The sequence below is a fragment of the Tinamus guttatus genome, unplaced genomic scaffold (genome assembly GCF_059628265.1).
Source record: "Tinamus guttatus ecotype Peru unplaced genomic scaffold, ASM5962826v1 Tinamus_guttatus_pri_ptg000048l, whole genome shotgun sequence".
In the NCBI taxonomy this organism is placed as follows: domain Eukaryota; kingdom Metazoa; phylum Chordata; class Aves; order Tinamiformes; family Tinamidae; genus Tinamus; species Tinamus guttatus.
This window is the reverse complement of record NW_028288582.1, coordinates 12,945,987-13,009,867: the sequence shown is the minus strand read 5'-3', so window position 1 is coordinate 13,009,867 and position 63,881 is coordinate 12,945,987. Positions and strand designations below refer to the sequence as shown.

The following is a 63,881-nucleotide window of genomic DNA, read 5'->3' as shown; positions in this document are numbered from 1 at the left end:
TTTTCTCCTCCCTCTCCCGCCTTGAGCATGCTGCTGAGTGACCCCCAAGTTAAACAGCTTCTGATGGAGTGGCTGATGCCTCCACTCTAGGGGTCCCAAACAGAAGCTACTGAGTCCCTGCCTGTGCCACTGCTGCCAGAATCTGAGCATATGTTTGACACGTTTCCCTTGCGAGGGGGATGAAAATTAACAACAACAACAACAAAAACCCAAAATACACAAAGAAAACAAAACCAACGGAGAAACAAACCCACGCAGAAACACCACTGCATCTTGGACCCCATGGACATGTCGCCGTACTGGCGAACGCGTTTCTGGGTATGCCCCGGGCGTGCTCCGTACGTGGGGGCTGCTGCCGTTTATACACCTCAACTGATTCATTTTTCAATGTATTTGATACTTGTTTATCAAAGTGAGTTCTGCTGGGGCTGGTTGTGGCCAAAGCCACAAACTACGAAGTTTTCCCCAGAGTTAATGTCACGCCACGAGGAAGCGCCCAGCCTGTGCTCTTGCCTCTTAGATTTTAACACCATACAATTTTTATACTTTTATACCATCTTGATGTTTTACTTGTGCCATTGGGAAGGCAGCAGCCAGCCAGCCACTCTCCAGATGTGCTCAGGAGAGGCCTCTTACCTGAGCCTCTGCTCTTAGGCCTGACTGAGTGTCCTATGGCTGGTTATGGCTACTAACACCATCCATCACGTTGGTCACGCGTGGACAGCGTAGCTGAACGGCTCTGCTGTCCTCGTTGCGGTGTCCTTGGCTCTTGTGATTAATGCCTTGGAGGACGTGGGTCCTAGCAGCTGTGGGCTCCAGCCTTGCAGCAGTGCAGGCCTGGGTCTGTGAAGGCCCTGAGGGGACAAGCGCCTGGTTCAAGGGCCCCTCTTGGGCACCTTCTGGAGGTGCCTTCTTGTGTCTCCAAAGAGGCCAACGTCATCTAGAGAAACCTCTGTGGGACGGTTGTGCGCATTTACAAACTGTGGCTGTGGGACTAACAACAGGCCATAGTTCACCGTGGTTTTGGTTCGTTTTGTCTTGTTTTGGTTTGTTTGTGAATTCAGAAAGAGTTCAATCAGATTTTAGTTTGCATTGAAAGTTAGCTTTGTGCGCATTTGGCCTTCAGCTTTTCTTAACAGGCTTTGAATTGTTTTACTATCAGTCTGAATAATGCTTGGTCTTACAGGAGTGCCCTGTGGCCAGGTTTTATCCCAGTTCTCATAGTACTTGGTAGGGGGCTGATTCATTTTTTTCAAAAGTTTCTACCCTGATGATGCCAGAAGCAAAGTTGGGCTCTGAGGACCTCCTCCTGTGATGGAAAGCAGATGCCAAAGAAGATGACACTCTGTTATGTTTCTCAGAGCCATGACTCAGAAGACAAAATTTGCATTTCATTTCTGAATACCTTCTCTCCCTTTCCAGAGGGATGAAGGAGCGTGAGGAATTACCCTCAGGGCTTCTCTCAGTGTGAGGGGTCACGCATACCTGAGCAGAAAGGTTAGGCTGACTTAGTTCCTGCAGGTAGCCCTGGCAGTGGTTTTGCCTCACCAGGAACTGAGTGCAGGAAGTGCAGTACTGAACGTGGTTTTAAAACTTTGTATGTCATTAGATAAGAAAATGAATAAGGAACAATATACTAACGAATAAAGCCTAGAAGAGCTTTACTACCAAGGCCCTCCTTCACAACTGTCAAAACTAAAGAACAAGATGACTTTTCTTCAATATCTGCTCCCAACTTGAGGGTAGATATGTACACTGTTAGGAGAAGCTGAATTTCAGTTATATATCTAGAAGCTATGCACCAAAGCATAAGCATTATTAGAGCTCCTAGAAACATAGCTAATGATTTCCTGACAAAAAAAAAAAAAAATTAGAGAAATTAACAATTTCAGACTTGATTATGATAAAGATGAAATAGTTACTAAAATCAAAGCCTGTGTTAGCCTGATTTTGATATGGCTATGTTCAGTATGTGAAAATAATGTTAATATTCATTTTCTAAATATGCACACAGGGAACTGGCTACATGTAGAAGGTTTATCTGCCCCCAGAAAAAAGGTGTGGAAAAAAGGAGAAGAAAAAATATGTAGAAAAATTGTATCAAGGAGTGTCTGAAAAGAAATTAAGCGGGACAAGTCAGGATTTTATGGTTAAGAAAGATGGCAAATTCAGAAAAATGCATTTCTAGTGCAGTGGAGAAGTGAATGCTGCAATTAAAAATAAATATAGGCAACAAGCAGAAAAAAGACAAATATAGCAATCAGTGCAAATAAATCCACAAAGCATAGAAAAATGGTTGACAACATCAGAATGTGCATGGTTGATTGTTTTAGGAACAGCTCAGGTTTTCTAATTCTTACTAGTATCTCAAGCCTATTATATTCCTTTTTTTAAACACTGATACAAAAAGTAGAACTGTTTAATGTTTTTTCTATACTTGGAAAGAATTTATTGTGTGTTTATATCATGTGAAGATGACTAAGTGCCTTCCTGTTCATTACTAAAGGGCACTAAACAACTTATCTCACAGATAAACATTTTGAAATACACAAGTCCTAAAAAACTTCAACTTGGGAGTCCTAAAGAAGTTTGCATATGTGATCTTAGGAGGTATGAAAACATGCTATTTTTTTTAGAAGTTCAACATATTGTAGAAATTCTGCAAGACATGAAGACTAGCGCTTTGTACACATTCGAATAGGACAAGTTAGAACACATAGGTAAGAATGGACCGATTTAGCTGACAATAAATACTGACACACAATAAAGAATTATGAGATTAGAATAATGCGATAGCAGTTGGTGTGGCTTTGTGGGGAAAAAAAAAAAAGGACTTTCAAAATTGTTTAATATCTTGTTAGATAACAAAATTGCAAGGATAATGATGCAGGTATAAAATACATAGATAGTTCCAGGTCTGGGAAGGTGGCACTGTGGGATCTCCAGAAAGCAAGCACCGTGTGGCTCAGGTGCGGGGTGACCATCTTATCTCACAGAAATTATTGCTCAATGGAGGCCACTCCAGATGATTGTGCAGAATTCAAGAGCAAGGTTGATGCTGCTTAGGATTCGTAGTAATACAAAGTCAGTATAACATCTCTAAATAAGAAATCGTATATGACAGAGAGAGATGGGCAGAGTTATAAATATTGCTGAGGACAGAGTGGTCAGGAGCAGTCTGGTTTGCTTACTGCAAGCTCTGACTGACGGGGGGGGATGGCTTAGCCTGGGACATCTGCAAAGGTTACAGGCAGCTGCTTCTGTCTTACTCTGGGTGTCTAAGTGTCTGTGAGCTCATGAGGCACCTCCCAAATTGTAACAGCATTTTTAAGGCAAACAATGACACTTCACCTTAAAACTTTGAGCTATAAACTCAGATTGAAGAGCTGATGGATGAGCAGCGCTGACATCCAGAGAGGCAGAGCGCACAGCTAAGGATGTCCCGGTTGTGCTCTGACTTACACCTCTTATGTGGGACTGTTGGGATATAGCACAGTACAAGACAACACCCATTAGAATAAAAATTAAAGCACCTCTGAGAAAAGTTGGGCTGCGGAGTGAACAAGCAACTCTATAAAGACTTCTTATCTGATGCTTTGTCTAAAAGGCCGTACACTTTGGGGTGTATTGTAAGCCAAAAAGCTGTGGAAGAATTTAACATCAGGACTAAATACAGCTTTAATGCAACGTATTATAATTCTGGTGTCCTTGTTGCTAAAAGATTTTGAGAAACTGAAATGGGGCAGAAAGCACCCCCTCCTGTGAATAACTGTATTTCTTCTGTAAACCAAGGGCTAGCTCTCTTCATTATCTCAAATTCCTGCTGCATGCACCAGTTTGCGGACATACCCTATGAATCATGTCTCAGATGCTGCTGTTCAGTTTTCACATCCTGCCACAGATCCCCCCAGAAACAGTACCCCTGTTTTTGTGCTTGAACCACAAACCTGAACCTGTATATGTCAGCAGTTAAAATTCTGTGACTCTTCCTCCTACGTAATGTGCGTATGAATATTCTATACAGAAAGGTCATCTCTCTTCTTTCAACCCATTTGTTATCTTATTCTCACAGTGCTGGAAAACCCCTAGCCTTCGTATTGAGAAATCTGTGCAACTGTGTAGTCATGCAAAGGCTGCATTTGTTTTGAATTCCTGTGTGTCTCTGAAAATGCTTCATTTTATCCAAATATGTAGGCCTCATCATCATCCTCCAAGAGAAATCCAGGAAGGATTTTAGTTCAGTGCTGAAGCTGTTGGATGCAAAGGGCATATTGGGTCATTTATTAATTCAATATTCAAGTTCCCCCTTTTCAGAAGAGAATTCTGAATTATGCTAGCTGTCCCTACAGAATGCATATTGGGTTTTGTTACATTTATTACTGTGCATGTCTGCTGTACTTCTGTGATTGGTTAGTAAGAACTCATTACCCATTGCTAGCTTTTGCTCTCATGAATCTTTTTTTCTCTTCTTGTACAAGGTTTCCAGTACTTAATCTGTAACTCAGACTGCAACAGGCTTCTCTTTGACCCATGCAGCTGGTTTTCCTTGAGGAAGCGGAGGATAGAGAGGCAGGAAATAAGAGACTCTCATTTCTAAAAGCTTTGAAAGTCCATGTGATGTGAAGCAGGGAAGATTCCATCACCTAATCCCCATTATGTATCTACCTCATTACTTAAATCCCCAGATTAGTAACTGAGGCCATAGTTTCTCATTTACAATAACTCCCTTAATACCTCAGGCTAATCCTGGAAAGAGAGTGGAAACTGTAAAAGCCATTTCCATTTTGTGCAAATATGAAATGTATACTTGTATTTGGCCCAAAAGGAGGAAAGACCAAAATGGCAGGAGAAGGGACATTGTCAGAGGCACACAGATGCAGACAGAGAAGCACTCGCTCCAAACTGTTAGCAGGTCGATACCTATTAGAACAGTCCATTGGGGTTGAACTGGAGCTGAGAAATTTTTTTCTGTGTTGAGTCCCACTCAGAAGGCATTTTAAGATCAGCCATTATACTGACAGCAACTCAAATGTGGGCTTATTGCTTTCTGTTTTAAAAGTTATGAGTCACTTTAGTGTTCGTGACAATGGTGGCCTTAAAAATGCAAGTAATTTAAGACTTGCACAGAGGAGGAACAACTGTGGTACAAGTTATGACTAGGTAATGTGAATAGCAGGAACACCCATGCAGTTCAAGAGATGACTTTACTACTTATCTAAGTCAGCTCTGCTCTGCTCTCTTACATTTTGCACATCTAGTCCCAAGCAGAGGTAAGACCTTGACATGGAGGCTCCGCAGCGACACGGGCTAGGCAGCCGGGGAGGGCAGTGCCTAGGGTCCTCCCGTGGCTTCTCTGCTCTAGCCGAAGGGGAAGCTAGAGCAGACAAAATGCAAAATCAGGGGATTGTTCCCCTGTCATGGAGCCCACGGCCTCCTCCAGGACTTGGAGTTTAAAAGCGCGCATGGATACTGCTACCAAAACCGGAATGGAGGTAGCCAGTGCCATTGGAAGTGCACAAGATTTCATTAATCATCACTACAACTCATCCCCCTTTTACACAAATTACCAGTTATTAAATATTCACTCACAATTGTCTCAATTAACTCTCATGAAGGCTTTATTTTGCACTTTTACAATGTCATAGGTAGTTGTCTGAGAAAATATTCACGAAAGAAGAGTGACTAGAAGAATAGAAAGACTAGCAGTATACCTCAGTTCTAGCTGTTTAATTATGTTTAGTACTGGCTACAAATAATAAGGTGAGAAAAGAATTCTTCGTGTTTTCTGAAATCTTCATAACAAAAGATCTTCTGAATATAATTTTTCTGGAGATTTCAGAAACACTTTGGAAATGACAACTCCAATTCTACTGGGGAAGTTATATATGTAAAAAAGAAGATTAGTAATAGATCATTATCAAAATAGAAGCTATTTTTGAAACAACATGAAACATCTGTAACAGATTCAGTGAACATGTAGGGAAAGAGATCTTTTTCTCTTGGATATCTTCTTGAACCTAATTCACATAACGCTGCTCCCCGGCAGAGGCAGAAGTAGCAACAGCAGCGCTTGAACTTTCTGATGGCGACACTTTGTTGAATCGTCCACATTTCCGTTTCAGTTCATCCCATATGTTTATTTGATACAGTTGTACAAGAAATGCCACAAAGATAATGCCCCCTATTAATAAAGCTGTTAATGCACTTAAAAGAAATGATCCTGGATAGGCCAGTGGAGCCTCATCTACATAAATCTGAAATAGAAAAAGTTTAAAATAGCTGTTATTGTTTATTTAGTTTTATTACTAACATCCTATAACAAAGTTGTAATTCTTCCAGTTTATTATATTTAATGCAAATAAATTGTTCTCAGCACAGAGGTAGAAGAAAATGGTCTTTTCCTCTTGACGCAAGCAGTCTTTGGACTCAGCAGAAATTTTGTCATTGCTTAAACCATGGCTAGAGATTGCAAGGTAGGAGCTGGATGGGCACCACAGGAAAGCAATTTCAGTGATGGAATATCAAGAAAGGTGTTTTTATCTAGTAGGTATTAATTGTGTTATGACAACATGGGAGCTATATTTTGTAAATAAAAAGTTGATCTAGAATTATATACATTTGCACCTTACTCTGCATTTTATGTATTTTCCTTGACTATAGGTATTTTGGGCTAAGGGCTATTTTTTTAATAGAAGGTAGAAGCATGAAGCCCTAAACCCCAGTCCGGATCTTTGTGTGTTACCAATTTCCAACTGAAAAAACCTTTTTAAAGCACATTCTGGATAGAAAGTACTGTATATTCTGTTTTCTATTTTATCAATAGAATTGATCATCTTAATGAATTATATGTACTGATGAAGAGCCCAGGCATGTGAATCTGCAGGATCACAAGGCTGACAGGCCAGCAGTACCTTTCACTAGTAACTTCTTTGCAGGTAGGCAAAGGACTGGAAGTTAATGTGCATGTTGGCAACTGGGATAAGGCCAGTATGACTGGTAGGCTTGGTCTTGATCGAGTTTGAATTCGGTCAAAAAGGTTTCTGCCTTCCAGAAAAATATAATGCAATATTTGGGAAAAACTGATTTCTGCCGGTGGCCAAATATGTGACCAAGACCCTGTTCAACAAAAGAGTCCAAGCTGGACTTGGGCAAGTGAAGTTTTTCATACAATTCGTTTGTTTTTCATATGAAAAGCTACGATAAAATGTTAAATTATTAAGTATTAAATCATTATAAGTATGATCTATTTATGGTACCTGAAATTCATCAGATAAGTTGCAGTGGGAAACTCCAGGAACAGTTGATACCTTGAAATGGAAAAGCTCAGATCCCTATTAAAAGAAATCATCACCATGATCATAGACTTCTTGAGTTTCCAGGAAAAAAAAACCATTTAAACAAAATGTTGACTTTGCCGAGCAGAACCATTTTTACATTATTCTCAATTGGTGCCATAAGAATTGGTGCCTAATTTTTAAGATAAAATCAAGCAAAAGTAAAGCTGGAAGGAAACTATACTGTTCTTAAAAGCAATCAAGCAAGATTTAAATAGCATCTACCAGCTCACCAACAATTTTATGTGGTAGTCACTGTCTTTTTGCATTTTTTGTTCCCATAGCTCTTCATAGCCTGACAAAGACTATCAAGAAAAACCAAAAGGTAGATTACTATTTTCTCTACATATTTGATTTCTCCTTGATTGATAACAAAGGTTTCCTTTTGAGAGCATTTTCCCAGATCTGGTAGCTGGTCTGCATTAGGTTGCCCTAAATGCAGTTCCCCCTCTAGCCTGGCTCAAAACAGATAATAAAGAACCAGAGTACAACCCCTATAAGGCACTTGGAAAAGGCAGTTTCCTGGCAGGCCTTTTAAGGGTTTCAAAATAACTAGTACTGGTCAATGTATTCAGATAATTCAGGTATACTTATCCTTCCCAAATCTGCATGTCAGATATAGTCACACACAGTCACATTTCTAAGGGAGAACATCTTGATGACAGTGTATAGAATAGAGTGGTTAGCTAGAAAAGGCAAGACTTTTAATAAGATGTATGAAATAACTAATTCAAAAATTTTGTGTATGGAAAAACTCAGCAATTTATCTTCATTATCTCTTAGACCAGTACCTTTAAAGATTACCAGAAGCATGTGTACAAAATAAAAACTCCAATTCACTCCAGCTAGAAATAGGCCCAAATTATAAATGTGTGGGTGGGCATATCTATTACACAGAAGAGATGTTTCCATTCATATCAAAACTCCCTCAAACGTATATAGTGTTCAGTTCTAGAGCTGTGGCTTCTATCCATTTCTGTTCATAATATTTTAATTTGAAATGATAAAACTTACATATAGGCTTAAGATCAAAGAATTTGGACTATACACAGTAGTCTGGAGTTTTCTGGTTAAATAGAATCTTATTTTTAATATGCCTGATGTTTCATTGATACCTGTAAAATAACAAAAAATAATAATTTCAAAAATATTTCCATTTTTTTTTCTTTTCCCAGTTGTATCCCCAAATGCACCTAGTGAAACTTTTGGCTCGCAATGGACAGAGAGGAAAAGAGAATTAGTTCATTCCTTTTCTTACAACCCGTTTCCATCAGGTACTGGGCACCACTGAGCTGACAGAACACATTCACCACTGCCAGAGTTGTTTGGGGTTGCATGGAATCCTGTCTCCAGTACAGTGATCACTTGCTTATTCTCAACTGTTACAGAGGAAAGGATAAGAGGGATTTCTTCCATTTCTATGAACATTTCTATGTCCACAAGATTAAAGAGCATATTGTTTCATAAAGAACAAAATGGGGTGTCTGTACTGGAGAGCTGAGGTGTGTGAAGGGGGGTTTTTCGGAGCTGATGTATAATGAGCTGTATGGCCCCTGAAAGACAGCAGTAGAGCTAGCTGCTGGTAGTCAAAGACTGTCCAAACACATGAAGTAAATCTTCACAAGATCTAATAGGCCAGGCCAGGTCTGTACCTCAATCATCATTGACAAGGTTAAACTCAAATCTGGTCTGGCAGCATGAGTGCTGGACAGACTGAGACCTGCTACTGAACAAGTTCAAATTCCTTGCAGGCAGCCGTAGGCCCTGCCGTTCTGACTGAGACCTCTCAGTAGCCCTGGGCATTTCTTTAGATCAGAAGCTGGCTCAGGATGCCAAGAAAGTGGTGTGGGGTCATGCTGTAGGGAGGCCAGGATTGGAGGGTGAGCTGGATAAACAAAGTAAACCCTCTCTCCTTTGGCAAATGTAATGTATAAACAGCACAGGAGGTGCTAGACACATTCTTCACATTTTTGCAGCAGCACACAGAAAATTTGTGGGCTTAATTTTATCTGTACCTCCATTTGTTGCAAATGGGGGGTTTCAGGTTTTTATTATTCTCAGTAAGTGTTTGAGGCTTACTGATTTCAAGACATTCTCTAGTATTTCAAATATGTTTTACCAGAGCCTTTCAGATTAATGCACGTGTATGGGGCCAGTGGAATTGCCTGTCAAATTGCAAACAGGCATTTGTTGGGCCCACTGAAGCTGGAGACACTGCTATCTCAGAGCCTGATCAACCAAGGATCCCTGCATGCTTCAGAGGCCTGCAAGAATACTAGGGCACTTAAAGGGAAACAGGACTAATTACAGTCTGCTGTCTTGATCTATTCCTGCTTTCCTCTGTGCCTCTTACTTCTCATAATCCCAATGAGTTGGGATTATAATTTATGTTTTTCTGTTATGTTTTATATATTACATGGACTAGGACTAACTCCACTGCAATCTTCTCACCTAGGAAACTATGGATCCTGTAGTGGTCATTGCTCTCCTTCACTCATGCAAGCTCCTCCTTTCCAACTTCACTGTGTTTTTACTTTCAGCACAGCCACATGACTTGTTCATAGGTTATGTCATCACCTGCCATTGTGCTTGTACCCATCACTTATTTCAAATCCCTGCTTTCCAATGCCTGTTTTAAGACACATCTCCACATTTGTAAAACCCTACACAACTTGATTCCCACTTTTATTCCTTTTTCTGAGAGCTAGAGGCAGGGGTCTTGCTGCCCAGAGAGGCTGTGGAGTCTCCTTTGTAGATTTTCAAACCCCTCCTGGATGCCACCCCGTGCCACGTGCTCTAGGTGTCCCTGTTGGAGCAGGGGGGTTGGACTGGATGATCTCTAGAGGCCCCTTCCAACCTCAACCATTCTGTGATTCTGTGCTTCGAGATCATGCCATTCATGTTTGCCTAAGTGCTGTGTGTTTTCTGTCTGATATCTGTGTGGCCTGCCAGGTGCATATATATATAAATACCTACATATGAAGTATCTATACTTACATAGTTTGTGTGTGTTATGTGTGCCTGTGTGTCTGTCCAGAGCATATGCTCAGCCTTGCTGCTGGCTAGACCTGGGCATATGAGGTGCAGCTACCTTGCCTTGCTTGGGCTACCGGTTTCGGGAACTCCTAGCAGTACCTAGATATTCTATGAGAATATATGTCCCTAAATAAATAATATTTTTTATTGTTTTAATCACATTATTTTAGAATCATCAAGTGTCAGTACAGTGGTATTCTTTTTGATGATGTTCTGGTTCCTAGTGTGGATAATATTTTCTAAGGTTGCAATTACTTTATACTAAGATTATAGCAGCATCCAATAAAGATCAGGACTCCTTGAGCCTAACACAAAGCAGACACATATGAAATCAGGATTCTTGCTGTGAACATCTGAATGATATTTAAAGATTATGATTACATTCCCGGTTTCACTGAAATTACTGAGTTTTGCCATGGACCCAGTGGAGACAGAACTGTTCTATAATTTTGGTTAGAACATTTTCCTTACCTCTGACTTCCCAGTTTTCCCTTTGGTTGACTTCCGTAATTGTAACAAAATAAGGAAATGTCAGATTTGTAATGGAATTTGAATGCTTAAGGTTGAAATGGATTGGAAGCTTTGTAACTGGATACCTCATTCTTAGAACCTGAAATGTAAGCAAGCCTTTTATTGGTATATGGCTTTATTCAAAGGAAAAACTGTTCTGGTTCTTTCAGGCATTCATTAAGCCTGCAGGCCTTGTAATGGTGATTTGGAATGTCCCCCTTACGGTAGCAATTTTTTCTTTGAGCAATTTTAACTCAAGTACTGTTTGGGCATCTAGCTATGTCCCAGAACCTAGCTTAAATAAAAGAATTTCTCTTCTTCTATTTTATTCCTTACCTTCTCTGTACAGTCTGAGAAAATTTCAAGTGAAGACATTCTCTCAGCCAACGTACAGTTGCATTCAGCTCTGGACGACTTGTTAGCACACTTCTTATAAGATCCAGAAACCTGTGGGAAGGCCACAAAATAAGATTTTGGCTCAGCTTCTTGCCTAAATTCTAAAAACAAGACTTTATATAAGAAGAGTAAACAAGTTCCAATATCCATGTTTGGAGTAGGAGAATTCGAAATATAAATATGCTATTTGCTACAAGCCAAATACTGAACAGGCCAAAATTTCGCATTTCTGTTCCACAGGAAATTTCAAGGCGCTTTAATTGGGCTTAATTTCTAATCAAGAAAAATCCTGGTCTTGGGATTCTTCAAAGAATTTGATATTCCAAAGAAGTTTTTCAACCTACAAACCCTAACTTTATCAAGATTTAAGAATTTCATCCATGCTATATCATTTCCATTAATATTATAACCCCCCCCAAATTCTGACCTTTTAAAATTTCAGTAATTTCCTGTCAAATTGCTGACAACATTCTTTCCTTTGACAAAAACCTTTTTCAGTGGAAAACTTTTCCATTAGGGAACAAAGTGAACTGCATTTGTTGACGTTCTTAAAAGACTCTTCTGGAAATCAAAAAGGCCATCACTGCACTGATGCAACTCCTCTTGCTCAAACTAAAGTATCGTTATAATTCAGGGAAAAAAGAAATGCAAGGGGAAATACGAACCTCTATTGCCAGCTTCCCACTTCTCACTGCTGAGGAGAGGAGCTCTGCCTGCTTGGCCTTTCCCTTCAGCAGCACGGAAGCAGGAATAAAGGCAGAAGCAACCTGAGGCCAAGGCAGAAGCACTGGGGCCACAGTCAGGTAAGGGGGGTATCTGGGTGAGTGGTTCTTGGGGAACCTGCAGTGCTGCCCCCAAGAGTCTCGGCCTCGCAAGAGCCCTCTCAGTACTTACACCTGAAGCCAGGCCTGCCTCAATCACCCACCTGCCCACGTGACATTCCTTGTGGTTGGCTCCGCTTACTCAACTGCCAAAGGTCCTATTTCTTTTGACTCAAAATATGGTGACAAGCTACCAAATTGTCCTTTCCCTTTTCTGGGACAAGCGGAAAGTGGAGCTGTGCTTAGTTGCTAGGAAGTGTTTCTAAGGAGGATATCTTTGAAGTTTAAAAACCTTTAATAATGTAGGCAAAAGGCAGGAATATGGAGAAGTAGGTATTATTTCAAAAGAAAAAAAACAGTATCTTCTTAGGGGCACCACAAAACTTCTACCATCCTTTGGCGTAGCTATGGTGTCATCTCTGTGTTAATTTCTTGTGATTATCAACTAGAAAGCAGTGATCTGTTCAGAAGTCCCAACCTGAAAATCTTGATGGAAAAGCCATTTTTCCCTGTATGTCTTACAACCTCTGAATGACCATGGCTAGCACACTGTGCCACCTATTTTAGCGACAGTCTTTTCAGAGGGGAAGTGCTAGGTCTTGCCCTTCTATTTTAACTCATGACATCTTATCAGTAATTCTGGCAGCAGCGATGAGAACAGATTTAGAGTGGAAACTCTGGCATGGGTCCTTTCCTCATTAATGACTAGGATTTAAAAGTTTACACTGAAGTTACCTGGTTTCTGTTTCAGTTGCTATTCTTTCCCATTATCCATCCTCTCTGTTAATAAAGTATTCATAAGTTTACACTATCCCAGCAGAAACCCTCATAGCCTCCTTCAGAGTCTGCTATAAAGATACATATCCTATATATAGGCACATAACCAGAAAGGTCTACGTTGAAAGGAAATGGGCTACGGCAAGCACGGTAGCCTGAAAACACTGAATATCCTGTCTGTACAGTCTGCTTTTCGAAACACTGATTATTTAAAGCAAATTATAGAAAACTGAAGCAATACTGTGTGTGAAATATATGGTTGTAAAAAAAATTCATAGCTGGAAGATACCCTCGGCAGCAGTGAAATGATTACAGAAGACTTACTTTTGAATCTGTGTAATAGTTTCTCATTCTTGGCTTGCTGGGGTCTGCATTATAGAAGTTATCACTGATTGGAATAGCTATTCCATATATAGATGGAGGTCTGTAGTTTACCTGAATATAAAGACACCGAAAGACGGAGGGACATAGATTAAATACACACTGAGTAGAACGGATAGTAAGAAGCTATTCTTAATGTTAGGATAATAAAGCAGAATTACGATAGAAAAAAAAAAGAATACAAAACAAAGCAATTCATATATCTATATTTAACATTTTAGTTCCCAGGGACTCCTTCAGAGAAAACAGATTATTGTTTTGTATTTTTTTTTTTTCATTTTTAAACACTGTTTAAGCAGTGAGCAGTGAGTGACAAGTGAGCTCACCTATGTCTTATTACTCATATGAATTATGTGTTTCAGTGTTTGGCCATGATTTTTTGACTGGGTCCTTTAGACTGAGGACTTCCAGATGATCTCTCATCTCTATTCTCTTGGTTGCTCAGAAACTATGTGCAAGGAAGATTAAATGCTTTCTATCCACTATAACAGAAACCTCAGGAAGCTCAGTGCATCTGTTACACAAAATAAAGACTTTTACAGGCTTGGCTTAAGTTTAAATCAGAGAGATAAACACAGAATAAATGTTCATACTGGAACATGTATAAGCACCTTTTTGACATTCCTTTGCATGATCCAAATACAGAATGAAGTTGTTTTATTTAGGCAACCAAATCTAAAACACAAGTTTAATATGAGATACAAATTATGTTAATCATTTGCATTTTAAACACAGCATATATTATGCAGTTTTAAAAGAGTTTAAACTCAAGACCATGCATTTCACATAAGTAAAAATACTTGGTTGCAAATGAAATGTTCAGCTATTTAAAGAGGAGATGCTTATAGAATGACAATTAAATGGTTCTTTTCTAATAGCAGTGTAGCGAATGGAATCATAATTGGGAACTGCGCTGCCTCTTGCCTCCAGCTATCTCAGTTCAGATATTTCATAGCAAAAGAATCCAAGAGTCCCAAGAGAAATTTCTTCTTTTTCAAAACATTCTGCTAAAAAATAAAAGCCTTAAATATTCATGGTGTTACACAGAAAGTAGTACTTTAATTTATTCCACCTAAATAGCTAGAGGTGTATCTTAACACACTTCAAAAAATCAAATCATTTCATGCATTGTTTTTTCAAATCTAGTGGCTGATTTTGCACATTGACTTATTTCTACAATGCCTTCCCACTATACAAATAGGCTGTTGTTGACATTCAGTTCTTCACTTTGAACAAGTATAAACATCCCATGTGAAGTAGGAAGTCCTTCCTTTTGTAGACCAATGCTTGGGCATTCACCTAACAGTTGCTCAATGTTCTTACCGGCAGTTCTTTTAGAATAGGAAAACCACTGTCATCTTTGGGTGTTTTCTGTAGCCAAAGTTCAGTAGTCACTGGAACTGGAGAAATGTAATGAATTGATTTTCCATGTAAGCAGCCAGTCTTCAGTGTTATAATAAATGCTGACGTTTTACAAATACATGATGCTTCTGGGATAATCACAGCTATTGAAGATTTACCCTGTAAATATTTACATTGTGAAAATAAATTAGCACTCCCAAAGCAAACCACCATTTAAAGGAATGTTGCAAATATCTAATTTTCACATAGATATATCAGCATTGGAAAATTTGCTAACCCAATGCAAGGAGATAAAGGCGCTGGCTTTAATCAGTACATCATTTCAAAGCTGCCTTTATTATATTATGCTCCTACAGCAACGATCAGGAGACCATTCAAAGTGATTCCTGTTTGGTTAAAAGGGATCTATAACAGAATTTGCTTAGTGAGATGTTCTGAAAATTCACAGTTTTAATCTTAGGAAACCTAATTTTGTACGTTTTCAGTGTACGTGACCATGCCATACTTGTACCAGAGCACTTGAGGAAAGCAGCTGGGGATTATGAGCTGGTAAAACTGATCAAGAGAAATGATGTGGACAAGTATGGCACAGGCAGATCACTGACATATAACTGGCACTGCTGTTATTTATGGGCTTGTATTTTTAGCTACTGGCAGTGCCTATCACAGCAGAGAGAGATGGTAGATACAAATGGAAAGAATACTTTGAAAAGGGTGTTATTTTTACACTGAACTTCTCATATTGCTCAACTGATGTTGCCTCAGCATGACACTGAACACACTCAAAGAAAAGTGTCTGTCACAAGACCATAGGAACTGCCACTCTGGTCAAACTGAAGTCCATTTAGTCCAGCAATCTGTACTGGTGACTGAATAGTCACCAGTAGTGACTATCCCAGGAAAGAATACAAAAAACAGGATAATACAGAGTGGTCGTTATTTTGGACAGTTAGTTGTTAAAGCGTTTGCACCACTGTATTCAATGGCAAGAATGGGCATATCCCACATATATTTATCTAATCCACTTTTAATCCTGCCTATAATTTTTGTTTTCTAAAGCATCCTGCAGCAATGAGTTTGGCCCTTCAACTAGGCAGCATGTAAAAAAACTGTTTCCTTTGGTCTCTCTCAAATTATTACACAGCTTCTGCATTTCTGAGAAACAATGAATTGCCTTCTTCATTCCGCTGAGTCTGGAGACATCTGCCGTATCTGCCTCCTGTGTGTCTTTTCCAAGCAGGAACACACAGTTTCACTTGCATGGAGCCTGTTCTTTGTTTCTCATTATTACTGTTCACTCTTTCTGTTTTATCTAATGCTACTACATCTTTCCTATTTTCTTTTTCCTCTATTCATTTCAAAAGAAAAATAAAGGTAATATTCAGTTCAAGTTTTCATGGAGCATGGAACTGCCTTTCCAAGCCCTCTTTATGAGTAGTAACAGCTAAGTTAGAACTCCTTACTTTGTAATTTTCTTCCAAAAACCTTTTTTAATCATTTTTTTTTTACCAGACATTTTACTGCCTCATTACCCTGCACTGATTAAATCTTCCTGCAACTTTTTGCTGCCGTTAGTTGTAACTTTGTTGCATAATTTTGTGTCTTTGCCAAATTCCCCCACTTCAGGATTCATTTCCTTTTCACTGTTGATTGTGAGTAGCTTGCATAGAAGGTACAGAGATCCCACAGTACACACTAGCCATTTCTTTCATTATGTGTAAAATACGACCATTTACTTTTATCTCCTCGTCCCATCTAGTTGCTAGTTGAGGGATGGCCTTCCATCCTCTTCCATGATAGCTTAGTTTCTTTGAGAGGATTTGAAAAGGACCTTGCTCAAAGCTTTTTAAAACTTCAACTACAATCACTAGCTCAGCCTCTTCCAATTGCTACATATGCCAGATATGATTTCCTTCATTAAAGTTCACATTAATTCTTGCCTCATGTTTTGTTCTATGCAAGTGTCTACTAACTCTATTTTACAATAATTTCAATCAGTTTCCCACCATGCAAGTCAGACTTTGGGCACTGCAATTCCTCAGATCATCCCCTGGAGTCCTTTCTACAAATGGGTAGCACATTTGCCATCTTTTGCACTTTTGACTGACTGAAATGATAGCAGAGTTAGCAAGCGAGAAATTTCCTATTTAAACTCCTTGGAAGAAAACTCCCTGTCCTGCTAGTCACATTATTTCTTTAACTGATTTGTTTTGCAGCCTTTTCTAATGACTAATCAGTGTACCACAGTTCTCAGCTTATTACACTGTTACAATTGTAAGTCTCCTAATACCAATTTAAAACATCCCTTATATATCATGGTAGTCCTATTCCTTCAGATGACAGTCTCACCAATACCTATAGTCTGACCTCCATACGTGCAGTATTTATATTCAAGTGCACAACTACATATAAACTAAATAACTCTGAAATAAGAAAGCTCAGAAAGAAACTTTCTTTTTACAGGATGCTATAAAAGAACTGAAAGAAGTAATACAAAAATGATTCAAAACCAAAAATGAATAATATTGTTACTTGAAGTTTCATATCATATCATAATGTATTCTTGAACAATATTCATTATTGAGTACTCTATCCAAGGACTGAGCAAAGATGAACTGGAAATTTCAATTAAAAAATCCACATTTTTTTACACTACATAAATTAATCTGTACCTTTTCAGATTCTCTAAGCCTAAAAATAACCTTCATGTTACTACAGCTATTCCGAATGAAAGACAGCTCCACTGTGAAAGCAAAGGTGACCTGTCTTGCCTTACTTGCTTATTAAATTTGTTGTAAACAGAGAATTGCAGTATGTAACCATCAATTTCATCCCAGTACTCTTTTGTAGTCACTTCCAGTAGCGATGGATTGCCGATGACGAGGTTTATTAGTCGCTTTTGAAACATAGGATAGGCTGTGAAATCAAGCAAAGAAAAAAATCGAGACTATATATATTCAATACTCCATTCTCTAATAGTCAAAGAAAATCCAAAGGAAAAAAACTCCAGAACTTGTTTTCACAGATCCATTCAAAGGATCAGTTGGTATGTGAAAGGAATAGGAAAAAAACTTTCTTCCTCATAAGTCTCCCTGTTTTCCCTCTACAAGACTGGTAACTGTTTCTTTGCGAGTTCTTTGGCTGACTAGCTAACCCATTCTTTACTGGACCGTAGTTGAAGAAGAAAGTTTTGGTCTTTAGTCTTTCCATCTGCACTTACCTCATTCTTTAAAATCTGCACAAAATGCTGCTGTTAATATCTTCTCTCCCCTGAATTGCTTTGAGCTCTCTGGTTCTTGGGCTTAGTTATTTGCTTAGAAGCAACTTCTTCCCATCCAGTACTCCACACAGCACATAGCAGATCTCAGTGGCCAGTTTCTGCCCTAGCAATATCATTACCCTTAGCAATACAACTCCGGGACACTTCAAACTTTGCATATGGCTCAGCTGCTCCCAGCAAAATCAGCTATAATGGCTGGAATTGCTCCTTGCCAAGGAGCCAAGTGTTTGCTCAGCCCAGGAGAAGGCACCGCTGTGTTGAGAGCGCTGCTCGTCCCGCGAGCTCCTTCCTCCCGGCCTCCCCGCAGAGGTGCCTGTTGCTCAGCTCCTACCAGACACACGAGTCAGGGCTTGGCCTCCTTTCTGTATGCAGGAGTTGCCCTTTTCACATGTGCTGTGGGCCTTAGCAGAACAAGTGTCTTTAATTTCCCAGATGGACCTGAATTCATAAATGCTGTCATCTTTAGAAAATGCGTCTAATTTAGAATGCTTTGTCCTCCTAATTTGGAATGTTAAATCTAGGAGCAGTTTTTCTCAGTGATTTGAACAGCACGAATATACATGTATTTTCAGTGAATTGTCCATTGGGGTGAGCTCCAACTTCAACTAGACAACAGCAATTACTGCAGAATTACCCCTCTCAAGTCTGGATGACAGATGTTTGTACTAGTGATTCTCATAATCTCATTTGAAAAAGCTGCAAAGCAAACTTTTACTAATAGAAATAATTTGCTTTACAAGAAAAATGTTACCATAATCCACAGTATTCTTCACATAATTAAAATCCTAATTAAAATCATTTCATATGCAAGCAGGTGCAGCATCAAGAACCATAATAAATCACAGGATGTTCTAAAACTGCCTCTTGATAGCATTTTTCTTTGATCATACATCTTTTACATACTTACCTGTCAAATCACTCGCTTTTAATGTTTATTAAGATTCTTTTTAAGCAGTTTCATTGTTATGTATACTCTCTTTGTTTCTATTCTATTAATCTGATTGATTCAATGATCTATTAAGGCCAGCTACTTAAAAAGTGGAGTCTGAGAGTAAAGGGCATATAGGTATATATTCGTAGACAATAGAAAATGAATACTTTTTTTAATAAAACATTCATTTTTACTTGAAATGTCATCAACTATATTTATGTACATTTTTTACATGCTTTTCATTTGAGAATTGTCAAAAGCCATTTTTCTTTAATGAAAACAAAAGGGTAATATGTGCAGCTCATTTAAACCAATGGAAAGGTGCTGCTTCCCAATTTAATTTTGAGAGTTTGAATCAAAATTACAGATGCACTTATAGACTCTACCCTTACTGCGTGTTTCAGCTTTTAAATTATCCTGCTGCTAAGTTATATGAATAAAGACAGTGTGTGTGTATATGTGAGAGCACTACCAAACTGAAAGAGACTTAAAAGATTTCCTAACAGGCAAAGTAAAGCACATTTACTTCTGAGTGGGAAGGAAGAGAGAAAAAGAACCTGGTAAAATTCCCTTTTGGCTGAAAATTCTAGCATCTAGAATAAAATTTCAACAAAATAATGTTTGAAAATAAGGACAGAGATTTTAGTAGATACTCCAGGTTACACTGCATACAAATTATACACTTACCAAAGGACTAAATGCCAATTCTCTTACCTGTATATTGAGGAATTACTCTAAACGTGAAATTGTAAGTCGTGTCCAGATCCAAGTATTTAATGACATTCCTTGCTGTATGACCACTCTCTTGTACTGAATATCTGCATGTGTCTACCTTCAGGTCCCATTTTTTTCCATTTGCAATACCAAAGTCATGCATGAACCACCGGCTGGCTGGAATGCTTATGTTGAAAGGCACCTTCTTAGGCATGGTGGGCTCTGCTGCCGCCGTCTGATTGTCCAGAACGGCCGTGATGAGGAAGCTGCTGCTCCCTGGAATCACCACTGTCTTTTCCACATCAGTGATTCTAAATCCATCTTTACCTAACAAAAACAAAGCAAAGCGTGAAACTTCTTGAAAAATTAACTTGAAACTCTGCTTTGTGCACTGCAGCAGAAGCCACATCTGTCTCTCTAAATTTTCTGTTTCAACAGCAACACCAACCAACCAAATCAGTGTAGCATAAAGCTTGCTGTTAATGACATAGTTGCTTTTTGTTTTGGAAATTTACAACAGTTTGATCTTTTCAAACAAACTATTTTAAACTGTGGTGCCAAAAAACAAACCAAAGGTTTTTTTTTTTTTTTTTTTTTTTTTTTAATTGAGCAATGCTAAAGAGTTCAAGGATTGGGAACATACATACACTCCATGAAGGAAGAACAGTTCAGGCTTACAGCAAGCTGGCTTTTCAAAGATATTGATGTTGATTATAGTATCCTTTTCTCATCAGCTAAAACAAGGGGGAAGTATGCAAACAGCTCAGGTCTCAAAAAGTTTTTGCTGACCATCCTCTTGTTCAGATGCAAATTACTTTTCTTAGTACTTCATAGCCCATCTACCTTTACATGTGTTTTTCTGCTTACATGTGTCCATTCTCTGGACATTCTCAAAGCATGACAGTAAATACTAATCTTCTCAGTAACAATTTATGTTTGTCAAGAAATGAAAACATTTTTTAAAAGTTGTTTAAATACTGTTTAGATAGGGTTAAGTCCTTTTGAAACTGGTGGATATAACAGCTTCCCAATTATTACAGAAATGCTTGGGGTCTTTTTAGCGACCTGAAACAATGGCACCCTCTGCCCAGAATCTTCCAAAAGACACAAGGAGGGCAGCGTGGCCAGGGACGTTTACGGACTGATGGCCTGTGCAAGCGTGCCCGTCTTCACTGCGAGGTAAGTGTCCTCAGATTGCCTCCCATTTATGGCAGGATAGACGCTGCACCTGAGCAACAGCTGCCCTGAAGCAGCTTTATCAGGATTTTGCTATAAATAGACATGAAATAATCTCAGGGAGAGGATCTTGACAACTCAGGCTATGGGCGCATTAGGGAGATCAACTGCTTTATAGTGGAAATGCTCTCCTTGACAGGGCAGAAACCCTGAGAGTGATTCTCTGATGCAGTATCTTTTGATTTAAATTGAAAAAGAGATTAGCCAAATCTTTTTTTTTTTTTTTTAAGATTTCTGAGGAGTTTTAGCTTTAGGCTTTCCTGATGCTCAAACAGCTCCCTGTCAGCTCACTGTACCAGGTCTGAAAACAGCAGATTTGAGTTTGTGTCACTATTTCAAAACTGCTGATTAGACTTTTTAAACCCCATCAAGACCATACATTGAAAGAGGAGTTTTACTAGGCTTGTGGCACTTCTGGTTATAACACCCAGCTTTGATAAAAGAAATGCAGAATCTGAGCTCCTCTATGAAACAGATGAAATCTGAGGGTTGTCTGCCTCAGTACAAAAGCATGTGGAAAACTGACGCACACAGGGAGTGGAAAACTGGAGCACAAAGGGCTGGAAGGGAGTGTTATTGCAGTGAGGAGAAGTGGAAGGGTGGGGAAAAAACACAGGAAGCGACAGAAGGAGCAGAAGGCCAAGAAACAGCAGAATAAATACTAGCAAAAATTAAAGACACAAAACTTCTTGGCCTGAGCAGTGGCAGAAGGTGACTTCTCCACACACATACACCAAAAAAAAGGTATACTTCATGCCTCCTGCGTATGAATATATGTTTGTAATCAAATGCCTGACTCCAATCACCATTTTATTCTTAAACTAATATGCATACTAAATTCAGCATAAATAAAAAAGAAAGATAATACAGTTCTGCCTTCTGGGTTATCTTTATCTAAAGTCATCACAGAACTCATGTGCAGCCTACTGGGTGACCAGTACTAGAGCCAGCTGAGCTGGAGAGATGGAGCAGATGGATGGAGCAATGATCTTCCTCCTCTTACCCCACCAGCACGGGTAAAGCACTCTGCAGCACTGCTGAAGGTGGTCAGAGCGCCAGCAGCTGGTTGCACTGTAGTGGAATTTGTCCCCAAAAGCTCTTACTGTGACTTAGTTGTGAGGGGCAAAACAAGTCTTGGAGGGCTAGCAGTCAGCTAATAAATGACAACATCTTTATAAACTACAGCGATTTCTAAAATGATTGCATAATTATGTTTCTAGCATACCACAAGTAAAATGAAAAGAATATTTAAGAACCTAATTAAATACCCAGGCAGCTAAACCTATGTGTATATGCAATGCTTGAAATAATAAGCAGAAAATGCTTAGGTTATCAGGCTAAAACCTTAAGCTATGAATCAAGAGGAATGAAAGCAGAGAGCTACAACTCAGAGAAGCAGCAGCAGCTCCTGGCATTCCTTGCTGCTCACAACAAGACCAGGCTGCTCATAGGGTGCGGGGACTTGTGACAGGATGCAGCAAGAACTTCTGCAAGCCAACCGCTACTGCTGCTCAGGAAAGGAATGTCCTTTCCTCCACGAGTACAACGGTCCCCAACCCTCACCAACTTCGGCACTCCGCATACCCACTGGTACTTCAGCTGCCAAGAAGAAAATTTTCTCTCCGTGGAAATTTTCCTTTGTATGGAGGATCTTTTGACTCCTGCTGAGTTCAGAATTCCGAGTTGTGATCTGGGAGCTGCTCCTAATTTACCTTTACAAAGGTAAAATACCTCTTGTCCAGTAGTATTTTTCCCCTGCCAAAGGCAATGGCCTTTGAGCTAAGCTATTCCTGGCATTTGTATTGCAAGTGGAGCTTTTTGCCCTCAGAAAAGGTGGTGTGCTTCTTTAAAATAGAGTAACAGTGGTATTTCAGCACAAAACCGCAGTTCAGGGCTTGAAATAAGAGGGAATGTACATGAAGAATTATGATACTTGAATAGTACATCTGCAACTTACCAGGATTAGAAAGGAGGAGTGTTACGTTATAGTCATTTAAGCCTTTTATAACAGTTAATGTGTGTTTTATGCAGGGACTTCTTTCTTCAGATTCTATGGGGAATTTCTCAAGAACGTTTACAATGACAGAGGACAAATACTGTGGTGAATATTGCAGTGGGAAATCGCCAACTACCAGAGCTGCTCCAACTGGCCTGTAATGACATGGAGTATAAGTTTCCTTATTGTGTTGGATAATCCCCCAGGTAAAGAGCACATACATTTCACGCTATTTCTACAAATCCTGAAGAGAAACCATTCTACATAGTCAAAGCAAACTGCCCAATATCAGATGTGGAAGTCTGGTGACCTGCACAGGAGAAAGCATGCTTAAAAGAAAGTCCTCATAATGCTACTAACTGATGGAAAAGGTTGGGATTCTAGATTGTAGAGCCCTTTGCCTGTCTGTTGGAAGAAAAAAAAAAAACAAAAATCCACACACAGAAAGAAAGACCAATTACCTACCTTTCTTTCAGTAAACAGAGTTCATATAACCATGTCCATATGTACTCTGCTGCTGTTGACATAAATTAGTTACTAGAAAAAGGTTCTCTGAGGCAAGTTATTCAGTTACTGAAACAAAGCTTTACCACATTTGAACTGAGATACTACACTAAAATTACTTAAAGCCTTCAAAGGAGCTAAGCCACATATATATACCCATACATACATACACACACAGAGAGCACAGTTTCCATAAATTCTATTTATGGGAATACACATAACAAGCATAAGAATTTGCTTTTTCCTCTGAAAAAAAAAAAAACAGTAAAATGCCTTGTGGTTTTAAATGGAGCACATCTTCCTACAAGCTGGCACTTAAGTTGAAATTCTCTGATCCTTAGATAGGTCAGTAAAGACAATGAAGAGCGCAAGAAATTTCCTGTATTGTAACATCTAAAATTAGCAGAGCAATTATTTCTTCAGAATTTTGTGGTTTGGGCAGACAATCTTAAAAATCAGGCATAAAAAAGGCAAAAAGGGAATTCCAAACAAAAGGCATAAAAGGAATTCCAAATAAAAATCTTACGTTATGGTGCAGATGTAAACTTTATGGAATACAAAATATTGTGGGGAGGGGTGTTGAGACACCGCAAAGCTTTTAGTCTGCAGATTTACACATAAGTGAAGGATTACATTGAATGCAGTATGGTATTACATCCCTCCTCATTCTCTTTGGCTGTTTCTAAAAACTTCTGTTAAGGTAATAGTAAGAAAAGACATGTTTAGGTTTGATAAGAGATACTTTTTCACATTGGACCAAGTTGCATCAATACTCAAAATTCTCAAAAATTTGACTCAGATCTTTGAGGTATGCAACACCTATTAGTTTTGAGATCATCAAGGGAAGGATCGTCTAACTATTCCAGGCTTCTGGGAAACTAAACGACACAGGATTCTATGAATTGGAAATTGCAATATTGATGGCATTAGTACCCAGCTGATGCCATCAATTTTTGCAGACCCGGTAAGTTGTGCTGAATATATGACGCCCTCACTTTCAGAACTTGTTCCAGTCATAGCAGAGATTGCAAGCAGCTGTGCAGAACACCTGCTTTTCACTGCAGGCTGTGTATGCAGATATGAAGAAGTAATTGGTGCTGCTACTCTCAAGGACAGTTCTCTAGAGACAGCAGAATAATCAAGCATACACTTCACACAGACTTCAGCTTGCTATAACAAGAAGACATCCATTGCTGGGGTCCTTAGAGAAGTCATACAAGGATTTGAGCTGTCACTCTGAGTGCCCAATAGATAGCTGGCAGCCAAATAAGATGTTCCACACACCTTGTTAGAAGAACTACCAAGTATTTTCAATGGAGGGCTGTTCAGAGCTTGATGCATTCTCTTATTGGTGTATGAGATAGGCCCCAGAATCGGGAAATTACTTCGAATATCTTGAGCCTTTCAGTTGTTTTAGAAAAAGAACAGAAACAATTTTCAGTCCTATGTGCCTCTGAAGAAGAACAAACACTCTAAGAACTGGGTGCTGAGGAGTACAGCATCCCTTGGAAAACAAGTCCTGAAATCAGGAGATATTTTTAGCTGGCTCTAAGGGCACCTCCTTGTATTGTGTAAACAAATATGAAGAATCCACCACAACTAATATCTAATCTACTAAACTGAGCTCTGTTATCCTACAACAATTTAAGGAGCACACCTTCTGCCTACCACCATCTACAACAAAACAAACTGAAAACAAGAATAGGAGAGGCATACTGACAGCTATGCCCTGTCTGTGGAAAAAAAAAAAAAAAGCAATTTGATGGCCATTCTGTTTCCTTTAAAGATGAAGGCACAAGGGGGTTCTGAAGGGCACAGGGAGTTCAGGTGCACGTCAGTAAACATTAGTGACTGAGACAGTCTGGTCTCCAGTCCATAGGACAGAAACGCAACACACAGATCAGCATTCAAAGTAAGATGGGAATGTACTTGTGCACTGTGTTATTGGTTTGTAACATAAGGGTATCCTTTACTAGAAACAACCATTAGAATATAGAATATGGCCTTAAAGCTTTTCACTCCTGCGCTGGTACCTTCACTGTTTTACCCTACGTATCTACTATTTGTTTCTTTCAGAAACAAACCAACTATCTCCCTCTGAGATAAATGTAACTCATAGTAATAGTATGATGTTTGAATGAGCTTTACATTCACTTACAAAATCTAAATACTGATATAACACAAACACTTAAGGGTCAGCTGAAAATGAGGCTTGGGCCACTGCTGTTGGTCCCTACGAGAGTCTATTGATGTGTGTTTTACCAGTAAAGTGCTCGTTCAACACATAATAGTAGTACATAGGAATAAAATAAGTAAGAAGTCACAATAAAACCAAGTTTTATAAATACTACACCATAGTATTTGAAGATCAGATACAGCACTCTTACATACTGGACTCAGCAGGCTTCTAATAAATATTAACTGTGATTCTCTCAAATGCAGGTTATTTTAACTAGATTATTTGCTCCTTATGTTATTCCAACAAGCCATTAAAAGACAAGAACGGTAATATTTCCAACCTTACTTTTAAGCATCTGACAAATAAAAACTTTTTACTAGTCCCTGAAAATTCAGTTTCAGCAAAGCTTAGCTTGAACCAAAACTACAAGAGTGAATCTATTTTTGAAGTGTGAAAAAAATAGAAATTGGACAAAAAATGCCACCCCTACTTCCACAAGTAAACTACAAAACCTGACATTTAGTAAAACATTTTGCCATTTATTTCTAGATTTCTAGAACAGCATAACAGAACTATAATGTATTTTGCCAATGCCTTTTTTCTAGCTTGCATTTGAAGGTATGAAATACTCTGACTTATTAAGTCTTAATATGTTATGATTATTATCTTACCGATATTGTATAACTTGACCTTTATGCAGGTAATGAATAGTTGATCTCTTGGTTTGCCTCTTCCTTCTTTTTGGTTTATGCTCAAAAAATATCATCTGCTGCTCTGTGATATACTGTGGGGACAGTACATGCCGAAATGATTTGTTTAACTCCTAAAATACCAGAGAAAAGAAGGTGGTCATCTGCTTAGTTTTACTTTATCTAACATGATAGATAATATGATAGATAACATGATAGATATATACAAATGTACGTACTTTGATGCCCCATAATCCAGTTTAAAAGATATTGTGATATGGAATCAATGAAGATTATTAGGCTGTTTATTTTCCTTGGGATGAACATCTTGTGCACAGGACAACTATCATTTGTAAATGATTTTATTTGATCTCAAAGCAGAAGAATCTGTAATACTACAATTATTTCTATAGCAAAGGAAAGCCTGCATGAGCTGAATTGTGTGATTGTTGCCAAAAAATCTCTGAACAGCAGTCAACATATTCCTTTAGACTACTTTGTACTGATCTATAATATCATGAAAAAGAAATACTGGGATAGTAGGATTCTATTATTGGATGATGACTGGTGGTACTTACATCGGTTTAGCAGGTATAACATTCTGATTATGCCATTATCAGAAGGACAGTAACAGTCAGGTATAAAGAGGGAAGCGAGTTGTGCCTGCACAGTTAGTGGCACTATAGGTCAAAGAAAGTTTAGAGTCAAAATCAAATATCAGGCTGTCTCTGTCAACCAGTACCATCGAACCTCTCAAATCTGGAGAATGATCATGAAAAATGCAATAGAAGGACTGTGTTAGTCACTGTCACACCATCTGAGTAAGAGCACCTGGGACATGCTGAGAATGATCAAGCAGAATGTGAATGTAATGATGGGAAACTTGTTATCCCACTAACTGGGATTGTTTGTTGGATAAATGTCCCATCAAGATGTGAAATCAAAACCAAATGTTTAGATTCTGTCACTAACTGCCTCATGGAATACAGAATCCACAACAACTCTTGACTTGCTCCTGACCATCCTTCCGAGACTGGAGATGATACTAAAAAGATGCCCTAACTTTTGGCTGGTTGAGTGCATAAACATAAAAGACAAGCCACAAGAAGTCTGAGGAAAAGGCACAGAAATAGTACAAAATTATTTATCAAACACATCAGGAATGGGAAACATGCCAGATAGTTTGTAGGACCAATTAAATTGCAGAAACGCTCAGAGACAAAAACAGGACCACAGCAGAAGAATTAAGTGAATTGTTGGTAGTTATGTCAGCTGTGGAAAAGATGGGGAAATTCCCACTGTGGAACCTTCTGGGTAGGGGCTGCTTCAAACAGCAGCATCGTAGCTGAGACTGAAGGGCCGGCACAGACCTGCTGGCTGACTGGTTTTACCCAGGAATTCTAAGGAGATTCAGGAGGGAAACAGATGATTTACTAACTGTGATACATAACTTACCTGTTAAAATTGCCTTAGCAACAGACTATGGAGGCTGCCAAGTTTGTTTAAAAAAAAAAAAAAAGCATCAGGGTAACTTGAGGGAACTACAGAGTAAGACTGATGCTAACTCTAAACAAACTAGTGGAAAGAAAGAATGGGAGAATGAAAATCAGAACCCTGGACATACTGGCAAGCAGGAAATGCTGGGGAAGAGCCAACACAATTGATTGACTCAGTTTCTAGACTTCTCTCACAAGGGAGACCTCATTGATGCAGTCTAGTTGGATTTCCAAAAGGCTTTCAGCAAGCTCACTGTAAGTGCTTTTAGGGAAAAGAAGTAGCCATAGTAGTAGGGAAAATCTGAATGGATGAATAAGTAATTGAAAAATTGATAGTCCTACAGAGAAGAGACCCTTCTTACAAAGGGTAGATGGTCAGATTTGCACGTGGGGCGGCTTCCCAGTGCAGTTCCACATACTCTTTGCGTTCAGCAAATTTGTGTTTGAATTGTTCAAACTGATGCAGCAAAGTGAGGAATGTTGCCAAGGATACTAAGGAAGTACAGATAAGGTCCGACTCTGAAGAGCTGTACCATGGTATTTTGAGACTGATTGTAAAAGTTCTGATAGAAATCAGTGTGGATGAATAAAAGTATACATATCAGAAAAGGCAATCCGTATTTTTCATACCCAGTAATGGGTGCCTATGCAGGGGCAGTGGGGGTCTTGCTTTTCTCCAGGGGCAAAGGAGAAGCTTCAGCCTTTCCCACAGTCAAGTGTGGCATGGCAACCCCGGCCAGGCCAGGCACTCTCCGCTGGGAGGGCGCCGAGCGGCTCAAAATACAGAGCTCCGTTCACTCTGCCTGTGGGAGAGCAGAAACTGACACTAAAGGCTTCAGAGTCATCTATTCGCCTGAATGCTTAACAGCTCCAGCATAGTTCAGGTTATTCACTTAAAATAAATGTAGAGCCATAGATGTGCTACAATGTTTCTTGCACAAACTCAAACTTCGGGCTCCCGGGCACAGTGAGAGACAAACTGCTCGGTATGATTTTACAGATATTTTGCAACACTTATTTAAATGTTTTGACAGCTAACCTCTGCTGATGTTAAAACATCTATATTTCTTATGCTCAGTCTGTCCAAATTTGACTTATTAAAATTAATTAGATGCAGATCTCCCAAGTGGTCACAGTATAAATTGAAGACATTTCTTGTTGAAATCACAGATCTGGCATATGTTTCCAAACCTGAAGAAGAAAAAATACAGACAAAAGGTTAAAAGAAGATAATGCATTGGAGGCAAAGGCAGAAATCATACCGTTTAAGCTGATAAAGTGGTAGTTACAAGTTTTAGCAGTTCCAATTCGATCTCCTGTTTTGCTATATCTAAAGAAACATTCTCACAGTATCTTCATGAGGGAAAAACTCTTTAAAATAAATGGACAAGCAAGCAGAATGGAACTTTCTATCCTAAAATACTCAAAAGATATCATGTGCATAATCCTGCACTGGCCACTGGGGTTGGATACCTATGTCTAATATATTCCAGGATACTCTACAAGAAAAGGAGGCCTTCACGCGCATGCAGCTAGTTATAGGATTAGGAATCCTAGAGCTGAATCTGAACTGTAGAGGGATGGGGAGGAATAAAAATTCCTATTGATTTTCATTTTTTCACACATGGTTTACTTATTCATAAAAAATTGGTACATGCATCCTCGGATGAAATCTGTCTACTCATACCCATCTTAATAGGCTACTTTCTCTACTGCAGGAACAATGAATAAGCTGCATTTGGATTCCAGTAGGCAAAAATAATGTCATATTTTCTCCTCCTTTATGGAAAGGTACAGTACAAAAACATTTAAGTAAAAACAGCAGTTCTTAGATTACTGAATCACAGTTATGTTACAGAAAGTGACATAGGAAAAGGTATCTTCTTATAGATGCTATCATTTTCAAGTGAGAAAGCAGCTAAATTATATCTTTATTTTATCTTAGCATGCCTATATATAGCACATTACCACAATTGGAAAAGTAGAAATGAGAAGTCTGCCTATTAAGATGTGGTCTGTATGATAATACAGGAGCTATTCGATTATAGCCATCTGCATCTGGCAGCAAATGAACAAGGAAAATATGGTACATGACTGACTAGCTCACTGTGTCCTTTGATAGCCTCCCAGCACTTAGCGGAGCATGATTCCTCATGCTTAACACAATCACATACTTCACTTTCCTTGTTTGACTTTGAATGTTATGCATATTATCAGTATAATATTTTGCCTGAAGCCTGCTGCTCTTCAAAATAAGAGGACTGTGTGCTTTCAAGGTTCACTCTTCCAACTATACATCTAATATAACGTCAGTTCTTTGTACAAATGTTGTCTGTGCTTTAACTGCTCTTTCCTGGCAAGGCACTCAGAACTCACTAACATAAAGTGTTTATATGACTAGAGTTTAAGAGACTTTCTGTGGCCCTTCGAAGTTTTTACTGTGGAATAGCATTAACAAGGAGTGCACAAAGAATTGTTAATGAAGAAGCCTTTCCAGGTAGTTGCCATGCATCATTTCACTGCAGAAATAAGTTTAAATTCCTCACCCGCCTTACTGAAGAAAATGCTTCCCTTATTGCTCACAAATGCAACTGTATGAGTGTACACACAGGCAGTTGCTTTGACAATCTGTTCATTTTCAAGACTGATTAATAAGTGAAAAGAATTGCCTCCATCACTGGATAACCACACCTATGAAAGAAATAATAGTCACTGCTGAGTTACCATCCATTTTTAATTAGAGGCAGATCCACTACAAAGATTGCTTATTACTCTATTAATAGTTTCTGAAAACAACACATGTCTATTCCAGCAAGTGTAAAAATGCAATCTATTTAATGTATTCAGTAACATATCCATGCATGTAAGTACTGTGAACAGACCAAACTCAACAGAACACAGAATTTTGTTTATAATAAATGTTGATTGATTATGTTGACCTAGGATTTTCCCCTAACCAAAAGCTGTTTATGGATAAGCTTACGGAGTACTTACCAAAAAACCTAAAATGAAGTATTTCCTCACTTTAAAAAAGGATCTAAAAATGCTATAATGCTCAATAACTAATAAGTTATTTCATAAAGTCTCACCGCAACTTAAAACTGACAGAGACAAGTCAAACCCTATAGTACAAGTTTAGTAATTGGAAAATGCATGAAAACCTAATGATTTTGAGCTTGATTCCATAGAAATCAGAAAGAACTTTGCAGAAATAGTCCTAACAACAGGTTTGGACAATTTATTTCAATAAAAAATAATAATTTACATCACACTAAACTTCAATATTACTTTCTTTGTATACATACCTCATTTCCATAAACATAGAGAAAATGAGTCTCTGGGTGGAAAAACATTCCATATGGCATAAAACCAGTGTTTGGAAATTGAAACATTGGAAATTTTACTTTCTTACTCAGTCTGCCTTTTGTTATCCTATAAACAGCAACCAATGCCCTTTTCTGGAGAGAAATAACATGGTAAGTATTGACAACCAAGATAATTTCATAGTCTTTATACTCTCTACTTTATAGACTACTAAAAAAGGAAGACTAGACAGTGCACTTAAGCTGGGAATCAATTTTAAGCGAGGAGAGAGCAAGTAGTATAATATGCTGGAGAAAGCAAGCAGTAAATATTAGGAACATGATTTCAAATTTTTTCCTTTAACTGGTCAAACATAACCCCTTTAAAGTCACTTGTAATACACAAGAAAGGATTTTTGTTCCTGTATTTGGAGAATGAAAAGTTTGTTAAGTGAAGGGAAAGGAGCTGTAGCTAAACTAAAGGAGCTGTAGCTGAAACTGTGGAAAGTGTGGAGAAGTTCTTTGTATTTCCAGCTAAATATAAAAAACCATTCATCAAAATAATTGTGCTCACTGAAAAGTTTTTGATACTGCACACCAGAAGAAAGATATAGCACAGAAATGAAAGAGAAAATTATGTCATTCCTATTTTGCAATTTTAGTGCATCTGAAATAGAGTTACTGAAGTGTGTAAAATTTTATGAGAAATTTTTGGTCAGGGAGAAGTACAACATAAACTCGGGAAGCACTTGCATTCCTCTTCTTCATCTCTTCAGAGTGCATATCACACTGTGAATAAAACCTCAGGTATGGTAAACTGCTGCAGTTCATAGCTAGGAAAACTGATGCACAGAGAAACAAAGTGATTTGCTTGGAGGATAGTGAAGGAGTTGAGAACAGCACCAAAATCTCTTGGGCTGATGTGTCTTGACTAAACTACTCACCCACACCAGGCAGCCTTCTTTGTTCAGATAGGTTAGAGTGACAGCAAGAATAATCAATTTAATCTAATTTATAAACATAATATGCATAAGCAAGGGAAACTGTCACTGGTTCCATAACATACCTGAGTCTTGTAAACACTGATTCCTGTATTCTGCTGATAATCCATAAGGAATGCTATTGGTCTTTTGGAAAATTTCTTTCTGCCAAAGGACCTTCGAGGAAGGCAATTTGACCACAAATGGAAAGGTGAATAACTGTAAAAGCAGGTTGACAGCTGAAAGAAAGAAAAGATGCAGACAATAAATTTTGCATTTTGGCATTATGAAGGGGTTTGTCTGAATTTGCTCTGATTCTGTTTGCTAAAGTTAGTCAGATTCTCAGTATAAATTACCTCTGATTATTAGGGGATAGTATGAACAAGAAGTTATTCAACTAAAAAAAAAAAATCAGGAAAACAATTTTAAACAGCAATTCTAAATTTCCAGTCCTGTGATAGAACACCAGCATTTATGGAGTAGTGACATTAAAGTTCAGAATACTCAAGCAGAGAAATGGCCACAAAATAGGAATCTTAAAATCATTAAATCATCAGGCCAGACTTGTGCCATGCAACATACTGTTGAAGTTACTGCAAATTTTCTGTTGTCTTACCAGGCTCCATGACTTCTCTTTGTTGAATGTGACACTAACAACATCCTCTAGAATAAATGAAATCTTCATTAATCTATCATCTCTTAAAAATTACAGATTGTTTGGTAAGTAATTTTAAAACAGTTGCTATACTAGTTTAATTGATTGATCTTATTCATTTATAGAAATATTAAATATACAGACTCTGCACTGCATAAAAAAATGGATGTGCCAACTGGCATATTTCTGGGCATCTTAGAAGGAAGATTATTGTGGGTGCAGTATTTTCTTCAATGTAGTGAAATAATAAAAATGATTTTAAAGACATAAAATTTATTTCTGTACCTAAGATAACAGCCATTTAAAGTGGGAAATGGTTCATCTAGTCTAATATTTGGGCACAGGGAAAAGCAACCAGGACATGTAAAGAATAATCTCCTATATAATCTATATAATCCTACACAATCTTTAGAGGTTTGTGGCTGAGGGACTTCTCTAGATCAGAGAATGCAGGTGATCATCCTGTTCAACAGGAACTTATGAATTTGTTTTCCTTAATTTTGAAGGATTTGAAATATTTACCCTCTTTTGTTTTAAATCTCCTGTCTATTAACTGTCTGGTGAACTTCCTTCTTATACTTTAAGAAATTCCTCAGACCCTTTTCTACACTGGTCATGAGTTGAGTCCTTTATCAGCCTGCTCTTTTATAAAACAAGAAATGGTGGTGTATTCAAAAAGACTAATTCTGGCATAAGAATACTTCCCTTCAGCTAACTCAACCTCTGGATATGGAATATCTCAGGAAACATCATAACACCTTTCATAAGAATTTGCGATCTGGAACTTTCAAATGTTATTTCCAATTTGCACAGCAAAAGTAGCTGCTTTGTATTCAAAGAAATGTTCAAAGCAATATTAAGAACCAGAAAATGCACTGGGTTTCAAAAAAATAGATTTAAAATTTTATTCCTTCACTTACGTAAAATATGTTTTAGATATCTATCTATCCATACACACACTTGAAAGCTGTATTGAATTGTCCATAGACTAATTTCTTCCAAGACCCAAGTAACTTCATTTTATATGAATGTACATGAACTAGCCAAGAGAATCCACAATACCACAGTTCCTCAAAGGTCACTTAGCAGGATTGATGATTGCACCAGGAAGAGCTCTTTGCATTCTGTGCACTGGGTGGTGGTCTTATCAACACACTGCCTAACAGGTCACTGCTTCAGGCCAAGATACCTGGTTGCTTTAAAGAGCTGTGTTAAGGGCACTGAGAAGGCCCAAGATTCTGTCCATACAGTCTTTCCACAAGCTGCACCAACATGTCAAAATCATAGGTTTCTGTTGCTCTTGCCTGACATATTGACTTGTGGAAGAATATTAGATGCAGGATGAAATTAAAGATATTGGAGAGCTCTTTTTTTTTTTTTTTAAATGGCAATTAAGAATATGTTCACATGAACTAGGGAGACTGTTCCCCAAATGCCATACAAATTTACTGGATTCCTGAGGCTAGTCAGCTGAACTCAATTCACTTTAAAAAGTGCCTTATAATTTTTATGTTTTTTCCCCCTCTTTCTCTTGCAAATTTAAAATCTGAATATTTTACCTTCATAGGTTTCTCTGTTGGCTAGACACTGGGTATTATACCATAAATTTGCACTGAAATAATCATGCTGTAAGAAATAAAAAGACACAAATAAGTCAAGTGGCTGTATCTCCTTTGATATGTAAAAAAAAACCCTGTAAATAACACTACAATTTACTTGCAATAATAAGCATGGGGAATGAATGATTCATTGTATTTGGATGTTGCCAGTTCACCTAGAACTTGACTCATTTCACAATAAGCCAGACTGAGCCTGGTTAGTACCGTGAAAGTCCTCCAAGTAAGCAACAATGTGAATTATTCTGCTAATCAAGACAGAGAAATGTCTGGACATAAACACAGAACTGCAGAGATACCACCCGCTGGAAACCTAACTGCTTTAATTACACAAAAAAATCAAAATTCTGCTTGATCAAACTGCTTAAAAACACCCCCCTGCATATCTGACAAGAGTAACATCTGGCTACATGCCAGCTAAATTCAATAGCTGCCACTAACATTTTTTAATCCACCATTGCATTTTTTTAACATCTTACCCCCAAATGACTCCATGTTAAGATGTTAAATATGTGATCTATTTTATCACAAAGAGTTGAAACACTTTCAATAAATATTTATTGATGTAAAGAGATTTGCAAATACAAATATTGAAAATACACCGTATTTCCAGCTTTCTTACCATTTCAAAGCCGCAAAAGGTCACATTAGAGAACTAGGGAAAAAAGAACGAAGAATAAAAATAGCACAGACAGCACAAAGATTGTAATGCTAGTAAAAGATATTTGCCTGTATTTACAACTTTTCTTGCCCTCTTTTATTTATTTTTTAAACTATCATTGGATCACAGAGCAATATTGGCATTAACTACAGCAATAGAATGTGATCCTCTAATGAGGCATTACACTATGGATATGGGCTTGCTCCTCTAATTCATTAAAATGAATTAAATATTTTGAGAGAAATATTTGTGCATAAAACTTGCGATTATACATCTGATATCTGTACATCATATAAAATTGCACATACGTAGTTTAGAGAAATGGGAATAATCAGATACTTCACACAGGATCTTTTAGTTCCAGAAAGATACCTTCATGGAAGTCACAATAAAAGCAGATCTAGTGGTATTGTTCATAATAAAGATAGCTCAATATGGAGTCTTATAATGGGAAATAGGATAATTCATAATTTTGCCAAACCAACTACTTGGGTGTAAAATTCTCCTTGCAGGCTTTATGTCCTATGCTGACATTTTGAAAACTTGGGAAAAAAAATAGCTAAAATAGTCATCTATCTCTAAGGATAGGGCCAGGAAAACACACATTTTTCTCCAACTTCTGTTGAAAAGAAAAAAATCTAGTGGCCTTCCATGGAGAGACTCCAGTAGCACCTCGCTTTCAGAAAGGATAGAACTTTGGCAGAAAGATGATCTCTGTGTGAAGGCTGAGTTTTTTGCAACACCATGACAACCCAAAAAAAAAGTTAGATTTCCAAAAGTTAGAAATTTTCTTTTACACTGCAAAGACTTGCTCAATAATGCAGTACTGAAATACAGAAAGAGAAACGTAATACACCTTTCTACAGGGGTAATGTTTTTCTGGACTCTGTCCTCAGCTGCTTTTGCCAGGTACAGGCTACGTGGGAGTCAAATGCACAGTTTAAGCAGCAGGTGTGGCTGCTGTGACGAAGCCACTAAAGCACAGTGCGGGGTGTGTTAGGCTATGGTGCAAAACAACTCTTAATTTTTCTGTTGCAGTCTGTTACTAAATGTGAAAGAGCGTAAGACCATAAGCAGGCTTTTTTTTAAAAGAAAGTCTCTATTTTATTAGTCCAAATAATTTTAACTCCTCTGCAGGTGACCTTATTAACTCTGCTTCTAAATCCTGCCTCCCTTAACATGAGCAGTTGCCATAAACACCCACTAGGAGGATCTGCAACATTCTGTGTCCCAACCAACAGAACTGATCGTCCACTCTGTGCATAGAAAAATCAGTTCTGTGCACAAATTGATCTGTCATGAAAATAAAAAGTCAAGACAGGCTAATTTGAATGTACACATGTACAATATAAAAGGAAAAATATGTTAATAATTGAAAGAAAATAAATACAACGAAGAATGTGACTCAGATCCATGCATTTACAGCATAGCCTAATATTTCGCACTACTTCTAATGAGTTATAAATCTTAAAATGCAAGTTAAAAGATGCTGATTATATATTGAATAAACATCTTCAAAATGAAGAAGACCTAATCAGCCTAGCTAGCTGGATTTCAAATAGTTGAGGTTAACAAAACTCTTTGAAAATTTGACTGTTGGACAGCTTGAAATTAATAAAATGATACATCATTTCCAGTGTAAGGTATACTTCCTCAAAAGAAACAAAATATATATGTAATAACATATAAATGATTGCTGGCTTTACTCTTCAAAATACTTCAATGAAATTATAATTTCATGTACAGAATTTATGTTATAAGAGAATAACTTTTTTTTTTAAATGAGCAGTTTGTTCCTTGACCTTATTCACTACTTTATTTTCATAGCCGCTTAACTGTGACTTCAAAATGTAACCTTTCACAGAAGGAAAACAGAAAACTGAGTATGTACAGAGTTGCATTTTCAGAATACCTCTCTAGAAAATAGCTTTAATTTCTGACTTGCTTTTTGGCTAAATTTTTGCAAAATTGGGTTAAAAAGCTACTTGAAGTTGAAACAAACTCACATACTGTTAGGATTTTTCCAGTAGGTTGGCATAGGTCATTACTGATATGTAAGCCCATTGTGGTAAGCAGCACCAAATGGTGATTCGTTAAGACTATGTTCAGAAGTGAGAGGCCTTCACATGCTTGGGAGGGAGAAAAAAGAACATTGTGAAGAACTGCCCATAATTTGACATTGCTAAAGTCTACCCCAGAGTTTTCACAAGCACCCTAGGTGTTTCCCCCCAAAACAAAAGGCAAAGTTCACGCCGACAGCCAGGCAGAAGGGTAACCCCCAGTCACAACTGTGCAGTATTTGCTGTCTGGCATGCAGGGCCACCTCCATTGGGTCACCTAGGCAGAGTTAGGATCACATTCTCCTGTAAGAGCTGCAAGTGCTTGACACAAAATGGTACAATCCACAAAGTTTTTACATGCATATAGTCCTTAAATAGCACCCTAGCCTCGAAATCAGAAGCAAACTGCTGATAAAATAAAATAAAAAGACTGTACTGAGCAGTATATGCAAAATTTCATTACGGATACAACTGAATGATCAAAATCTAGGTATATATACACAGAATATAATATTCTTCATGCAATGACCCAGATGCTATCATGCAAGCAATGTAGATGTGATCAAACAACCACCACAGACTACAGCCAGATGCCAAAAACATGAATATTCCGTAAACATTGAATATAATCCCTTACTTGCTGATCTTTAGTCCTGATTCTCAAAGGAAACATACAAAACACATTTAGAAGAAGCATCTGGGAGCTAACATCCATAACTCTATTTAACATTGTAAATTATGGCTATTGTTTTGATAATGCATCACAGACTTCCCCACAGCTCACTTTTGCTGACCCTTTGCTTTCACAGACAATTTTTTTTTGAATTCTCATAGTCATTAAGCAAAATTTGCACGAGCTAGGACAACTGTTCTGAGGTTGTACTGAAGCTCTGTTACTTTTGTTTTGCATGGAGAGAAGGTCTATATATTCCCAAATCTCTCTCCATATATACATATATAAATAATTCCCCCTCCCAATACTGTAAGTTTAGTATATTAAATGTCATCTTTCTCATTGTGAGATTTGCATTGCTAAACCACTGAAAAGTCAAATTCACCATCATCATTGCTGGGACACAGGCTCTTCGTCATGTTGAACCATGTTGTATTGTCATAGGCAAATCCAGTGTAGGTAACACCTACATACACACCTGAAAATTGAAGGAAAAAAATACATACAAAGAAACAATTTACTTTAAGATCTGCCCTCTAATGTTGGATCTTTCTAAGAAATATATTTTCTGACACAGAAAAGATAAAACATTCTCTATTCAGATAAAAATATTATTAACATCTAAAGAATACATTAGAAATGAAGTCTGGAAATTCTATGACTTCTGTTGCCTCTTTCATGGAATTGTTACCTATGAGAGATCCAAATGAAAGCTGGTTTGGACAGCCCGAATACAAAATGAAGCTCATTTTAAAACTCTGTGCTACATCTGTTGTCATATTGGGTTTAACACCTACAAACAAATCTGCAGGTTGATTTTTTTTTTTACCTAAATAGATCAACATCAATCGTTCTGACCCAAAACTATCAGCAGTTCCAGAATTATTTTGCAACTGGAGTAACAATCGATGTCAAGCCCCAGTTGTTCTTCAGGAATTTCACTGAGAAAATTCCTCCTATCTTTCATTAGGAACTTCTGATTGTTACCTAGCGCAAACTGTCCATGCTTAACCCTGCAGAAGGAAAAAGGAAAGATACTTTGCACTTCAAATACAATTCACACTAGCATCCTGAGCAATGCACAGTTTCAAAAGCTGTGAGCATCTTGCTCTGGGGACTTGTTTTAAAGGGCCTGACTCCAGACTTACTTTTTCAAAAAGACTGGAAATGGACCTTTTAAGCAAAGAATCAACGAATATTAGCACAGAAACTGATGAGGGAAGGAAAGACAAAGCAGATGTAGACAGTTATCTGAAACACAAAGTTTGTAGGTGTAAGTAGAGAGACATTTTTATTTGGCCCTAAATTTCTTGAGTTTAATGAATATATACTGGTCTCTCACAATCCAGTTTTGCCGTTCATACTCATGTTGTTTTTCCATTAAATGTGTCAGATTTTGTACTGAAATTGTAATGAAGAATTCCCATCAACTGCTTCTGCCTGAGTTTCTACTTCCGATGGTTTTCATTTCAATTAGTGTGTAAGAAATTGTAAAATAATTCTGAAAAACACAGTGTAAATTCTAACAGAACATATGGCAGTTCCAATAAATCATGTGGGTCTGGACTAGCAATATTAAGTGATATCTGCCTTATGAATTCTACTTTTCATAAGTAAAAGGTAACATGAAAATGACTAAAGGAAGACCAAAAAACTAAATCTGGAAAGAGTTTTGAGGCTTCATGAGGCAGAGCCCCTCATTTTCTATCACTGTGCTGACCAAATACAGGTCACAGAACGGTCGAGGTTGGAAGGGACCTCTAGAGATAATCTAGTTTCCATACCTATACTGTGCCATATACTCATTTCTTCTGCATTTCTCTTCTGAATACATTTTGTTCAGGCATGCTTCCATTACCACTAGTTCCTACCAAGCTTTTCACATAGCATATACTACCATTTGAATAGGACCAGCCAAATACTAAAATTATGTGGAAAAAGTTCTGTTCAAAGGCAACTTGAGTAAGAACTGGATGCAAAGTTCAAAGTCATACTGTTATGTTATATAGTATGTTAAAAAGCATTTTAATTTATTCACTAGCTTTATCTTCATACTACCTCCTCTCTTACTGGCATAATTTGGTCTTATTTTGAACTCTTCGGATCTGGGAGCATACCTTCGTATGTGCCTACACTTATTGCTGTAAAAAAAAAAGCAGACCTTACATTCACTTTTATTTTTCTGCTGTTCTTTCTTTAGCCATTAGATGGAAGCAGTCACATTTATTGGCCTTGCAGACCCTCCAGTCTGTGCATCAATGTAAAGTTTCTTTCAGCAGGTCGTAGAAGGGTATGTTAAGACTAGTTTGCTAAATATTGAAATTCTTCAAGTTAATAGGATATGTAAAAGATTTGTCTCTAAAGAACACACTGTGTTACAGTAAACAAACAGTTCCATGAGATAGAAAACTCATGGTGTGGGTCTCCTGGGTGGTGCCTTCTAAAGGACGAGCGCACGTTGCTACTTTTCCTGTCCCATCTACTTTCACAGGATGTTTTAAGACCTTATAATCCAGGCAGTTGCATTACACTTCTGCAACGTCCAGTTGTACAGTGTGATTTTTTCCTGCTTGCTAGATACAGGAATAAAATACTGAATTACTGCAGCCAGGTGTATCACTGCTCGGTACCTATTCGGAAAAAGAGGAAAAGAGCAGCAGTCTAAATAGACCACAAATTTTGGAGCTGTTGGTGCAGCAGACTGCTTGGAGGAAAGATTTGAAGAACAATAAGTCAGTTCTGAAAGTGTCTGCAAATTCTTTCAGGAGTGAGTGACAGCATTAGAAAAATAATAAGAAAAGCAGTAGAAAATTCAATAAATGTGTGGGAGACATAAGCCTTACAGGTATATCATAAACACTTAATGAGTAAGGTCAGGCTATTGTGAGAACACTTGTACTAAAGAAAAACAGCTTAAGTTTGGCAAGAAAACAAAGACGTTTGTGGCAGCACTCTGAATGTATGTGAAGATGCAAGATTCCTCTAGCCTTGCCTAACACTGAAGATGGAATAACCAAGAGAGAGTAAGTGATGAGGCTTTTTATGCTGTGAAAGGTAGGAAAAGATGAATCTTGTGATATTAGCGGAAAAAAAAATGCAGGATTTGGACATAGCCAGCAGGATATAAAGTAAAATATGATATACAGGCCAGTGGCAGGTGTCCAGATGAGAAAGGAAGCTTCAAGAAAATCTGCAGAGAAGTACATGAGGAGTTTAGAAGAATCTTCTTTTTAATCATTTTAGGTTTGAGATGGCAGAGAGACCAGTCAACATTTCATCCGGACATGAAATGAAGTAGAATTTATCTCATCTAACTGTAAGTACCTGCTTTGTAAGTTTTTCACCTGAAAAAATTACCTAATTTTCCTTTATGACAGAAGCAATGTCAGCATGTGAATTATCTGCCATTCACTACAGTTAAGTGAAACAAACTGTGCAGCCTACAAACACTTATTTCTCTTGCTTGATTATAAAAGAAGTTTAGGCAACAAAGCCATAAACGATGCCCAGTTGTACATAACTAAATACAAAGAGATGAATCCCACCTGAAGAACAACAACAGAGATCAGATCTGTGCAAAAAGCCACACAGGCCTTTCGAAAACAAGATTATTCTTTGTCCCCACACACAAGGAGATAATGATGTCCATGTATTTATAGTCTGCCTTAAAACAAAAGGAAAAGCTCTTTGCTGAGAGTCCTCGTTCTGGAAGCATATGCTCAAAAGGCCTTTCATCTACAATTTTGATGTTTTATAGAAATATGTATTTTTTCTCCTTTATTGATTTCGAAATTAAACACTTGTAGATCTTTGAATGTCCTTTCCTGATTCAGAATATTTCATCTAGCCTTTTTAGATATTTTTTATACTCTGCCTTTTTTAGGGAAAGGAATAAAACTCAATAGGTAGAGTGAGAATATATCTATAAAATACATAAAAATACAGAGAATAATATACTTTAATTTCTGGTTATGCCTGAATCTTATTTAAAGCATTATACCAGACTGTTTCATTGGTTAAATTCATTTTAGAAGAACACAGATGACTGCAGAAGGTAAATCGAGAAATTATAAGTAATTCAGAAAATAACAGGTCTTTCACATGTTCACTGCTTTTCTCCTGTCGATGTCACTGTGCATTTGTGAAAGCCCAACGATCTGCACCTACCGGGAGTTGTAGCGTTACAGATGAGTCCAATAACTGCCACATCATTAGCACAAGGAGATACTGACAATGTGATATTTATTGCATAAGGCAGCACAGCATCAAGGTTTTCAGGGGTTATTCTTTCACCAAGTTCCCACTGAAGAATTGGTTCTGTGGAAGAGAAAAACTCTAGCTACTTAGCAGAGGTAAAGCATAAATAAGCTGTATGCATAGGAAACAGTCTTCAAGCTTTACAGATTTGGAGACTAGGATGAGAGTGGACAGGAGGTTAAGCACAGTAAACATGTAAGCAAATAAATTGTTTAGATAGCTTTTCCTCCAGTACAAAAGGAAGAATACATTCATGAACAGATACATATTAAGGAAAAAAAAAAACATTGAAAATAAGGCTATGCTTTTAACATGAAAAATTTGTGCTACAGTGTTTAGTATACATACTGTGCCAAAAATATCATATGTGTGAAGAGTTTTTTTATTTCTTAAATAAAATTTTCCATGACTCTGTATTAAAAAGAATACCATGAAGACCGCAAATTAGGCTTAACAGCTGCAGGGCCTAAAACCCAGCTTCAAGCCTCCTGTAGCAGGGATTGAGTTTCAATGGAAAGATGTTTGGGATAGTATTCTGAATTCAGTGAAATGGAGCTTCTCTTATTCTCACCTCTGAGAATATCCAGTAACGTTCCTTCGGTGGTAAACATATTTAATCCATGATGCATTCTGAATGTTAAGAACCACTCCTCTATTGGAGCAATGTCTGCTTGAACATGGAATGAGTATTAGTGAAATCTTTCAGAATCGACAGAGGAATGACACTCCCAGAAGGGACTTTCTTCACTGAACCTTTTTTAGTAGCCACTGCTTACTAAACAAGGACACCAGTACATGCCTAGAAGAAATGCACAGCTACACAGTTCATATAAGTTAACTAAACATGACAAATACAAGAAGTCACATACCTGGATATTTTACTTGTTTAATATAGTGCTCACTTTCAGTATTTACTGGAAACGTCTTTGGCTGCATCAAGTGAAGTGAAATGAAAGAATAACAACTAAAGAGGGTATCAAACCACAGTGTTTGGAACACCAGTGGTTTTGAGATACAAAGGTCCAGTTTTATTCAAATGATTTCTGTCACACTACTGAAGATTATTTCAGGCAGAAGTCTGGTATCAGGATTTCCAAACCAACTGCTCATTTGTACAACTGCAGAGTGACAAAGAGTTTTAGAAGCTTGTCTGCATCTTAGTTCCTGTTGTGCCGGCCTCAGTGGCAGTGTATTACCAATAGCACAGCAACAGAGATGCAGAAAAGCACTTCTCTGGAGTAAGCTGACAGTAGTGAGGCTGTGAGGACATTAAATGCAGTATCAGTGATCAGCACCGTGCAGATTTCCTTAATGCCTGCAATAACGGTAGGGAAATAGGACTTGGCAAAGCTTTAAAGTGACCAGATACTAAATTAGGAGACCTTGCTGGCTTAAAGGAGCACTGAGAAATCATCCAAAGGACTTTATCAAGGATTGAATCTAGGAAAGCTAAAGCCATTCTGCACAGAAAATAAGAAAGCCAGGTATATTATGAGAGACAAACATGAACAGCAATAATACTGAAAGAAACAGGGTGTTACTGAACAAAAGCCCAGGAGTTTGAAACTAAATATGTCATTGTGACCACGGATATGAACTCTCAAGCAGGGAGAGCTGCTATCAAAAAAGGCTTCCTTTAAAACTGAACTCCAGTGATTTCTGCTGTAGTGAGCAATGAGTACCTTCATTCATCAATAAATTAACCTCATTTCTACCAGCAAAATCTTGGAAAATAATGAAAACAAAACAAAACAAAACAAAAAAAAACCAAAAAAGAAATGATTAGTAATATTACATTTTAAGAGGTTTAGCAAATCCAGCCACCTATAGAACAGCTACTAAATCATTGTTAGAGGATAAAAATCTGCAAAAATAAAACAATATTTAACACAGCAGAATACACAGGAAAGTTAATTAATTTGTGGACAATATTAAAGAGCCAGAAACAGCTCAATAGAACCCAAAGGAAAATATGCTGACATGAAGTATTATTTTAAAATTCTTACCAGTATTATATGTAATGTTTACTCTGGGAATATCAATGTGCCAAGTACTTTGATCTTCTTCAGTTTGCTTTAGAAAAACAGCATTGAAAAGAAATTTTAATACTTTCTTGCAAAGACCATATTTAAAAACACCCCCTTTTCCAGATTATGTGCCTAATTCCTAAAAAACACTGTACTATTACACTATACAAGGCTGAGGGTAAGAGCAGCTGGAGGAAAAAATCCTTGCAGCAAATTCCTTCAGATTACCTCTGGCTGAAGCCAATAAGGATATGCCAGGCTCAGCTGATTCATGGGAGTCATTCATGCTTTTGTTTCTGTCCCATAAACCCTGACTGCATATCAAGCCTTTGTTTAGCTGATCAGAGAAATACCTTCCTTTGGATATATTCTTATAAGCATTTGGATAAAAATGGTTCCTTTTTTCTTTTTCTCTTCCCCACTCCCGCCTTTTTTTAACAGATTGTGCTGATAAATCTGACATGATGCTAAATTCACCAACTCTTGGACATACACAGAAATTTTGGGATAACCTTTAGATTTACCTAATGTAACTATATCAATTGGAAAAGCAATCAGATCAGTTCAATACTGATGTGAGTACAATTGTGCTACTGAGAAGGTGATCCCTGTCAGAGTAATTTATCTCTGTATAAGAACAGCTATAGCAGTAGAAAGTGCCTTCAAAGAACAAACTTCATGATACCAGTGTCAATAAAGCAGCAAAGCATCCTGGTGTGGACAGGCCATAGTTACAGCACCAGATGTGTCTTGAAGATATGTCACACCTAAGACTAAATTTCAGATTCTTATGCAATTTTGTGATGATGTGGAAGAAGTTTCTTAAAATTTAAATATATTATACTCAACTGTAAACTCCTTTGATCTGTCTGAAGTTTAAAGAAAGCTTGGAGAGCTACTTGAACAATCCAAACTTAAATTGCATGTTTTTTTCTGTATTTAATTCCTCCATTCAGTTAAAAGGATGTATGCAGAGGATTCCTTCTTTTCTGGGCAAAGTAGATTCAATACTTCCAAGTAGAAGTTCTAGCTTCCAACTTGCCACTCCCTATTTCTTCAAACTTCACAATTCATCTCTCTGTTGTAAGTGCTACCACCTGCCACTACTTACCTTACCTTTCAGTAAGCATTAAGTTCCCTATTTTAGCCCTGAACTTCGTAATACTGTACCAGGAATGAATGAATCAGAGTGGTGTTAGACTTATTTAAACATGTTTCTCTTGTCCTGGTCTCTAATTAGGCAAAGCTAGACCGTGCAAAGAATTGCAAAGCTAACCCAGCTGCCTAGTAGAGAAAAATAAAGAATAAAGGGTAGGGTATCTACTCTAATCATCACTGTGGATGCCACAGGTTCTGCAGCAACACAGAGAACTAATGAAACAATTGTGTTAGTATGGTCATTGACACTACTTGATAACTCATGCTAATCCAGCATGTACTGGGAAAAAGGAAATGTTACCAGTATCAGTTTGAAGTAGAAGATCTGAGAATAGGTGCTGTTGAAGATCTCAATGGTGGGAGCAAGCCCTGCAGAATTATACCTCAGTAGAAGCTTCTTTCTTGTTTCCAAACTGTCCTCCCCCTCTACATTATATAAATAACAGCTGATCATCTTTGAAAAGGAAGGAAAAACACATAGTTTAACTTACAAAATCTTACACTACCACTTCCATTACAATTACTAATCCAGTCAAACACTTAACAGGCTACTAAAGCCAACAAGTCATTGCCATCGTTTGTCCTTGAAAGCAGATTGGGAGTTATCACTATAAAGCATATTCCATCCCTACCAACTTTAGATGTAGAGTGGGAGCCTCTTGTTTTATAAGTATTGCTCTTGCTATTTGCAGTGGTTGCAAATACTAACAGCAGAATGAGGTCAGCTGATAGAGATATTTACAATTCAAATCCTGCATTTTTGCAACATTATGGCATTTAAAAAAATAATGAAAAGAATATTGTATGCATCATAACTTGCATACAGGCTTAAAGCAATGTACTTTCTGCATGAAAAGACATTTATGTATGGAGAATATTTAAGATCATCCAGTTGTGTCAGAAAACAATCAAAATGCTCAGCTGCAATTAACTGAATGTGCCAAATATGCATTTACAAAGCGGAGATACAAGTTTCGGAATCCACATCTGGCTGCAAGACTCTGATAGCTTCTGAACCTGCTCCCAGTACAGAAACCAGAATGCAGTCTTCTTGGTGACAAGTTGAGAATAAGTTCAAAATGTGCCCAAAGACTTTTGGCTATCAGCAACAAGTACACATTTCCACAGGCACCCAGATATATTTTTCAAAGAAATACTATTTGTGAAATGCTTTACTGTATGCAACTTTTAACAATGGCTGACATCTAATTCAGTGATTCTGCATGCCTACTTGGCATGGTTCTAACACCATGTAAATCACAGAATGCAACTGTTTTTTTTGGTAACTGCCCTTGATAGACTAAATGAATCTTTATTAATAACATTAGGCCAATAAAGAAAAAACATATAAAGGAGATCCAAATTATCAACATTTACGTGCAGGTTAATCCATTATTCCATCTCTAGAAAAACCCTCCTAATACAAATATAAGGTAATAAACCACAGGATGTGTTTCCATGTCCGTGAGGTGAACAAATTGCAGCTACTACATGCCAACCCATGTCTAGGAACTTACCAGATTTTGTGAATCTAGGTACAATTTGATTGCTTTAAACCTGGCTTTCTCATCATCCACTTTGTCAGTAAAGCATGAGAAGCTTAAATTACCTTTAATTGGGAGAAGCAACAAATACATTTTAGTTACTGAAATAGCTTTTGCAAAAATACCTGTAAGACAAATAGCAATTTTGCGAAAGGAAGATGTAATTCACTTAGCACCTAAGACATTAAATATCATCTTAAAAAATAAAATTACCTTCGTGCATCAGGAAATTTTCTGTGATTATTAAAGAAATTTCTGAAGTTCTAGTTCTGCAATATGAATGCAAACTTCCTCCCAACTCTCTCATTCATGCTAGAGTGCTTTTTATAGTTGCTTTTATCCTTCCGTCCATCTATCCCATCATCCATCCACCCAGATCCTGACTGATGCGTGTGATGATACCAAATGAGCCAAAGCTCAAATTCAGAACTTGGAAGGTCAGTATAAGCTCACTATCTCATTTTCAAAGTACTTTTCACTAGCAGGTTATATTTATAATCTTTTTAGATAATTCTAGAATCTAGCTGCTTCCCCAAAGAATAAAACAGATAATTTCCAGATGTTCTAGCGAAGAAAAAAAAAACAGGAGAAAATCACAAAAAAAAAAAGGGCTGGAAGAGATGTCACACAAATGGCCAGGTGGCTGTCACTCTGCATGAAAGGCCATACATTTGGTTCTCAGCATATTGCTGAAAAGTCTCTGTAACACCATTACCGGACTGGCAACGCATCGAATAGCAGGCACTTGCATTTTGATCAGATGAGGAAGCACCCCTAGTGCCTGCCATGAGACAGGGAGGATGCACGAGCCTTGGGAAAAAGCAAGGGCCTGGGCACCAGTATGAGAAAGGAAAATCATACTGGAGTAAGCAAGAGAAGAACTGTCCTCACGCATATAAAAATCATGTTTCCCACCATTTTATTCTAAAAGTAGTTTGTAAGTCGTGTTGTAAGTCATGTTTTACCTTTTTTTTTTATGAAAGGCTTGAAGGATAAATTTCACAATTCACTCCAAAGTGATTCTGTAACTACCACCTGTGCTGCTAAACAACAAGTTAACAGAACTGATCATTCAGTAATAAGGTCAACTTGCCTTTCACAAAATACGAGTCTCCTGAATACACAGGAAATGTCTTTAAAATTGTCGTAGCTGCGATACACAAAATCAGTGATCCCATCTGTTAAAACGAAAGAAATCCTCCAGAGTTTCTTGTCTAACAATCTATTATGAAAGCATTTCTACCAGCTCTACAAGAACGAAGGATATTTAACAACACCTTTTTCTGAAATGGAGGATGTCCGGATTCTGCTTAAGGTTTTTACCTTGGTGAATCAGTCAGCTTCTATACTTGAAGTCTCTCTGGCCCTGCCTTACATTGGCACATAACAGTGGTGAGATGAGGAGAGGGGAGGAAGGGGTATGGACAGAACTGGCGAGTGAGGACTCAGCCTGTGTTTCACTGACTCTCTGTATCTGTGGGCAACTTAATTCATTCTCTGCGTATCAGATGCTCCACATCCACCTCAGGAGACATCAGGAAAGCTTCTACTTATGAAGTACTTCGAGATCTAGGTGAGAAGGCTCTGTACTAAGGTAAAGTTTGATGCACTCCCTTCTTTGATTATTCCTCCTTTACATAACTTTCTTCTTCTCTGTCTCACTTCTCTAGCTTTATTCATGCGTTTACCCTATATTCTGCACTTCCCGCTCCGGCAGTTGTAACGCACAGAGCAGCAGGGAGATTATTCCCTTTTCCCCACCTACCTGGGCAGGCCTCTCCATGGGCATTTTCCCAGGCCGGCAGCAAGCAGCCGCAGCTCCTCAGCCTGGGGCGCCCAGAGGCTTCTGGAGGCGACCGTTGGTTGTTGGAGTTCCCAACTGCCTCCTCCTACGGTCGTTGGTGCTTCCATCCGTCCTCATAGCCTGTACAGACCAGCGGCAACTGTTTGTTTTTTTCCTTCAGCACTTGAAGAAAGTTGTCAGCCAGAGCTGCAAACGTGAGAGGAAATGCTGGTTTCACATGGATGAGCCTGTTTTACTTCATGTTGCAAAGATTACTGCACTTGCAGTACCTGCGTGCACACACTCAGTTACTGCACTTGTGGCCGAGGATCGGGAGCACCCGGCCCAGGCCTCACAGCCCACGCGGGATCGGCTGATCCGCTCGGTGGCACGGGCTGCGTGGTTGCCCTGGGCCCGCCTGCCACAGACTCCTCACACCCTGAGCAGGGCACATGTGGCCAAGAGTAAGGTCTAAAGAGAAGAGCTGATAATGCCCCTATTTTTTAAAAATGTCATTCCTTTCACGAGTATCTATATTTACCCTCCTACAGACAGTGCAGAAAGGTCACAGCACCAATCGAGTTGGTAAATTTATTAGATATTCCCACAGCTCTGAATGCTTCTCCTTTTCTCTCCTCTTAAGGAATACACACATGGAAATAAGCTTGGACTTATATAGCCGCTGTGCTATAAACAGCTGTGCAGCAATATAATGAAGACATGACTGTAGGCAGCTAATGTAGACATGGCTGTAGGCAATTTTACTTGCTGGCCAAAGGCAAAACCATGGTAGACCTTCCACAGAGGAAGTTCAACAGGCGGAAGCACAACCTGACAGAAGAATTAAAACCAATACTGCTCTTCTTCAGTGCCACTACTGCCCTACATAGTCTATATATATGTCTTACGCATATTAATATATACACATAGATACAAAAATCGTAATATATATAAGCCATTTGAACAGTCCCTTAAGTCAAGACTGCAAAAGTGGCTTCACATACCAGCAACAAATCTTTTACAGGCTAACTTATCATGTGATACAAACATTAAAACAAAACATCTAGGTAATACAATATTCAGCTCATAGAAATATAGATAAACTTTTTGCACTTGCAAAGATGTTAAAGTATTTTATAAATGCCAGCAAGCTGATTTCCAAACTGGCACAATCACACAGCAGATGGTGAAAATGAGACTTGCTGGTGAAGAGTGTTGTCCCCAAATCATCTAAAATGTCTCTGACATAGCCAGGAAAAGACTCTTGATCTCAATATGTCAGCTTTGATATCCAATACTGAGCCAGAGCACACCGTAAGCAGTATAAAGAATTCAATGTATTACAGAAGGCTTTGGATCAGTCTCTCAAAAATAAGATCTTAAAAATATCTTACTGTAAGGACAGCAGCAAGTGTAGGAGAGAAATAGTTGTCAAACATTGTGGGGACAAAGCAATGATGAGCCAGTGAGGCAAGATTATTAAAACAAGCAGTGGAAACCAGTATTTAGTAACTGCAATTACTGTTTAAAAAAACAGAAAAGCATTTTTGAAGAGGAAAAAAATCAGAAATGAAGGCTCATACTGAAGAAGGGAATTTTAATCCATATGAAAGAAACCACTAGATATAATAATATTCTACTAAATTCAGTTCTCAGCAAACAGTCAATCACAAAAACAAAGAACAATCACTGGAAAGGATGAAAAGGTCATAGTGCAGTCCATATTGCCAAGCTCATTTCTCTTAGTTTCAAAGAAGTTGTGAGAGTTTTCCAAATACTTACTGTAAATAGCACACTCCCTTCCCATCACAAAATATGTAAAGGTCAATGGTGTCCTTGTCTCTGTTCTCCCTGTTTCCACAAACTACTTTTGGTTGACTTTCCTTTTTATTTTCTAAATTTCTTGTTACTGCTATGTGCTCTCTTTGCATTTCCAAGGCCTAAACTCTTCAGCAACAGACGAGGTGCAGCATAAGAAAGAGCAACACACACTTCCCTCACAATCCTAAATTAAAGGATCTGATGCTGGCAAAAAAGGGGATTCTTACTGGTTGGTATATGTGATAAAATCAATGAGTACTCCTACTGTTGCAGATTTTTAAGAACTGAACGTTTGTTGATTGTGACCTATATCAAATAAATAGATGCAAATATGTAATTAGTAATTCTCTGTGTTCTCTTCTTGTTTGGACTGGAGATTGAACAGTGAAAGGTTTCATGATCATCAGTCCTATCTAGCTCCCAATCCTATTTGCTAAACATGGAAGACATCTGTAATGTTTAAGACATCTGTGTTTAAACTAGGCTTTGGCTCTCTCTCAACATACTTTTTCATCATACTTGACCTTGCAGTAAAGCTGTAGCAGCAAATCTCATTTTGTAGACATAGAACATAGGATCACTGCAGAATCAGCCAACTGAGAAAACAAAGGTTAAGGAGACATGTTTCTATTCAAACATACTTAGCTCCAGAATTAGCAGAGGCAATACAGAAAGTGCTTGGCTGAGTGCATTGATTTTAAAAGAATTTTTTCAGAAGTTCATTCTGGTGCTAATATGCCTCTCTCAACTAACTTAGGAATGTCAGTCACCAGATGGAAGAAAGAAAACTTTCAGAATGTCCCAGACAAACTATATTAAGACAGTTATGTTAAACTTGCAGAAGTGTCTGAAATTTCTGAACATGCAAATTGTTTACTTGAGACGGGAAGCAATGGCAGACTACTACTACCTGCTCTGTCGTATTTAGGTCCTATGTTCTCTGGGAGAGGTGCTGCCTTTTTTAAGTCTTGAACTGAAACTTGGCAGAGGCGAGGTCTGCTCCCTGCCGGCACTCGTCTGTGACCAGTGGGTCAGTCAAAGGAAAATATGCCACTGGCTCCAGGGGACAATGAATCAGACCTTGCAGAAATATATGTAAATAATAATGCTCAGAGAAGAATCCTACAGGTTATGCATCTTGACTGGAAGGCTGAAAATTATTAAGATTTTCTTTTGTCAGCCAACCCTCAAACCAGCTGTTTCACATGTGTGCAAACAGCAGTTGTGTTGTGTGGGAAGCTGCATAGGGCCATCATTTTTCCATTCCGAGTAATGTGGAAACTCAATTTTTTTCAGCAAAAGAAACGGAATGACAGAGCCATATTTTCAAACTAAACTTTTCTTGAAGAGTGTAAATGAAAAGTAATGCTATCTAACCATACAGTTTGTAACCTTCAATGCTGTGATCTTTTCCAAGGAAGACGAGGAGCTCCTCTGCTGAGTGTTACCAGCAGTGGATCTGAGACACAACTCTGGGTTCAAATCCTTCCTGACCACTTAGGGGAAGATCTGATATAATCTAATGCCATTTGTGGGTCAGAGTTGTGGCAAAACCCCTGTATTTCCAGTTCATCATGAAAACACATTAGGAGGCACCTTCGTCCACTGTGCTCCTGACCAGCATCCCAATGGATGCCATAAATTCGAGTCTGTGAATTATGACAAGAAAAAGGCTTGGGGCTAGCAGCTTCTCTACCCCCTTTGCCATGAGGAGAGCAGCTCTCCTCACATGCCTGAAGGCAGGACGTGCTGCTGAAAGGGCCAGGCGAATATGAGAAGATCCATTTCTCCTTTCCATGACAGGCTATAGCACTGCAAACTTACCTACTTGCACTAGTGTGGTTTCAAGTGATCTGTTTACCAGATAATAATGGGCTCAGAATTAACGAAAGCAGTTACTGCTTTTTCCCCTCAAAGCGAGGGGAGTTCGGGAAAGAGAAGAGGGCTCTGGCACCCACAAATGCGCCACAGGCTGAGGGCCAGCCGAACTCGTCACACTTCGGGCTAACTGAAAAGTAAATCCCCCTCCAATCTGCTTCTTTAGCAGCCTTGTCGTGTGGCTTTCCGGCTGTTCTCCCTGGTAGCCGCTGTGTGGCAGACGCGATCAAGGCTAACGGGCTCCGCGGAGCGCGCAGCCCGCGCCGCCCGCCCCGGGCTGGCGCCATCTTGTGAGCGCGCGGCGGCGCGGCCGGTGTCCGTTGGCCGACTTGCGCCATGGCGGAGTCCTCGCCGGGAGGGAAGCCGGGGAGTGCGGCTCGCGTAATGGAGCTGGCCTGGGCTCTGTGCCACCCCTGCCCGGTGCCGCGTCTTCCTTGAAACGCCGCTGCCTCGCCTCGATGGGCTCCTTCGAGGCGGAGGGAGCTGCAGGGCAGGGAATGTGCCGACCCGCTGCGCGACACAATCAAAATTGCTTAAAAATCCTCCCCTGCCCAGCAGACAGTGAGCAGAACTGCAGGGAGTTCCTGTGAGCGCAGGGAGGAATATTAAAGAGCTTCTCCCCTCCTGGAGGCCAGTGTCCCTTCAAAGGCAACACAGAACTTGCTGCTCCCCATGCACAGCAGAGGAGGGTGTCCTATTTTTAGCAAATAGAGGATTTGCTGAAAAACATTTCTTTCTGAATGGCTAAACTATTAGCAAATTCATGTCAAAGTCAATGATAAAGCTTGCTTAAAAGCTGAAAATAGTACTGAAAGGCCATTGTGGGTTGTTGCTGCAATCTCTGGACAAATAAGTTTTAAAATTGCATTTTGTTTTAAATTTGACTTTCCAGGGGATGCATAGGCAGCAATCAAAATAAATGCTTTTGTTTTGGCTTGAATGAAATGTTTTCATTTGTACACAACCCAAAATTATTTTTCATTTGTTTAGTTTGGCCACCAAACTGAAAAGCCTGTACGCTGTTATCCACACGTAACAGCAAAGGATACGTCCTAAGGACAAGCAGGATTTTAATAAGCTCAACTTCAGCGTTTAAGAAAGTATCTCTCTTGATCAAGAGTTTATATAATAGATGCATTATTATTTTTATCATGGTAATTTTGCGTTTGACACAGGTTCGGAAGTGAGCCAGGACCTCCTTGACAGAGTCGTGGTGCACATGTGGAGAGAAGATGGCCCCTGCTCAGGGTGCTTGCAGACAGCAGAGCTGGGGAATACAAAGCAAGAGACAATGATGATTGTCTGTGAAATAATGCGTGTAACAAGCTGCAGCCACAGCGCATTATCTGAACTATGTAGAAGACAAAAACAAAACCACCCAAACCTACTTCTCTTAACTAAACCCATTGTGTCAAAACATACCTCAGGCAAAATCAGGCTATGTTTAGAGGACAGTGTTGAACATAACCATGGGAACAATTGCTATTGAAATCCAAGATTATGAAAAGAAGGCAAGGGCAAAAACACTAGTATGGATTTGCAGAACTTTCAGGAAACACCTCAGTTCTAAGCAAATGTTTTGGTGAAAACCCAGCAAAATTACATATTTAAATAAGGCAAATATGACTTTTCCTTATTATTCTGAGAATGCTCAGGTATTTCTTCATCTGTGCCTTATATCTCGTGGATGAGAAGTTCTGTGTTACTGACTTGTGCTGTATTTTGGTGGCAAAAATAGTTGGTTTCCATTTCTCATGGTACAGTCTTACAGAACTGTGATCTTAGTTCTGAAAGGCACCATACTTGGGCCTTGTTTACAAAACACACAGAATGTATTTCAAGCATATGAATTTGGCATTAGTCTCAGTGGGGTACTTACCTGCAAAAGAAAAAAGAAAAATTTGATGAAATTGGCCTGATACAATGATTGTCCCTCACTTGTACAAGCAATAAATTTGTATCAGATATGAGTTATACAGGTTATACAGGTAGCAGCTAAACAGGAAAGAAGAACAGTGAGAAAGCTGAATTAGTCAACTACAGACACTGTGCTGTAACAAATGACTGTCACAAGACTGAACCTTATTCGTTGGTTGCCTTATCCTCTTGCTAAGCAGTGAGAGAGGGAAGTTTGGGTATGCATGGAATGAGGAACCATAATCAAGCTGTGACTGGCCAAAGGAGCCATAAACTTCCAAATGGAATAACAAACTTCCAAATGGAATAAATGAAAAATCCTAGAGTAAGACGGGGGATGAGGGAAGATTAAAATTTTAAGTTTAAAGTTAGAATTATAAGCTTACTCCGTTCAGAAAGACCGGTTCATTCATTTGACTTTTTTAGATAATTCTGTAAATTGCTAGTCCTTGAAGCTAGCTTTTCTAGTGCACTGCAGAGTGAAAAGAAGACTTAACACTCATCAATCTGTTCCTCAACCAAACATGTAACTTCTGTTCATCTGTTCAAATATATTGCAATTTTGATCTTACAGAATTTGCTACAGAATCTGTAAACTACTGTAAAATCTACTTGAAAAAAAATTACAAAGCAAATCATGAAGAGATTAACCAAGTGTGTCAGCTTTCTCAGTCCACAGCCAGTGCAAAACAATAACACTAGGAGGGTGAACTTGTCCTCTTCATCTCAGTGGGTTGTTTACTTTATTCTCTGTAGGTTTTAAAGTTTGTATTCAAAGCTGATCTTCATTATTGGTCATGATAACAGATGTGTCTGTCAGGAGTACATATCCCAGGCGAGCTTGCTTCCTCAGGCCAGGAATTTGCTACTTAGGTTGCTCTTCAAGAAGCAGAATTGACAAAGCCTGATTGCCTGCAGGTTTTATTTTGTTGATGATTAAGTTGTTTCCTGGACCGTATCTTTTCAGTAGGATCAGTTTGGGAATGTTGCTTCAAGTTAACGCTTGAGCGGGGACTCCAGAATGAGGTCTGCATCCTGAGCAGTTCCTGGTGAAGGAACCGTGAGTTTCTTCTGGCAGCCTCTTAAGCATAAACTGGTTTCTTCACGTCTTGCTCCTCTGCGTGTCTGTAATGGTAACTTTGCTGAGTCAGGAAAGGAAGAAAGGGGGAAAAATCACTAGAAGAAGAATCACTCAGAAGCTTAAATGGCGTGTGTGACTTTGCGCCTCTGTTGGCAAAATGCGTCGTATGGGCTGGCCCAGGTCTCCATCTGGGATCTGGGGCAGTAGGTTTTCAGAAACCTTCCAGTTCCTGTTGTGGGATCTGGTGATGCCACCACACTTGCATGTCAAAAATGTAAATTATGCTGTTCAGAATAGCTAATATACCGCATTACAAGAGCATCAAACCCAGGGGGAACGAGGTAGAATACTGATCCCGTTTGCCTCTAGATACAAAGGCTCCTGAGCTTGATGCCTCTGTGCTCTCTCCAAACATGAGCCGCAGCTTATAAATAAAAATCTAAAATTCTTGGACAGATAGGTAAGAATCCTCATGTCCCTCCCCAAATACATTACGCTAGGTAGAAATTTATAAATAAAATTATTATTTTTAAAAGCCCTTAAACATTCACCGAGTGTGGGAAATCTTCCTGAAACAGATGTGCTGTTACGAATTACAGCATGTGCAATTATGATGCAGTTTACTGTAAGTCTGCGCTTTCAAACTGAAACCATATTTTGGATGGGAAAGATAAGGAGCCTAATGTAAATAGAGATAAGGCTGATGGGTATGCATGAACTTTCTGCAATATTGTTAAGGGCTATATAAACACTAATCAGTATAATCAAACCATAGACACTGAATATAAAGTTACTTAAATGAACTGTCCACTGCTAGTTCTGGAAGATACTGGAGAGAGATGCCAAAGGCTCACCACATCAAAACTGTACGGTCCCGTGTTCAAATATATGAATAATGGTATAGGTTACTTGCAATCTGGGAAGTGACTGTATTTTCTAGGGAGTGAGGCAGAAGGTGATTGTTTTCCACTGCTGTCGGAAATTTTACGTTACAGAAAGTTTTAAATCTTGGAACACAACAGGAAGTCCCATTTCCAGCTATTCCTTAAGACCGTCAGCCAAAATCCAGAAGTTTATAGAGAATGTCAGCCTGATGGGTCCTGGCAGCTCCCGTGCAAATACCGGTTTGGTCTGTGCCTCTGTGTGAGCGTCCTGTCCTGCTGGTTGCCTGCAGTGCGTCCTTGGAGCTCCAGGCTCATTGGAGAGACCAAGTCCTAACAGAGGGTGAGTTGGTTGAGCTAGAACTCCTGTGAGAAAAGAGTGTTGGGAATATTTCCAGAGTGAAACTTTTCATCTTTTGGCTAAAAAAAAGTAGTTCTGAGTATTTAATTAGTTAAGAGAAAACAAGTTTTTGCTCAGAAAACAGGCTTTCTGTCAAAAAATGTGTATTTAATAAAAATCTAATTTTACATCAAAACTGTTTAAACCACTGCTAGGAATTATATTTCCTGACAAAATTACTTTAAAATGGATTTCATAATGTATTTTTCCAGATTATAGTTGAGTGTTTTTTTTTCTGACTATTCTTAAACTAAACATGGTAAACCTAGGAAATTCAGAATTAAGGTCAATCAAAATCTAGCACATTAAAGATAGACAATACACCATTTGAGCATGAAAATGACTTAAATCTCTGGCATTTATCATCTCCTGCTGTAACTTAAGTTAGAGATACGGTTTTACTAGCTTTGATGCACTCCAGAGCCTCTTGCAGCAGCCATAGCAGACTGAAGGACCAAATAGTTATCAAAGATATTTGCCACTGCCAAAGTAGCGCATGTGGCCAGCCAAGCTCAGCCCATGTGTTACCTTTCTGCTACCTTTCGTGTTATTCTGTTTTTCACAACTATCTTGCTCTCCTTCTCTTAGTTTCTTCAACACACACACATCTCTACCTGTACATAAACCAAATGCATAACCTTTCTCCCCACCAGCTGTACAGAAAGAAGCACTTAGAGTCAATCTGTGTGATGATGTCCAGCTGGAAAATGCAGAGCTTTTCGCATTGAGACCTTACCTTAAGACCTAAGGGTATTACAGAAAACACAGTAATGGAGCCAAGTCATAACATCTTGTTTTGTCTGTTCCACAAAGAAAACAGCTTCTGAGAGAACTTGATAGTAAGTACCCAACTAAGGCACTTTTAATTCTGTCCCATTTTCATGCTTCACATACTAAAACATTGAAGCACTCATGGCTATTGACTTTTTCTATCTAAATAAACACTCATTCCAAGACAAAAAGTTTAGGGTAATTGGAGAATAAACTTCTGAACAAAATCTGCTACACGCTCATTTTCATCTGCAAAACGTCTGCACTCTTAATTTTGTTAGGATTTTTTGGATTGTTGTAACAATCTATATAGTTTTAAAGCTTTTTCTGCTCAGAGGAAAACACAAAATCAGCTGAGCAGAGATGAATCATGAGTGTTTAAGAGAACCTAGCAACGCTGCATAACAACTGGAGATGGGAAATTAAGATAGTCACATTAAACAGTTTATGAAATGAATTAGAAGTTTACTAAAGCAAAAAAGATTATCGCGCTTGGCCTTTGTCCAGAGTATACAGTTTACAGCAGTTAGGTACTCACTGTCAACTAAAAATTCATTTTCTTTGTCTATAAAACAAGAACAAAACCAAAGTTAGTTACCAAAGGCAGAAAGGACACATGATTTTATCGCAGATGAGAGTAAATTCAGTTTCAGTTCTACTCTGCATCTGTGAGAGTATCCGGGGTTATTCATGAGGCAGGTGCTCAAACGGCGTCACTGCTGATGTTTAGCATCATTCTCTCATAGGCCAAATCCTTTCACACCCTTTTTAAACAAAGAATTGGCATTGGACCACACGATTGCAAAAGAAGTGAAGATTATGTGCCATTCGTACATTATTACACTGCCAACAGGAAGTTCTGTGAAGGAAAAAAAAAGGTGATAGGTATGTAAATTAAGTGTAATAAAATACAATCATCAGAAAATCAACAAACATGAATGAACACAGACTAGTACAGAATGAGTTTGAAACTGAAAACATGCTTCATCTCTTCCATCCGGAAAGAGAGCCGTTACAGAGGTGAATTGTTTAGGACCGAAGTGTAAGCAGATTCATTTCTGCAGTCCAGAGTGGTGTGCCAAGAGTTTCCAGCTACCCGTTACCCTGTTAAAATAAAAGCACCTTCTTAAACTTTATGCTATGCTTGTGTCCCATTAATACAGATTTTTTTTTAAGATTAGCCTGTACATTTTGATAAGCCAACATATATCCAGATTCAAAGCGACTGCCAGGTCACCAAGCTAAAACAAATGCGGCTTGCAACTGAGTGCAAAAAAGTCCTTGTTGTCACCAGTTTTTTATTCCATATTATTTGTGCAGCCCTTCACCATGACCAAGTAGTTGCATCCCTCATATCAAATATGGGATATCGGATTCAAGCTGCTAAGTCAAAAAGGAAATGATAGCACCATGGAATGAGACTTAAAAAGGGGGCGGGGGGAGGGGAAGGAATTAAAAGCATTTTTACTGATTTCAGCATGGCTGTGCTTGTTTGCAGGAGAGAGAACTGGAAGAAACTCCATCCCAGTTGAGTAACACTGCGGTTTTATTACAGGCTTCTTCATGCTGTGGCATTAAATGTCATTCAACTAAGCTGATTAAGATGGGCAGAGTCCGTGAAAATCACCGAGGGAGCTTCCAAAACAAGATCAAAACAGCACCTACTAACCCTCAGACCCCTTCGCTTTGTGAAAGCGTGTTTGCGGCCGAGCAGCCTGAGCAGGAGCCCTGCGCACACTCAACATCCCCTCGGAGGGCAGGGAGCCCGGGAGCGTGTGCCGAGGCCCACGGCTGCGGAAATCAGGGAGCCTTTGCTCCTGCTGTGTGCCATGGAAAGCTTCCACAAAGCAACGCCCGTGGAACGGAACAGTCAATAAAGAATTAATGGATTAGACACAGGGTAGTGCTCCCATGATTGCTGAAACCTGTGTTTTTTGGTAATACCAGCATTCTGCTTGCCAAATGGATCATTACTACGTCAGAATTACATATCTGCCTAGTGGGTGCATTATATCAGGCTATTTCCTCATCGTCGGTGAGGTGAGTTCTTCACATTCTCTTTGCAAAATGAACTTTTTATACTTTTTAATTTTGAGAATTGTCAAATTTTGAGGAAAGGATTAGAAAGCCAAAGGAAAAGAAATACATAAGTTTAATTTCACTAAAAAGTTTTTGCATACTGTTTTTGGATTGCTGGTAAGAACAGCTTTCTTTAAAGCCATTTCTGCCTACCAGTCACCTAAGCAAACAAATGAGACGCTGCTTTCACTCCTCGTCAGCAGGAAGGAAACCTTCAAGATACACAGGTTACACGTGAGCAGATTCCCCTTGCTTCAGTATCGCATAGATATTTTAAGGGTTGCTGGGAAGTTAAAATAGAAGCAGGTACTTGATAATAAAATCCTGGTAAACTGTGATCAGACAATGATGCAGTTCTTCCCTAGTAGACATAGAGAATTATTAGGCATTATATCAGATGTTTAAATTTACCAGAATTACCAGTTTTCAACAAACTTTTATATTGGAATGTTAAACTGCCTCCTTACAAGATAGCTTTTCTCATTCCTAACCTTGTCATTTCCTCTCTCTGTTTTGTCTCCTCCTCTTTTGAAACATGGTGTCTAGGGTTGGACACCATCTTTCAAGTGAGGCCACCCCAGTGCCAGCTGGAGCAATAAATACCTGTGAGTCTTCTGCACAAAACTAGCTCATTTCTCAGCATGCTGTTTCCCTCTTTTGAAGCAGTTCTGTCTTGCTGGTAGCTATTCTGAAGCAAGAGATACCACTTGCACCCACTGAAAGTGCACACGATGCCTGTTTCTGCTTTCAGTATAAACCTCCAGCAGTCACTGCTCTGTAGCTTTGCCTCTAGGACAGCATGCCTATAAATTCCAACAGCAGACTAATTTATTACAGACACTGGGAAATGTTTCAATCCTTTTTAAACCAAGTGTGGCTGGGAGGCCCGAAATCAGCTTGGATAAACAACAATTAAGTAATTTACCTCAGCACCCTGGAAAATTGTCCCTGACGGTTGTGCATACAAAAGCGAAGGGAATACAAAGAATCAAGGCCGTTCTGTCATATCCTGGTGGCTGGGATTGTAGTACAAAGACTCCTTTCTTGCAGTGTGGTAACGACTAACACTGTCTACAGTGTCCCCATACCCGCTGCTACACACGTGATACTGAGCTGTGCCCCCATTACAGTTTGTGTTACCTTCTTTCTACGTTTACAGGCAGAGGGATTTGCCCCTGAAGAGCCAAAGAGCTCTTGGATGTGCTAAGCAAGGACTTGCAGGGACGGTGTGCCTGGAACTGCACGAAGGCAACCTTGGCGCTTGTGGAGAAAGATGCCTGCTCCACTGAGGGCGATGATGGGAACTCTGACTCCAGGGGCAAAATGGGCTGCCACCCACCTGGGACTGGCAGAAAACGTGCCGTTCTTTGGGTTAGTTTGTTTCCAGTCATGGCAACAAGCTCACCCAACAGTGGGGCCACCTCTTGCGACGTTGCTGCCATTCAGACTGTTATCTCCTGGCACGTGTGTGCTTATGCACGTGGTGCGCAGACGTGCCAAAGAAGTGACAGGGCCCAGCACTCGAGAACACCAGGGTTTTTCCACTCTGCCACATCTGGCTGTAACTGACATCCAGACAATTGGGTGCCAGTTTCCAACATAAACACAGTCTCATTCGTTTTCCAGCTTTCACCGTGTGACTCATGTCCATGTTTAATGTGTTCTCATGAGGACCATGTGCTTCATTTGTCGCAACAGGGCCCACTAGGCTTTTCCCCATAAAGCGTTTCTTTACGCTAGGAATGCTGCTGTCATCGTCTGTGCATGCAGCTTCCTAACTGCTGTTGGGAAGCTCTTGTACAGCTGTACAGTCTGTTGCAATTACTGCATCTTTATCACTGGCTTGGGCTGGTTCCTGCAGCATGGGAAATCACTGTGTATTTTTCTTTCTGCAGCTTCTTCACTGGTTTTGCATGCCTTTATGCTTCAGCCTTCTTTCTGTATTTTGGATTCTTCATTATGTCATAGCTTTTACCCTTCTGCAGGAGCCTGTGTGAGCTGCTTTGCCAGTGCATTGTGGAGATTTTCAACCTCAGCAATGAGCTGCATCTAGCAAGGCTAGCAATTTCAAAAACACATTACCATTTGCCTGTGAACTTTAATGGATTCCTAATTTGAGGTACATGCATAAAGAGATCTGATAGCTGCTGCTAGTCATTCTTTTACTATCTAAAAATGAAATTTTAAAAATATTTATTCATACTAACCTCAGCTAAATCTCTGCTTCTGATCACCGGTAACTTAAAGGTACATCAAAATACTCTTCACCCAAGGGATCTTTAAAACTGCATTGCTGTGATACCCCAGTGAGCAGCCAGCTTCGTACCACACTACACAATAATACCCATATTTTAACAAACGTATCTACAGAGAAACTGCTTGAGCACCTTTGGGATCTAGCATTGCTGGAATGGTGAGTAGAAACACGCAGGGATCAGCAATCAGAGCAGACATTTGAGCCCCAGGTCCTGAAGAGCACAGCTTGCTTGCTTGGTTTCTTTCTCTCTCCTTCTCTCTTCCCCTCAAGCCCACAATAATTTGAGTTCAGTACCTAGATTTCAGGCAAATTTCACAGATGGTAGAAATGACACAAACAATTCTGTTTCCACAGGCTTAAAGAAAAGGAGGAGAGGAGTAGAGGAGAGTGCCTGTGTACATTGCTCGCTGAAGGAAGAGCTATTCTGAGCTCGCCTCTTGCTAGAGGTCAGAGAATCCGTAACTACCTGAAGTGCAGGAAGAAGTTCAAGCAGAACTATCCCTATTTACACACCAAAATCAATCAGGCAAGAGACGTAAATCCATAGGAGAATGGGCATAATCAGGTTTAGAGCTCAAAGGTCAAGGAACACCTCAAAACGAAGCATTATTTAAATACAAAGAAGAAGAGGTAAGTCTCATACCAAGGGAGTATTAGAGTACCTAAGCAAACACCTAAATGCGTAATCATCTGTGTTAAATCAATTCAAACAAAACCTGTGTCAATAGTTACAGGCACATTACGTTGTTTTTCAAAATGAAGCACTGCTTTTATTTCTGCTCCTTCGGTGCCTTCCCTTAGCAATCCTCCACCTGAGCTGTCCTTACTGCAGGACGAGGAGGCAGGTGAGCCAGCTGGGCACCTATAGCCCTCCATCTGTTGGAAGGGCTAGTGACAACTCGTGCCCGAGAGACCCAGCTCTCTGTCCTGGGTGTAATGTGTGATTTTCTTCTTTCACTGAGTTCCACACAGGAGTGAACACAGAGTTCACTCCTCTCCTGTAACAAGTGACAAAGTTTCACTAACAAGGACATTCCTATAACATTTTTTTCAAAGGCTCCTAAAGTATGCCAGTGATTGCCCTGCTGCCCAGACATCTGTGAGCCACAGCGTTGCTCCTATGGAATATTTGCACACCTAGCTGCCTTACAGCTCCAGAAAGTGCCTGGAGATAAGGATGAGAAGTACAGCACAACTGCAGCTCTCCTTGGACATGAGGGAAGGGTTTCCAGTTCCCAGGCTGACAAATGATTCCTATATCATGTACACAGAAGACAAGTCCCCGTTGTCCCACCTAATAACACTAGGCCGAGCAACCCTACGCTGGCCTCTATGGAGAGAGGCACAGAGGGTTTGCTCCTTCCTCATTTCCCCATGCAAAACCATTTCCAAGGTAATATACAGAGCAGCAGCAAGGCAGTAAAGATGCCCAGATGCACAAAAAGTTATAATTGATTTATCCCATTGTTGCTTGATGGTGGTGAAGAGCACAGAAGTTCAGGGAGCTCCCAAAGAACCACACCAAAGTTGTAGCTCAGAAATACGCAACATCAGACATGATCTGAGGCCCAGCGGCCTTCTGCTCTAAGTTAGTTCTTGTATCTCTATCAGTTGGGGATACATAAAGCCAATCTCAGTAACAGATAAACAAGTGAAACATTACTGGGAAAGCAAAAGGGTAGTTGCAATAAGCAGACATGGTTTTTAAACCTATTTATGCTTAAGGAGCAAGAACAATATACGGGAAAATAAAAGGAAGGAAAAAATTGCACACTTTCAGAAATACGGAAAAAATTGCAAGTAGGATTTGTTTCAAAGCTACTGCAGATCCATTTTCAGTGAAACTAAGTTTCTACAGAAACCTTGCTAAGGATGGATTTCCAGCTGTGTATTTTAAAAATATGTTTTAAAAAATAAGCTGCGTGCAACTTCCTTTTGTGAGATGTACAATAACAATGGCAAAATAACCAAGACAGCTTTGCAGACTGGTTGCTTCTGCTGAATGGAGCTTTGACACAGACTGTAAGAGAAGATGGACTATCCCTTTGTGCAAGCGAGGGAAAAGAATGTAAATCTGCTGGAACAGTGTTTGTGGAACATGGTGCTGATTTTAGAGATGGCTTTTTCCATGCACCACGCATGAGATCATGTACAGGGCTGTATTTACATGGTGATGTAATTTTACAGCAGAAGCTGGAAAAACAAGGCCGGTATATCATGTCCAGCATGATTTATGCCAAGCTTTCCACAACTATGCAGCCTCCCTCCTATGTCATACGCATTTTGGCAGGATGAAGGTAGCAAGTGGGACACCCCTGCCCCCAGCTTCTAGACAACCTTACACTTTGGCTGCAGAATCAACTCATAACTCAAAAGCAAGAGCAACCTCCAACAGGCAGGCAGTTTTTCAAGCCGTACAGCATATGTGCTTAATTGAA

General features: G+C 38.9%; 1 protein-coding gene and 1 long non-coding RNA gene across 2 annotated transcripts; both read right to left on the bottom strand.

Annotated features, from left to right (window-relative positions):
* Positions 1–6,017: 6,017 nt before the first annotated feature.
* On the bottom strand, positions 6,018–48,358 carry CATSPERB (catsper channel auxiliary subunit beta). The gene is made up of 21 exons (XM_088539752.1): positions 48,341–48,358; positions 45,333–45,485; positions 43,853–43,919; positions 42,418–42,513; positions 41,757–41,906; positions 37,975–38,067; positions 36,867–36,985; positions 30,948–31,100; positions 30,189–30,333; positions 28,682–28,833; positions 26,129–26,241; positions 22,736–22,929; positions 19,543–19,869; positions 17,394–17,533; positions 14,579–14,776; positions 13,199–13,309; positions 11,217–11,327; positions 10,842–10,980; positions 8,349–8,449; positions 7,257–7,331; positions 6,018–6,254 (listed from the first exon to the last, which is right to left on the bottom strand). The coding sequence occupies exons 1-21, from the start codon at positions 48,356–48,358 to the stop codon at positions 6,018–6,020; spliced, it is 2,892 nt and encodes a 963-aa protein (XP_088395878.1).
* Positions 32,098–34,845, bottom strand: LOC148595922 (uncharacterized). The gene is made up of 4 exons (XR_015914394.1): positions 34,818–34,845; positions 34,139–34,205; positions 32,541–32,587; positions 32,098–32,163 (listed from the first exon to the last, which is right to left on the bottom strand). It is a non-coding gene; the product is annotated as an uncharacterized LOC148595922 (long non-coding RNA).
* Positions 48,359–63,881: the final 15,523 nt, after the last annotated feature.

What these genes read in the sequence shown, in the direction of transcription:
- CATSPERB (XM_088539752.1), bottom strand. An exon ending in CTATTCTAAAAGAACTGCCG is followed by an intron (nt 13,310 to 14,578) that starts GTAAGAACATTG and finishes CTTTATATTCAG; the next exon opens with GTAAACTACAGACCTCCATC. An exon ending in TCTCAGACTGTACAGAGAAG is followed by an intron (nt 10,981 to 11,216) that starts GTAAGGAATAAA and finishes CTTACATTTCAG; the next exon opens with GTTCTAAGAATGAGGTATCC.